The 69,199-nt window shown below is 33.0% G+C and overlaps 3 protein-coding genes, 1 long non-coding RNA gene and 1 pseudogene across 5 annotated transcripts; 1 reads left to right on the top strand and 4 right to left on the bottom strand.

The window, feature by feature from the left end:
* The first annotated feature begins 4,959 nt into the window (after window positions 1–4,959).
* On the top strand, window positions 4,960–7,099 carry LOC137809739 (bidirectional sugar transporter N3). Its single transcript, XM_068610827.1, has 6 exons — window positions 4,960–5,145; window positions 5,612–5,648; window positions 5,763–5,976; window positions 6,259–6,420; window positions 6,504–6,623; window positions 6,709–7,099. Exons 1-6 carry the CDS (start codon window positions 5,094–5,096, stop codon window positions 6,943–6,945), a joined length of 822 nt encoding a protein of 273 aa, XP_068466928.1. The 5' UTR covers window positions 4,960–5,093; the 3' UTR covers window positions 6,946–7,099.
* A 15,291-nt stretch (window positions 7,100–22,390) lies between these two features.
* On the bottom strand, window positions 22,391–26,798 carry EDA14 (embryo sac development arrest 14). Its single transcript, XM_068613625.1, has 8 exons — window positions 26,657–26,798; window positions 26,466–26,556; window positions 26,298–26,389; window positions 26,105–26,198; window positions 25,923–26,002; window positions 24,907–24,990; window positions 22,842–22,941; window positions 22,391–22,759 (listed from the first exon to the last, which is right to left on the bottom strand). Exons 1-8 carry the CDS (start codon window positions 26,710–26,712, stop codon window positions 22,667–22,669), a joined length of 690 nt encoding a protein of 229 aa, XP_068469726.1. The 5' UTR covers window positions 26,713–26,798; the 3' UTR covers window positions 22,391–22,666.
* Window positions 26,799–28,946: 2,148 nt separating this feature from the next.
* Window positions 28,947–31,693, bottom strand: LOC137811796 (G-box-binding factor 4). The gene is made up of 4 exons (XM_068613624.1): window positions 30,744–31,693; window positions 30,436–30,507; window positions 29,886–29,915; window positions 28,947–29,419 (listed from the first exon to the last, which is right to left on the bottom strand). Exons 1-4 carry the CDS (start codon window positions 31,299–31,301, stop codon window positions 29,336–29,338), a joined length of 744 nt encoding a protein of 247 aa, XP_068469725.1. The 5' UTR covers window positions 31,302–31,693; the 3' UTR covers window positions 28,947–29,335.
* Window positions 31,694–33,453: 1,760 nt separating this feature from the next.
* LOC150029150 (uncharacterized) lies at window positions 33,454–34,010 on the bottom strand. The gene is made up of 2 exons (XR_016518695.1): window positions 33,930–34,010; window positions 33,454–33,687 (listed from the first exon to the last, which is right to left on the bottom strand). It is a non-coding gene; the product is annotated as an uncharacterized LOC150029150 (long non-coding RNA).
* Window positions 34,011–34,168: 158 nt separating this feature from the next.
* LOC137811795 (putative helicase MAGATAMA 3) lies at window positions 34,169–56,492 on the bottom strand (annotated as a pseudogene). The gene is made up of 14 exons (XR_016518694.1): window positions 55,984–56,492; window positions 55,739–55,895; window positions 55,064–55,200; window positions 54,782–54,991; window positions 54,462–54,677; window positions 53,447–53,482; window positions 39,297–39,382; window positions 39,029–39,073; window positions 37,781–37,891; window positions 37,602–37,707; window positions 35,621–35,990; window positions 35,130–35,270; window positions 34,493–35,028; window positions 34,169–34,384 (listed from the first exon to the last, which is right to left on the bottom strand). The product of XR_016518694.1 is annotated as a putative helicase MAGATAMA 3 (transcript).
* Between the last annotated feature and the right edge of the window lie 12,707 nt (window positions 56,493–69,199).

Raw genomic sequence — 69,199 nt, 5'->3', positions numbered from 1 at the left:
AATTTAATAACATATTATATGTATATTATATCTTGAAAGGGTTATAGAACCATTATTTAATATAAACAATTGATTGAGTACAAAATCAAACTTTCAAATGTTTTGGTGTTTGATTGATTCCACAGACTCTTAATTCCCCCACCTTCCTTAGTATATTGGTTATTCAACCTTATCTTGACGCTGAATCATGATACTCAACATAGCTGAATAGGCTTTTTGGTGTTTGGGGTTTTTAAGAATTTTTTCTGTTTTTTAAATAGGATTGGCAACATTCATAAAATTTTCTATTTATTTATTTATTTATTTATTTTTGTTGATTAAAAAAAACAATAACCAACCTTTAAAAGGCCCTTAACCAATGCAACTCCATATCACATCCCTACCAAGGAAAGATTCATAATGGGATTTTGAAATTGAAATGTGTCTAGATCTTATATTTGGGATGCCTTATTATTAAATACAGTCAATGATATATATATATATATATATATATATATATATAAAAGTTAAATGAAATTCATAAGAATGTTATGTTAAGGTTATGTTTTTTCTTTGGTTAGCTTGAGATTTTATTCATGAAAATGTTCTTGGTATTTCTATTCTTTGATCATCCGATGAGTCATATTAGGACCGATAATTCATCTTATTGATTGATTTGGATGAGAATGATGAACACTATAAGAAATTGTCCATTTATATATCAATTATTACATACGGATCTAAATTCGTATACAAAGTGATCATTACATACGAATATTTACATATGGATTTAATGCAGTATATAAATAAACATTACATACAAATTTTTTCGTATGTAAGAATAAAAGTGATTACATACGAATTTTTTCGTATGTAAGCTAAAAGTGATTACATATGAATATTTACATACATATTTTATTTAGTATGTAAATAGAAGTTACATACGGATTTTTTCGTATATAAGTCAAAAGTGATTACATACAAATTTAATCAGTATGTAATTTTGACACCATGAAGCAAAACTAATTACATACTGTATAAAGTATTACATACAAAATATTTTTAATAATTGTAATAATAATAATATTGATATTAATATTAATGATAATATTAATAATAATATTAATAATAATAATAATAATAATATTTATATTATGAATAATAATAATAATAATAATAGTAATAATAATAAGTATAATAAAAATCATAATATGACAAATGAATTTTTCTGATGTAATGATTAAAACTTATTTGGTTATTCAAGGGACTTGGTTTTGAGTCTCACCCACTGGTGGAAGTGAAAGCATAAAGGTAGTCATGCCACTTGGAGGAGGAATCCAAGATAAGTGAGATTAAGACATGTTGTGGATCTAGAAAGGGTCACACTTTACCCATTTAAGCATGTGTTTAATGTGAGAAGTGTGACTATATAACGGCACATGTGAGGCACTTCTAGAAGCTAGGGTTTCGTTATGGGCCATGTACAAGCTCAATTTTAATACTTTTTAATGTGTTACTTGTGTAATACTCATGAAAATTCTATTCATCATCTTTTCTTTAAATGCTCTATTGCTACTCACATATGGTTTTAGATTCAACAAGTCTTTCCGAGGGTGATTTTTTCTTCCCCGTATGATTTCATTATTTTCTTTAAGTCTTTTGAGAGTCATTTAATTAAGATGATTAGATTGGTTGTCTTCACTTTCTCGGTATGAATGATTTGGAGGATGAGATATCACATTAAATTTTAAGAAAATATCAGTATGCACTACAAGAAAATCATCAAATTACAATTAATTTTAGAGACCAAAATAATTAGTTACTATTAGACTAAATTAGAGACCATTTTAGAGACTAAAGAAATTATTGGTATCTAAATTAGTTTCTATTATCAATAAAAATTTATAAAATAGTTTTTAAATTGGTATCTAATCATTAGCTACCAAGGTTTTAACTACTAATATTCTAGATTCTAAATTAGTCTCTAAAAGACTAATTTATACCAATTTAAAATCTAAAATATTAGTAGCTAAACCTTGGTAGCTAATTTAGTTATCAATTTAAAAAATATTTTATAATTTTTTATTAATAATAGAAACTACTTTATCTACAAATAACTTTTTAGTTTCCAAAATAATATCTAATTTAATTAATATAATGACTCATTATTTTTGTCTCTAAATTTAGTTATTATTTAATGAATTTATTGTAGTGACGTGGTCCGCAATTGACTCCATAAATTAACTTATATCCAACATTACATGAGTTTTATTAAAAAAAAAAACTACATTCTCTAAGTTAAAACTAATCAAATTATCAAGATGGCCATAAAAAATGAACAAAACATGGATTGTATAATACCATCACTCTCATACACATGTAAAGGAATAAAATACATCTCTCCTCATGCATTTATGAACACTTCAAAACGGAAAGAAATGAGAGTTAAAGACCCAACAAATATCTTCAAAACAAGATATATAGTGAATACTCGAAGATGAAACACAAAGCTTACTTGTAAAAAAAACATTAATTAAGTTTTTGCTTTTAACAATATCTTTAAACGCTTACACGCGTAACATATTTTAGTATCCTCTATCAAAGAGTTAATATTTGTAAATAAACCTTTACATTTAGTTATGAAAGTATGAAAAAAGGCTAATGAAGAAAATACTTTGCTTAAGTATAAAGACACTCTTGCGTAGCCCCTTTTAAAGGATAAAATTATCCCTAAAAAAGTAGATCTACTCTTTTTTTCAGGATAAAAAATGTATTTATTTTTAAATTCATTTATAGTATTTAGTTGATTTTGTCTGAAATCAAAATAAATTATTTTATTATTATTATTGGCTCTATTTTGGGATTTGTTATTTTTCAAGTTGAGAACTATCGTAACTAGATAACCCAATCATATTATTTTTTTAACACTAGGCCATAATTTGCTATTCCAGAAATACTTTTATGATATGTTAGCTTAGGAGTGAGATAATCTTTCTTTTATAGAAGAGTTAAAACAATTCTAAAATGTCTCTTCTTATTAATTTATTCATTGCTGATATATTTTTTTAATAAAGGATATAAACTTCCAGAACCCAAAAATATGGAAATATATTTTTTTATTTTTTTATCAGTATATTTACTTTGTTACATGTTCACACTATAATTTTATTATCATATTTTGGCAAAGACAAGGAAAATTAAATATCAGTGCAATTGCTTTTAGAAATAATTTGATTCTTGCATACAAGAAAATTATGATATAGAAATCAATTTTAGAGAAAAAAAATATAATTAGGTGGTATAGTGACTAAATTAGAAACCATTTTAGAGACTACAAATTTTTTTGGTTTCTAAATTAGTTTATATTATTATTAAATGATTTTTAAATTGGTATCTAATTAACAACCAAAGTTTTTACTACCAAATTTAGAATCTAAATAATTGGTAGCTAAAATCATGGTAGCTAATTAGATACCAATATAGAAATTATTTAACAATAATAGAAACAAATTTAAAAACCAATTTTTTTTAGTTTTTTAAAATGGTCTCTAATTTAGTTATTATAACAAATAATTATTTTTGTCTCTAAAATTAGTTTTTATTTCATGATTTTCTTGTAGTGTTGACTTAGTTGCATGAAACGGTAAGAAATCGGTAGAAACCACTATTTTGGTTTTCAATTGACAAACCCAAACTATGAGGCTCGAACACTTCTTCTTAAATGGTGTATTCTTGTCAAACACACGTATCTATGTCGACACTCGAATGATACTTATCGGTGAAGTGTTCAATTCAAAAAAATATTTGTTGGATTTTTGAAAATTCTAGCACGTTTTTAACACAATTTTAAAAGGTATAAATACAATAATTTTCTAAAAACTCAAATTTATTGTATACATTTTTATTATGATTATAAAAATAAGAACAAATTCTTTTGAATCAGTCATGAAAAATATCTTCTTGCTCCCAAAAAAACCTGGAACATAATTTATATAATTCAAAATTATATAATATATAGATCCGTATCCCCATATCCTACATTTCAGAGATTATAAGTATCTCTGTGTCTATATATATCCATATCGTGTCAGTATCCATATGTACATAGAACCCAAATTAAATGAATTTAATCTTAGTCAAATGAGTGAAGAGTAAGAAAAGAAAAGAACTTAAATTTGAATTGTTTATTAAAGTGATAATTATGTGAGATTGTTAAGAAAAGAAATATAGAGGATAAGATTTGCGATGTTAGCGTAACACGGAAAACCTTGAATTGCATGCAGAAAGAATAGTTTTGCAAAGAAGGGAATCGGAAAGCAGTGAGGAAGAACGAAGATAAAGGTGTGGAAATGACACAGGTTTATGCGGCAAAGCGTGTTGGAGAGAAACCGCTACACATAGCTTTTTCGGAAACCTCTCACGTGAATGAATCGCATATTTAGTATCCTATACTCATAACGTAAATCATCTTCACAAAGTTTTAGAATTACATAACAATATTTGATGAACCGTAAATGTTACCTACCCCTCACGTTTTTTTTCTACTTCTGCAAGCGTGTTTCTTGTGCAAAAATGAATTACACCAGTATCAAACACATGGCAGAAAACCAATTAATACAGACAAATATGCAGAATGGAAGTGTGTGGTACAGTAGTTTATGTGAAACTTTAGTTTTCGTGCCGTGTCTTTTAGCTGAACTCCACTCGGTGAAAGTTATAATTTCGTAGGATATACCAAAATCATGATTCAAGTTGCATGTGAACATTCCTAAATTAGGTAAGGTAAATGGCTTGGTGCTACGCTACCTTCTAGAAATATCAATCAGATCCCCCCATGAAACATGCATGCGAAGTACATGCTCATTTCACTTGTTCAGTTTAAATATATAATAATTTCATTTTTGTCTTTTTTCATCATTTTCATGCCCCTTTTCTGCATCCTTTGGGTATATATAGGCCATGCATGGGTTGCTCACTCTTCACAATCTTCTGTGCTTACATGTGATTTAGGGGTTGAGTAGCAAGAAACCCAGTTCAGGTTTCTTAACCTATCAACTCCTAAACCTTCTGGTCAATTTTTTGCTTCAAAACCTAAAGCAGGCAAAGAGAGGGGCATGGCTATTCTGAACACTCACAATCATTTGGCCTTAGCTTTTGGCCTACTAGGTAAACTCACAGTGTCATCATCGGTCTCTTTCACTTCTCTAATTTTTCTCCTTTTGTTTTTCCTCCCCACTATTTCTAGATCTAGTGTTTCAGTATTACACGAAAGTTGCTCCACCAAATTTAATGCTTTCCTTCATCATCTTTATTGCTATACGCTTCGTCTTCTTCTGAGTTTCCTTATCTTTTTCCTCCAACCTTTTCCATTAATTCAAGAACAACTCTTTTTGCGTTCCATTTCCACCTACTCATGATAATTTAGCACCCAGTTAGTTATACAGCTGAGTTATAATAAGCTGATATAATTAATAACGACCCTTCTCGAGTAATTTACAAATTATATCTTGCCTTCTTTTTTTCATGCCCTATGCTTTAACTGTTACTTAAATCACTGTAATCAATTTTAATCAACCTCGTTTTATTTCTGCAAAAAGCCAAGAATTTAACACATCCACCTTTTGATTTGTAGGTAACATCATCTCCTTCATGGTGTATTTGGCACCGCTGTAAGTATCTGAACACAAAGTGTAACGTTTCTTACAATTTCCTTTCAATAAAAACATGCAATCAGTTATAATTAATGTGAATACTAAATATATTTTGCTTTTCCTAATTTGTAGGCCAACATTTTACCGAATATACAAAAAGAAATCCACTGAAGGTTTTCAATCACTGCCATACCTGGTGGCACTGTTCAGCTCCATGCTTTGGCTATACTATGCTGTTCTGAAGCCAGCTGATGCTACTCTCCTCATTACCATTAACTCAGTGGGAACTGTCATTGAGACGGTTTACATTGTCCTCTTCACAGTCTATGCCACCACTGATGCAAGGGTATATTCACCTATCACTTATCCAAATGCTACAACTTCATTTTTGTCAATCGTCTAATCAAGTTATTAGAGTGAAAAAGGTTAATAACATATTATCTGTGCTTAAAATTTATTACAAATCATAACATTGTAAAGATTTCACTCTTTAATTATTTAATGAGCTTCTTTCACCATTTAGTAAATTTTAATCGATAAAAAATAAAGTTTGTAGCATCAAGTTGGTGACACTAGTCTTGCAGCAAATTCACTAACACTGATTAGCGTTACTGGTTTTTTATTGCAGAAGTTAACCGTTAAATTGTTTGTGGTGATGAACGTGGGTTCCTTTGCCTTGATCTTCTTAGTCACCTTTTTCACTATGCATGGTGCCCTCCGAATCCAAGTTGTTGGATGGGTTTGTGTAGCTATTTCAGTAGGTGTTTTTGCAGCACCTCTAAGCATTGTGGTGAGTAAACTTCTTACCATTTTCTATGCTATCTCATGCTTGAACTACCTTCAATCCCGCTACCCCTTAAATTGTGATTGCAGACACAAGTTATTCGAACCAAGAATGTGGAGTTTATGCCCTTTAACTTGTCACTTTTCCTCACGCTGAGTGCCATAACGTGGTTTTCCTATGGTTTCTTCCTCAAGGACATATGCATTGCTGTAAGTATATGCACACACAAACATTCAGTGATAGTTTAACATGAAAACAAAATTTCATTGCTTTTTTTGTTGTATGTGCGAGCAGATTCCAAACGTGCTGGGTTTCACATTGGGACTAGTTCAGATGCTGCTGTATGCCATGTACAGAAACGGGAAATCAAAGATTGTTACAGAGGAGGAGGCAATGAAAAACGTTGTTGTGGTGAGTCCGTTGGGAACGTGTGAAGGGTACCCAGTACAAATTATGGACGAAGAGAAAGAAAAAGGAATATATGGCAGAGAAAAGGAGAAAGGTGTGGAAGCAAAGGAATGTCCAGCATGAACAGTGTACATAATAAGCTTAGTGCTACTAAGCACTGAGCATATAGGAAATAATATTCATATATATAGTCAGTGACTATTCTGTTAAATTCTATATATATGAATTATGGTGTACAGCACCTGAATAGAAAAAAAAATGATATTTATCATTTAAACTCACTGTCTTTTTTACTTGTCTGAAATTAAATTTTCTAATCTTCTGAAAATGCTATTAAGTGACATCATTAGTACTATAGATGAGAGAACCTCACCTTTTAAAAAAGTTTTTAATATCAAGTCTTAAAGTTTAAGAAAATAAATGATAAGGTTTATCAAGCTTTACCCTCAATTTTTTTTCCGCTTGGGATAATTTTTCTCCAAGAATCATGAATTTTAACTCTAGGATAAAACTTTTAAGCAGGATCATTATAATATTTAATATTTATTAACCACTCAAAATGAATGTTTCAGACATAGATATTTTCAAATGTTTCTTCTTTACCTTCGAGAGTAACTTCAAAAGTTTGTTAGCGGTGACAAAACCCCTAATAAAGTTTACTTAAAGATTGAATTTGGGCAATAGGTTAGGGATTATGAATTAGAGAGTTTGCTTTGGGTAGGAATGAGATTCAATTTTACTAATAATTTAGAATTGAGTTAAATGAGTTAGAGTTTTCGAATTTGGCATCAAATGGAAAATGAGATTGAGTTTTCAGAAGACAATTGTGGATAAGGTTTTTATTTACTTCATAAAAAGTAAAAATATAAGATAACATGACCAAGTTAAGGTTTTTTTTTCTATAAAAATAAATAATAAAATAATAATTTAGCATTGCCTAAACCAACCTTTAAATATGTTTTCTTTGTAAAACAAACATTCAACCATTAAAAAAAATTCTCAAAACTAGCATCAACTAAACAAAATATAAACTTTACATAAAAATAAAATTTAAAATAGTTATACACATTTTAAAAAATTAAAAAAAACTCACATATTTACATGTAGCGAAGGATCAATTGACTCAACATTGCTTGATAGATTGAAATTCGCACAAGAGATTTCGGGTTAATGAACATCGCTTATAGATTTGGGACAAAGGGAAATAGGCTAGGAATTTGGGATTGAGCGAAATGAGTTAGGGATTGTGGATTAGAGAATGTTCTTCTTGAGAAATGAGATTCAATTTCAATGATAATTTGGGATTGAGTTAAATGAGTTAAGATTTTTGGATTTTACTTCAAATGGAGAAATGAGATTGAGTTTCAAAGACAATTGCGTGACGACATAAAATGAGCTTTAATTATACAAGAAGAAATCAATAAATTCATGATCGCCAAAGACAAAAAGAATTAATATTTTCATTTACTTCACAAGAAGTCAAAATATAATATAACGTTAGCCTACCTCATATCGAGATGCTTTCTTTATAAAGTAAATAATTATTTGGTATTGGAAAAACCAACCTTTGAACACGTTTTTTTCACATATTTAATATATTTAAGTTAGGATAAAACTTTTCAAAAAAAATTTCTCAAAATTAACGTCAACTAAACCAAAATATAAACTACACATAAAAATAATCAAATATTATTAATAATTTTACATATTCAACTCACTAAAAAAAACTCATATTTACATAAGATGAATAGATTTGGAATTATATTTATCTTTTAAACTCATTATCTTTGAGTTTCTAAATATTCTTAAAAATACCTTTATTAACTTTTGTACCTTTTAAAAAGGTTGTTAATGTATGTGTACCATCTTAGATATGGAAGTTCATACATGTTTGATTGGACATGGTATGAGAACACCAATGGGCATCCATCATGTGTCGGTCCTAAAGAGATCATCATTTACAACATTTGTGGGATGTATTACCAAAATTTGCAGTATAAAGCCCATGGGATTTGGGGAGAAAAGATTTTTCTATAAAAATGTGACAACATCTAGTAAAAGAGGGGGATTTTTTTGAGAGATCCCTAAGAAGTATAGAAAAAGAGAAAACAAGATGATTCAAAGAACTTTGAACCAAAATAAATTGGCGTCCACTGTTATGTTATGGGCCAGGTAAAAGTTGCATTTTGGTGGTAAAAACTAAGGCTATTCAATGAGATGCTCCTAGTCAAGTGGTTTTAGATGTTGAAAGTAGAGGAAAGTAGATTATGGGGTGAGATTATTGAATCTAAGTATGGAAGATGGAGAGGCCTTAAGTTAACAAGCAAATGTTATAGGGATTCTCTCTGGTGGAGGGACTTAAAAAGGGTATGGTCGGCTGAGGAGTGGGGGAATAGCTTTGAAGATAAGATCTCTTGCACGTTTGGGGAGGGGAAGAGTATCAGGTTTTGGGAGGATTCTTGGTTTTGAAGGCGGTGTTCTAAAAGCGAGGTTCCCTAGTCTCTATTCAGCTTCCGTGTCTAGCCAAACAACCTTACACCAAGCAAGGTCTTGGGCAGGAAAAGTATGGAGATGGGAGTTGGTGTGGAGGAGAGATTTGTTTGAGTGGGAAAAGGAGGATCTTAATCGGTTAATTCATCAAAGTGAGGGAAAGTCCTTGATCAAGGATTTTAAGGATCAATGGGTATGAAGGAAGATGCTTCGATGGTCTTTATGCTTATCTCTGCGAATAAGTCCCTGAGGAATGTTATGAGCAGGGAAACTTGGCGCCGGTTCGGTATGTTTTGGAGTTTTAAAGTGTTATCTTCAACACAGGTTGTAGCATGGTGGGTGCTACTGAATAAGATGGCAACTAGGGACAACTTGGGGAGGAGAGGTGTGGTGTTGGAGAGCAATAGGTGTGTTATGTGCGGTGGTGAGGAGGAGACAGTTAACCATGCCTTCTTTAGCTGTAAAATAGCTTAGCTGGTTTGGATTTTGTGTTGCTTGTGGATTGGGGACGAGTCTGTTTACCACCAAGATGCCAAAGAACACCTTTTAGGGTTTAGCTTATCTTGGATGAACCAAAAGGTCAATAAAGTATGGGGTTGCATGTGGATTGCAGTGGTTGGGGAAATTTGAAAGCAGAGAAATAGAGTTATTTTCAAGAAAGGTAAAATCGACCACATTGAGGTTTTCACATTAGCTTAATTAAAAGTCTGGTCTTAGGTGACAAGTAAGGAAAAGTTAGCAGTTTTCACCTATGCTCAATGGTGTGTTGATTCTAAGACTTGTCTGAAGTCGTGTGGTATGGGAAGGATTGGGTGTCTCATTTAAGGTAAGAGGTGACAAGAAGAGGGCAGAGAAGTAGGGAATTGGGTGGTCTTGCAGTGGTCACAACTGTAGTGTTTTGGTTTAGGTTAAGTGAGTTTGTTTTCTTTTGCTTTTCTTAAAAGCGAGGGGAATCATATTTTTCTTTGTTGAGCAAACCTGATGGTCCTCTACAGGTTTTGTATAAGGGTTGGGGCATCCATTAAGTGCTCAGTTATATTAAATTCATTCTTTACTGGTAAAAAAATAGTAAGCTTTAGCAAAATATTTCTCGATCAGAAACAACAACATCATGGGAAATCAAAATCAAATCGTGCAACCAAAAAAAGTGAGTCACGCTGCAACAAATCATGGATATTGTATAGGAGCTGCAATGCGAGAACGAGGAAGCAAGAAGGCATGTGGAGGAAGCCAAAATGGAACAAAAATGTCTACGAGAAAGGCTTGGGTGGAGCAAGAGCATTTTCATAAGGAAGCAACCATTTGATGGATAAAGAAGTGAGAGCACAAGAAGATTTGCAAAAATTTAACAAAGAATTACAGCGAGTCGTGTGCATTCAGACATTATCCTAAAGACCAATGGATGCATGTCTAGTTCTCATTCAAGCAAACCCGCAACCTTTTAGAATGGTTTAGTAAAATTCCCGATGGATCCCTTACATCTTTTCAAATAATATTCATATATATAGTCAATGACTATTATGTTAAATTATACTTGTCATTATAATTATATATATATATATATATATATTTATTTATTTATTATGGTGTACAACACCAGAAGTGAATAGAAAAATAAACTCATTTTCTTTGACTTGTTTGAAATTAACTTTTCTAATATTATGAATCTTAAATTACTATAGATGAGAAAATCTCACCTTTTAAAAAAAGTTGTTAATATACCGTTTATAATATCAAGTTGTAAAGATTAAGAAAATAAATTATAAGGTTTATCAAGCTTTACCCTCTCAAAAGAAAATTTTTACTTGGGATATTTTTTCTACAAGAATAATGAATCTGTTTGACTTTAGGCTAAAACTTTTCAACACGATCATTATTTTTTTTATCAACAAAAAAAGAATAAATAATATAGGTATTTCATAGATACATAAACCCTTATACAAGAGTTGTATACAAAACAAACTATTACGAAGTGGACTTTAAGCCTAACTCAACCCCATAAAACCGGCTCATGAGGTTGAGGTTTGCACCCACTTATATACAATGAAAGGCTCTAATCTCTAGTCGATGTGGGATCAACAACACACCCCCTCACGCTGAGACTACCAACTCGTGCGTGGGACTATATATTATGGGTGGTCCGATAGCGACCCGATAACGGGTGGCACGATAGGCCCAACACAAACACTCGCTAGGATAGGCTCGAAATGGCTCTGATACCATATTACAAAATAGAACAAAGATGAACAAAAGGGAACAGAGATGAACAAAAGACTAAACTGAAGACAAAGGATATGAGAATGAATATCTCTTCTTTCTTGTTATTCAAATCAAAACAAATGGTCTGAATATATACAAGTAGTACACTCATTCTAGGTTTAACTAAAGAGGGAAAGAATCAATAATTAAATACTAGAATCATAACACACAAAGACAAAATAAAGGTTATTCATCTCTATAAAGAGAAACAACTGATAATTAGAAAAGACACCAAATTATTCTATTCTATAAAGAGAAACAATGGATAATTAGAAAAAGACACCCAATTAATATTAGGATCCTTCTATAACTCTAGTATCCGTATCCTTGAATACCCCACCACAAGTTAGGGAGCAAATATTGATGAGACCCAGCTTGGAACAAATATTCTTAAAAGATTGAGGACTTAAAGCTTTGGTACAGTTGCTCTGTGGTGGAAATGGGAAGCAAATGGATGAGACCCTTCTTTAATTTTTCCCGGATCACGTGACAATCTATTTCTATATGTTTTGTACGCTCGTGAAACACTGGATTTGCTGCAATGTATCTTGCTGAGTCATTGTCACAGTATAAAAGAGATGGTTGCTCATAAGGAACTTTGAAATCTTGAAGAAGATAAGTTAGCCATTGAATTTCACATGTAACAGTGGTCATTGCCCTGTATTCAGCTTCACAAGAACTCTTTGATATTGTTCCTTACTTCTTTGATTTCCAAGATATGAGAGAATTCTCAAGATACACACTAAAACCAGTCATTGATTGTCTTCAATCACTGCAGGTGCCCCAATCACTATCACAAAAGGCTTTGAGATGAACAGAGGTAGTGGAAGAGAAAAATAGACCAAGACTTGGAGCCCCTTTGATATATTTGAGAATTCTAATCGCTGCATTATAGTGAGCAATTGTAGGCTTAGCAAGAAACTGAGAAAGTTGTTGCACAGAAAACGTTATGTCAGGTCGGGTATTAGTGAGATACATAAGTCTTCCAATCAATCTTGTGTAGGCTTGAATATCTGTGAAAGGAACACTTCCAGGAGAAGAGAATTTCTCATGATTATCAATATGAGTGGGTGCAGGTTTGTAGGCTAAAAGACCTGCATCTGTTAATAATTCCAATGCATATTTCCTTTAATTTACCATTATTCCTGTCTTACTTCTTGCTACTTCTAAACCAAGAAAATATCTTAAATTCCCAAGATCTTTAATCTTGAATGTTTGATTCATGGCTTGTTTGATTCGAGCAATCTCTTCTTTATCATTTCCTGCCAATATTATATCATCCACATATACCAATAATGTTGTAAAAGATCCTTCAGAAGAATTAATGAACAAGGAATGATCATTCATAGATTGAGTATATCCCATAGAAAGCAAAATTGATGACAGTTTGGCAAACCATTCTCTACTGGCTTGCTTAAGGCCATATAAAGCCTTTTTTAGTTTACAAACTTTTCCCGGTGGAATAGAAGTCAATCCAGGAGGAGCAACCATGTATACATCTTCTTTCAAATCTCCATGTAAAAAGGCATTGTTTATGTCTAATTTTTTCAATTCCCAATTATAAATAGAAGCTAAAGAAAGAAGCAACCTTATGGTGGTCATCTTTGCTACTGGAGAGAAAGTATTAAGGTAGTCAATGCCTTTTGTTTGTGTATATCTCTTTGCCACTAACCTTGCTTTATACCTTTCAATTGTCCCATCATCCTTATATTTTATTTTGAATACCCATTTGCAACCTATGGCAACTTTGTTCTTAGGCAGAAGAGCAGTCTCCCAAGTTTGATTTGACTCTAAAGCAGATATCTCATATTGTATAGCTTTTCTCCAATAGTCATGTTTCACAGCTTCAGAATAAGTGTTTGGCTCAACATGTGAAGAAAGAGACATAACAAAAGATTTGTAAGAAGGTGATAAATTGTTATAAGATAAAACAGAATTAAAAGGATATTTAACTCTTGAAGATGTACTAGAAACATTAAGATTACAATGATAATCCTTTAAATACTCAGGTGGTCTTTTTATTCTTGTGCTCATTCGGACAGATGGATCTGATTCAGAACTTTGTTCTATATCATGATTTTCATTGAGGTTTTGGTCTATATGGGAACAATCTACTTCTGAAACCTCAATTTGTGACTCACAATTATTATCACTGCTATTTTCAACATTATCACAAGGTGCAAGAATGGCTTGTGATGGCTAATTTAAGACAGATTGATCTTCAACAAACAAAATTTGATCATCAATGTCAGGACTATTAGTTTCATTACTAGTATCTTGAACCCTTTGGTATGGAAAAACATGTTCATAAAAGACAACATCCCTAGACACAAAAATTTCTCTTGATTGAATATTCAACAAAATATATCCTTTTGTCCCCCTTGAAAAACCAATAAAAACACATTTTGATGCTCTTGGATCAAATTTTCTTCTATTTGTTGACAAAGTGCTAGCATAACATAAAGAACCAAACACCTTTAATCCATTAAAATCTGCATCAGTTTTGAAAAGCATTTCATGAGGAGAAAAATAGTTTAAAACAGGTGTGGGAAGCATGTTTATAATATGCGCAGTATGTATCACATAATATGACCAATAAATTTTGGGTAAATGAGATTGTATCATAAGAGCTCTTGCTACATCTAATAAATGATTGTGTTTCCTTTCAACTATACTATTTTGTTGTGGAGTATTGACACATGATGTTTGATGTATTATTCCTTTACTGACAAAAAAATTAGTCATGACAAACTCAGTTCCATTATCACTTCTTATTATTTTTATTGTTGTCTCAAACTATGTTTGAACAAAAATAACAAAATGTTCCAAAACCTTAACAACTTCAGATTTTTGTTTCAAAAGAAAAATTCATGTGTACCTCGAATAGTCATCAACTATAGTCAAGAAATATTTATGACCATGAATTGATGGTATTAGGTGTGGTCCCCAAATATCTACATGAATCAAATCAAAACATTTTTTCGATTTAGATGTACTAATAGGAAAAGAAAGTATTTTTTGCTTTGCAAAATGACAAACATCACAAACAAAAGATTTTTTATATTTAACAAAAGGAAATTTATTCTTGATAACATCAATACATTTATTTGAAATATGACCTAATCGAAAATGCCAAAGGGTTTCTAGATCTCTAGCACTTACATTAACAGTATTGATGATGTGTGTAGATTCAAAGGGTTTAATTTTGAAATTTCTGGTAAGATGGGATCCTGAGTATATAAAGTCTATCTTGCATCTTAGCATAACCAATTATTTTCAAGGAGTTTTTGTCTTGAATGTGACAACCATTAGAATCAAAGGTAAGAATACAAGATAGTCTATCAATCAATTTTGTTACTGAAAGAAGATTAAAAGTGAAGCAAGGAATATACAAAACATTGTTTATGACATGATTTTGATTGAGAAAAACACTTCCAGAATAATTGGCAATGACTTAATTTCCATTTGGTAATTTGACATAAATAGGATCAATTTGATGATACGAAGTGAAGTAAGTTAAGGATGAACAAATGTGATCAGTAGCACCACTATCAATAATCCAAGAACTAGAAGAAGAAATAAACTTATTACAAGTTTGTGTTGTCATGTTGGAAGAAATAACAGAGACTTGACTAGAAACATTGTCATTGGATTTCACCTGTTGTAAAAGAGCTAACAATGTTTGATACTGTTCAGGAGTAAAACCAATTTGTTGAGACTCCACTTCTGACTTTGAACCTTCGTGATTCTGCTCATTATTGTTAAAATTTGTATTATGGTATCAGAGCTCTTATTAGAGCTCTGGTTGCTACATTTATCTATGGGTAAAGTTGTTGATCCCTCACAAGATCTTTGTTCACCTTACCATGTTAGTTCATCAGATAATTCATCCTTGAATAACCGGTTCACGAGGTTGAGGTTTGCACCCACTTATATACAATGAAAGGCTCTAATCTCTAGTCGATGTGGGATCTCCAACACACCCCCTTCACGCCGAGACTACCAACTCATGCGTGGGACTATATATTATGGGTGGTCCAATAGCGGCCCGATAGCCTGTGGCACGATAGGCCCAACACAAACACTCGCTAGGATAAACTCGAAATGGCTCTGATACCATATTACGAAGTGGACTTTAAGCCTAACTCAACCCCATAAAACCGGCTCATGAGGTTGAGGTTTGCACCCACTTATATACAATGAAAGGCTTTAATCTCTAGTCAATGTGGGATCTCCAACACAAACCGATAACATCCTCCTCTACCCATTAGCAAAACTGTTATTCCCTATCTCACTACTAACCTTTATATTTTTTGATGGACCTCATACAAACCAAAGGTTCAAGGAACCAATCAGAGTACGAAAAACATGTTAAGCGTACCTTCGATGTCACCCAAGACCAAACCTTAAACTGCACCATCGAGAAAATCTCCAAGTGGTTTATGTGCCCATTTATGAAGATCTTCTCATTTCTATGTTTCTACAGTTCTCCTATAATTGTTATCCACACACACAACCAAATTCGATTAACAACTACACTTTCCTCAATTAGCTTAAATTGTGTGAAATGCATTTTTGGCTCCTGATGTATTAATGATATCAGTCTGACCTACTCTTAACACTTAGACCATACAAGCCAGGCAACTCTACATGTACAGAAGAGATGTGACGTGGTTTTCTTGGCCTCCCCACACATATTACAAACACTACTTTCCACTTTTATCCCCCTTTACTAGATTTCGTTTAGACGCTATTTTATCCTCTAACACCCTCCATGTTGTTAAATGCATTGATGGTTGAGCCTTAATCCTCCAAAACTCCTCGTACATAGAAACTTCTTCCTCCTGACTTTCTCCTTTTAAAACTCCGTAAGCTGATTGGACTATAAATTATGTATCAACACTTACTTTCCAAATCCACTTATCCTCTTTTTCTTCATTTATGCTCTTTGTATCCAACATCTTAGCCAACTCTTGCTCTAAATGCTTTTCCCAATCAAACAGACTACTTCTCCATCATAAATTCCAAATCTAGTCCATTTTGTTATACAACCTCCTGCTTGCCTCAACCTAGCTTCTATGCAAGAAGAAATTGAGAATAGCCTTGGAAATTTTCCTCTCAGAGGTACATTGATCCTCATCCCGAGGCTCAAGCTAAGGTTTCATTGAAATTATGCTTTTTGTTTTAAAGTAGACATGATGTTATATTTATGTTTTCATAATTTTTTATATTAAAGTGTATTTATATTTGATTTGATATACAGGTGTTTAGGCATAATTGCATGTCAAAGTGTTTGGGTGTTCTGAACAAGCAATTAAGTTTGGAACAAAATTTTATTATACAATCCACACCATTTGGATGACTTATGTTTGTCCGTGAGGAGATAAAATTGAGTCGTGGACTTTTAAGTAAATTATGTAGTGCTTGGGTGGAGAGGAAGCAAGGTTTTGCAATTCAATGTCAATTTATGTTGTTTAGGTTGTTAGATGTGTGTTTAGCTGTAGGTCTTAAAGTAGCTGGTTCAAAAATTGATTTAAGGAAAAGTAGAATTACATCTAACATTAGGAGTTTTTTTTAAGAAGGTGATGTAAGTGTGGAAATGATTTATTCTGTAATTTTGAAACGTGGGAACAATATTTCCTCTAAGGACTTTTGTAAGTTGTACATCCTGTTAGGATTGTCGGAGTTTATTTTGCCTACTAGAATGGGTTTAGTTCATGATGGGTTGTTTAACATTGTTGATGATTTAGACAAACTTGGTTTGTATAATTGGAGGGGTTTAGTGTATGACGTTTTGGTTGATAGTTTGTGTTCGGCTTCAAAATGGATGACCTCGAAAAGTATGTCTTCTATCCATCTGGATGGTTGTGTTTATCTGTTGTAGGTAATATGAAACATTTTTCTTATTGGTAAATGTTTGTAATAATTGTGCATGTGTTTGACTTTTTAATAAATGAATTTTTTTTTATTGATTCTTCGTACATGGGCGATGGAGCATTTGTTCTCTTATAAGCGTCAAATACCTAGGAGTGGAAATAAATATCCCCGTATCATGCATTGGATGGATGTTAGAGTTGGTGACCATGAACTTCTATGTGGTCTACGTAAGAATATGGTATGTCATTTTTATTGGAATTTGTATTACATCAATGTTGTTTTGAATGTAGATAATTAAGTTTGGAATTATATATGTGAACAAACAGGTTGTTGTTGAGTTATGTGCTTCCAATGAAGAATGTTGCAGTGAATTTGTTCAAGAAGATTTTTACCAAATTGGTTGTGGAATTAGGAAGAAGAAACCAGCAAAGGATAAAGTTCGTGCAATGACGGTGAAGGTTGTTGAAATGATGCGCAAATCTGAGGAGCAGGAAGTATTAATCACGAGTATGGAGAAAGAGGTCAAGGACATACTTGAGTTAATTGGAAACATAAATTTTGTTCCTAATGATACTCGGTCGAAAGTAGTTGAAGTTGAACCTCTTTCAGTGGATCACACATACTTCAAAAAGCCAGAAAGTAGTCATGAAGATAAAGATGAAGAGAAAGACTTACATGGAGATGAAGATCAACCAAATGAAGAAGTCAACATGTTTCCTAAAATGGAACATGAACCTAGGAAACGTTTCAAGACTGTTGTTTTGAAAACACCTTGGACAACATATTCAATGAGGAAGCCAAAAAACCCACAAATTGATGCTCAAGTACTTGATTAATGGATATGTTTTTAGGTTTTTGTGGTTTTAAGTTAGTTGATGTATGGTTTATTGACATTGTTCAAACGATTGTAATTTGTGGTATTGTACAATTTGTGTTGTTATGAAATTGTTGTAACAAAAAATTTTGTTCAGGATTAATTTATCGTGGCAACTCTTAATGTGTGAGTGGATTTATTATGTTATTCATTCAGAATTGTTTATTGACTTGGTCAGCTTTGCAGCTATATTTGCAATTGTTGTGTATTGTTCACATGTTTTTGTTGAACTTTATAGTGAATGTGGTCAATTGTATTGTGTGTAAACTGAGTTCAATGGATGTGATGATAGTAATTGCAGTGCGTGGTGGTCAGGTTGTGAATAGTTTATGCATACCTTCTCGATACTTAACGAAATTGAATACTGCAACAGTACCTTGAAATGTTGTATGTGAATGTAGTTGGTGACCCATTTGTATTTAAGTGGGGAGTTGTGAAGAACTTTGTGAATTCTTATGTTAGAAAGTTTGCATGTAGTTTTTTTAGTGTTTTGAGGGTTCACATGGGAGTCCATTGAGGTCATTCCAGGTTATGCAATTCAATAGTGCTAGAGTACCTTCAAATCTGGTTTACGAATCTAAGTGGGGACCCCTTTGGTTTTAAGTGGGAACCTGTGAAGAGGTTTATGCACAGTCATGTTAGCCTCCAAGTGAAAGTTTGCATCTCTTTTTTTGGTGTTGTGAGGGTTGAGATGGGAGTTTAGTCAGCTCATTGGAAGTTATGCAATTCAATAGTGCTATAATAGCTTCAAATCTGGTTTGTGAATCTAAGTGGGGACCTGTGAAGAGGTTTATGCACATCCATGTCAGCCTCCAAGTGAAAGTTTGCATCTATTTTTTTTTGGTGTTGTGAGGGTTGAGATGGGAGTCCAGTGAGCTCATTGGAGGTTATGAAATTCAATAGTGCTAGAGTAGCTTCAAATTCGGTTTGTGAATCTAACTGGGGACCCCTTTGGTTTTAAGTGGAGACCTATGAAGAGGTTTATGCATTGTTATGTGAGCCTCTAACTGAAAGTTTGCATCTCTTTTTTTGGTGTTGTGAGGTTCACATGGGAGTTCAATGAGGTCATTAGAGGTTATGTAATTCAATAAGTGCTAGAGTAGCTTTAAATCTGGTATTTAGATTCTAAATTTGATATAAAAAACCTTGGTAGCTAATTAGATACCAATTTAGAAACTATTTATCAATAGTAGAAACTAATAATTTTTTTAGTCTTTAAAATGATCTTTATTTAGTCACTATAGCAACTAATTATTTTTTATCTTTAAAATTAATTTTTATTTAATGATTTTCTTGTAGTATTCTTTCTCTACAAAGACAATGTTAATGCCCTGTCACACTATCATAAGTTGATGGTTGAAGATTGACTGATGCAGACGACTTGTTGCAGAAAAATCTGATGTATCCTTTCAAGTATATCTCTCCGTGGAATATAGAAATAAGGGGTGTTGGGTGCTAGGGTTTAAACTTATAGACATAGGTCCATATTTATATGTTCGTCCCATGCAAGGGTAACCAAATTTATAGGTTGTTCTTAAAAGATGAAACTTGGTACATTAAACGTGGCATTTTTCAGTGGGAGACATATATATATATATATATATATATATATATATATATATATATATATATGCTAATGTTGTTTGTGTTTCTCATACTAAAAGAAATTTGCATATTAGTGATGAAAAAATATTCTTCATTATTCGATAAGTTGCATAATTTGTTGAAAGTGCATTTTTCTAATTGATAATCAGTGGATAAATTCATTGGTAATTTTGTTGTCATTATTAAAATATTATATAGTTTTGTTAGTACTTACGAACTAATTTGTTTATAAAAAACATTATAAAAAATTATCGATAGATATTTCTATCACAGGCATGGCATCAGGAAAAAAGGTGGGTTTTGCCACAACCCCTTTTCTAAACTTTGTTTATCATCCATGGTACTGCCCAAATCTTGTTGAAACTAAAAATTGGATCCCTATACCCACCTCAAACAAGTTAAGGAAAATGGGATTAAGAAGATTTATAAGTAAAGAAAATAGTCAATTGTTAATAGAAATAAAAAACAAATACAAAAAGAATTAAAATGAATGAGGAAGATACCAAAAGTATAAGAAGAGTTGAAATGAAGAAGAAAAAAAGTTAATGGTGTTCATCTCAAGTAGTGATATCAAATAAATTATTCAGGATTATTGCTTTGATTGTCCATAGTTATTTATGTTGTCCATTATAGTGTTACAGAAAAGTTCAATATATATGATTTTGATTAAGTGCTAATAACAACAAAGTATAAACATGATCATGCTCGTCCCTAAGACATAGGTGTTTGTTCACAACAGATCATCTAAGACACAAGTATTTCATTTGTTAGACAATGCAATATGGTATTGTCTTGTTTTAAGTCTGATAAGCAATGTATTTTCTCACACAATACCCACATAATCTTCATGAATATCATTATGTTTATTCTATGTTACAAAGAATGTTTGTTTTCTATGTCGAGCCAAGAATATTTGAAAAGGCTTGTCACATCAACAATCTATTATTACGTGAACTAAAGCTGCTTTAGTACAACAACTCCTTAACGCATGCTTTTTCAATTCTAGAACAATCTACTTGCTTCGTATAACTTTGTGCTTTATACGAATTCAAGTAAAAGCATTTTCTCCAAGGAGATGATGTTCCTTAAACAAGAGAAGGGCATTTAATGCATGTGTGGAGTGCATTTAATGCATCTTTTATGTTCAAGTTGTTCAAACCTAAGGAAGGCATTCAAGTAAGTTTGAAGTCGCACAACCGGCAAAAAAGGATTTGCAAACAACTATTTTTTTCAATACCAATATAAAATTATCATTTGAAGAGAAGAACAAAAGAATTCTAGTCATTATTTACAAAGTGCCAAAACACTATTAAAATGTGTCCTAATAGCTTAACAAATTAGTAGAGAGAGTTTAACCTTGTTTTTTTTTTTTTTTTTTATCAGCAAGAGAGTTTAACCTTGTAAACATTGAAAGGCACAACCCCTTTCTAGTGAACAACCTTGTGATCTTTGATGACACCTTGGACAATCTCTATCTTAACCAAAAGTGGTTATTGTTAAATAATACTCAGGTTTTTAATCAAAAATGGCTAGGTGTTAAAGAATATTGACTAGTTAGCCAAAAGTTGCTACATTATGAAACAATACTCATAAGGGTTAGCCAAGAGTGATCACAAGTCGAAACAATACTCTTGTATCTTGAAACGTTAGTCTACTTATTGAAACTCAATTAATTGATTGGGAATTGAAAGTAGTCTATATTATCATACAAACCAGTATAAAAACATTTTGAGTAGTCTCTTTCCTTTCCTGTACTAACCAAAGAAGGAAAAGTTTTTTAAAAAGAATTTTGATAAATGATCTCTCAGGCACAAAACTATTGTCTAAACGATGTGAGAACATGGTATAAAAAAATTTCATGAATAATTTCTAACAGAGGAGATGCCAATTAAATTGATTTTACTAAAGAAATTGAAATTTGAATAATCAAATAAAAATATTCAAGTGAGAAACTTGTAGATAAAAATATACCTTGAATTAGGCAAATTATTGGTATACATAAAGTCAAAAGAATGTAACATAGAAGGAGGAACAAATGAGAATAGAAGAATAGTAGACAATCGGTATATGAAGAGAAGAAAATATAAGAAAGAAAAACTGAACAAAATGAGAATAGAAAAATAACAGTGATATTTTAAAAGGGTAGCATTAATGAAAAGAGAAGAAAAAGGAAGGTTCAAGTATTAAAAAGAATATACAAAGAATATTCTATTTCCTCACGGAAAACTTTTGCTGATCAGATATAGTAAAAGTATATTGTTTCAGAAAAGTGTAACCAAAACGTTGTATTTCCTTTGTATATTGTTTTGTAGATGTTAGAAATGTTGGGTAACCCTCCATGGTTAGCTGTTTAACGTCTCTGTAAAATGGAACCTGATCGTCCTGTAAATTTCATTTGCATACGTCCGGGAACCATGTCTAGAGAATTTGCAGCAACGTACTATGACAGTTACATGGAAACAATTAACATGAAAATTTAATATATATATTAGACTTACAAAATTTAGTAGCCAGAACATCAAAGGTTACATGATCAAGGAGTTCTTAACAAGAAAGCGACAGTTATTGGCATCAGTTCCCATTTAATCGTATTCATGTATGCCATTCAATTCTGGTGCTAGGAATGTTGATGCTTCCTCTACATGTAAAATCTCCTTCTTCATTGTACTACTCGGGACCAAACCCAGAAGTACTTAACCATTGTGCTAAATGGTAAAAAGGCCAAAAAGAACCTCAATATCAACGCTTTCTTTCAGCACGCCACTTGTATACTGGTTGATTAGTTGGACAGACAATCTCATCTTCAGTTAGTTTGCGCTTCCTACCATTTTTCTGTTCATAGATGGAATATCCTTTGAGTATTTTACATAAGACCTTAAAAAGGTACACAATAAGCAATGCAAAATATCAATACCTGCAACTCCTTCTTCATTGCCATATCCATGTAGATTTTCTCTAGTTGGCTGAGTCTATTCTTCCTTGCTTCCAACTCTTTATAAGACCCAGCTGTTTTCCTGTATAACAAAAGTAACTAATTATCAAACTGATATGGTATAATGGTACTATAAATCAAACAGAGATAACAAAGGGAAGTCACAATAGCAACATAGATAAAAAGAAACAATTCATTATTTTTAATAAGTGAAATTTAAGTCTAATTCAGCTTGATAAAATTGAGATTTGCACTCATTTGTATATTATAATTCAGTCAAATCTCTAATCGATATGGAATTTCCAACATATCTCCTCACACCAAGGACTGAATATCTCGAGTGGAATTAGGAGGACAGTGAGTGACACAAAAAGACCAACAAACTTGACTAATCTTAAAAATGGCTTATACCATCAAAAGAAAATAAAATTTAAGTCTAATTCAATCTCATAAAACCGACTTGGTAAGGCGAGATTTACACCCACCTATATATTATAATTTGGTCATATTTCTAATCAATGTAGGATCTTCAATACATTATAAAACAAGGAAAGCTTTCATGAGCCGATTTACAACATATTCAACCCAACACAAACACTTTAATAAGGCTAAATAGGTCAGAACCATGGTAGTTGAATCGTGAATCGTATCGTGAATCGAAGAGCCTATATTTCGAATCGTGAATCGTTTCGTATCGCGAATGGTAAGATTCATAAACATTTAAAAAATATAACATAATATTTTAAAAATATAACATAAGACATATAAACATGTAAAAATATAATTAATAATCACAATCACATTAAAAAAGAGTTGTTATATCACTGGTCATATTAGGTTAATATTTGGTCATATTAGGTTAATATTATAATGGTTGGATTGGGCTTGGTTATATGGCCCAATTCCTTGTAAAAATATAATTAATAATCACAAACACTTTAAGAAAAGAGTTATTATATCATTGGCCAGATTAGGTTAATATTTGGACAAATTAGTTTAATATTATAATGATTGGATTAGGTTGGGTTATATGGATTGGGCTGGGTTATATGCCTACAGCACCTACGACTACAACACCTCCGACGACTGCAATGCCTCCAACAACTGCAACATCTCCGACGACTCTCGATATCTTTGCTCGTGAACCCAAGTGTCTCGCGCCTCACGCTGCTCCAGCGTTTGCTTCACCGCCGTTCTGACATTCACTTCGCCATCTTGCCTTCATCGTCGTTCGCACCTTCCGTTCGTCCACCTCAAGTTCAATAATGGTGTAGGTTTGCGAGTAAAAAAGTTAAAATTAGGTTTTTTATAAAACCAATTCAAGTAACCCAACCCAATTCACACCTAAACCCAGAATAAAACTCAAGTCGTGATACGGAACCTATTCACGATTAAAACGATTCTTGATTCAATTCACACGATACAACCACGATACGGGAGTGAAAACAATTCTTCTCACGATTCGTATCGCTGGTATCTGGAACCACATCGTATCGCACGATTCGTATCGTGAATCGTACGATACTTACTACCATGGTCAGAACTAATAGCAATCAATATGACCATAATTGTAATTCATTTATCTATTTTGGGTTAAATTATCTCAATCATTCCTACTAAAAGACCACTTCTGAATAAAAAAAATGCTACAATAAAAGCCATGCAAATATATAAACATTAAACTTGTCACTCATGAAGGAATCTTCAAGCCTAATGTCCGAATAAGGGGTGATTGCCAAGACTCAGACCTCACATTACTGCAAAAACATCTTAATATTGTTGGCATTATTAGATACTTAATAAAATTAACAATCTTAAAGCCCATTAAAGAGGGGGGGAAATAATTTCATACAACAGATCCCTGAAAAAGTTTCAGTAGAGACAAATCATTTACCAGCTTTTTTTAATCTAACACAAGACATCAAACAAAACAAGGAATTGATCAAAGTCTGTCAAGACAAATCATTTAACAAAAGATGTTCATCTCATACAACCTGTCGAAAAGAACAAGGAATTTATCAGAGTCAAGTCAAATGTAGGGATGTACCTCTTAATGACAGCAGGAATTTTGTAAGTAGTGCGTGGAATTTCACTTTTTGAATATCGTGATTGTAACTCTTTAGCCTCTTCCCTATACATGGACAAAGATTAAAAAGGTTAGCCATTCAGAATATAAAGAGAAAGAAGGAAATGGGAGTGGAGGTGGAAAAGTAGCATATCAATCAATAAATCAATAATGGAAGTACTACATAGCTGGAGAAAAGTAATTGAGTTCACTACTGAAAGAAGATATCTTGTTGTAAACATGACTATAGGACCATTTGGAAAAACCTCTATGAAGCTTACTTGGGTTTATCTTATCATCAAACATATAAACACTTAAGTTGAAATGAAAATGTTGGGTTAGTGATCATCTTATAAGCTCTATTCAGCTTTATCTGAATAAGCTTACAGTGAAACTTGTCAAAATAGGTTGCTGAATAAAGAACTTATGACATAGCTCACCTGATAAGCTTTTTTTGAATAAATACTTTGTAAGTATAAGAGTATAGTATGGCTAGTATATAAGTAACATATATCTTGTAATCACAACTGAGTGTGTTGTGTCAGAAATTCAGTCAACAATAGTTACTCCTCACCGTAATCTGTGTAAGTACCTATGTAGCACTCTAATAAATGAATGAAATCATTTTTCCCTTTCTCTTCTCTGTTCTCCACAAACACAGTTTTACGTTAAGCTACTTATCAAAATATATGCTATATATATAATATAATATAATATAAACAAATAACATTTGCACACAAGAACACAAATTGGAATTGCATACCAATTTTTTTATCATAGCCATAATGTCATATTGAACATAATTTATCATCTCAGGAACAAGTAGGAAGTTGAGACCAGGGCCTTAATACAAGATGAAAACATCATCCTTTAAATTTTGCATAACTAAATAAGTAAGAACTTTCACAACAACTAAGTACACCAATCAAATAAAACATATTAACATTTTAAAAAATGAATCCATGCTGGTCAAAGAATGATAGCTCAGAAACGCATACCTGTCCTCAGCAAAGAAAACATGTTTGTTTGCAGGCTGATTATCAATAGAGTGCAGCGAGGCAGTTAGCCTATCAATTTTCTGCAAGGAAGACCAAACATTCCCAGTTAAACCTACACTGTCATAATATTTCGCACAAAACCCCATTAAAAACAAGAGAACAATTCAAAGCAAAGCACCCACCTTTCTCTCACTCTGAACCTTCTGAAGAATGTAACCCATATCCTGCGTCTTCATAAGCATAAGCTCTTCCTGGGAATACTTATTTGCTTCACTCCTACACAAGTCAACAAGCACAACAATGTAACACATCCTCAACAACAACAACAACAAATCACAGAAAACAGAAAAGGCCATGTAGCAAGTCATCAATTACTCTGGTCTGTGAACTCCATCAACGGTTTTTGTTCTAGACATCTTGAAGTAAAACTCATCTTCGTTTCTATTAGCTGCTTTTTCCTTAAGTTTCTGTAAAACGAAAGAAGATTGAAAAGTGGTTAAAGCGAAGGAACGAGAATTTGATGAAGAGAGCGTGAAACTGTACCCGTAAAGTATCCTCTTTCCTGTGGAATGCTTTAGCACGCTGGACATAGTCCTTATGCTTTTCGAGCAGGCCGAATTTTTTCCTCGCTGACCTAACCAATGAAAAAAACAATAATAAACAAAATGAAGTTGTGAAGAAGTGATTTAAGCAGTGATTGAAAGAATAGCAATTGAGAGAAAGAAGAGACTCACGGTTGAGAACGCTCTTTGTGAGCACGACTGGGAATGGCGTTTCGAAGTGAGGACATGTTTCCCTCTCACTCTAACCTCTGCACGCGGTGCCTTCTGCGTTTGCTTTTCTTTTCGCGTAATAATAATAACAACCTATTAGCATATGATTTAAATGGGCCGGCCCAATTATATTCTTGTAGATATTGTTTTAGACAATTGCCGTTTTTTACTCATGATTTGTTTCAGCACCTCCGTAAAGGTCTTGAAAAAAATAACGTTTTAGATTCTCAAATGCTATACTTCTAAATTATATTCTAAATTTTTAAAATTAATTAATTTGAATTATATAATTAAGAATGTATTATTTATTCTAATTTACAATTTAAAATATTTTTCTAGATAAAAAAAAATATTATAGATTACACAATCTTAAAAACATAATTATAAATATATTTATATAATATAAAATATATTTTTAAATTTTAGAGTGTCTTATTTAAAATAGATTCATATAATTTAGAATCTGTTTTACCCATAAATAAAATAATTAAGACTAGAACCCTCTCCTATTTGTTCTAGAAGTAGAAGGAAGATACTAAACTTTTTAATTCTTTATACTACTTGTTCTTGCCGGTTGACCTTCAGATTGACTGGATGGGCAAGCTCCGCTAAGATAGAGAGACTCTAACTGTTGATCACACTCCGACGATTAAGTCAGTGAGAGCATACATAGAAACAGTTTCAATCTCTAATACTCAGAAACAACATACATTTACTGGGGTTTCAAACCCCCTTTATAGTTATTCCTCTAACAACTTTCCCTCACGAAAATATCTCTACAGAAAGTATAAAATAATAACATAATATAATAATAGAAAATCACCTGCTCACATGCACCTTTCATGTTTAGGTGCTAACAACAGGAAAATATTTTGTCCACGGGCACCTTTCTCACGGTGCTAACAACATAAGAATCTCGTGCACTTTTATTCTTGGGTGCTCTCTACTTATTTTACAGTTTTATATATTCAACCAACAACTTTATGCATATATTCAACTAACAGCTTTCTGCTATATTCATATATATTCTATTCTAACAACTTAATATATATCGACATATATATTTAACTAATAGTTTTATATTAATATATGACCAAACTTATTATTTTCTCTATTTTAATTATACTTCATCGGGTTTACCAACGAAACTAGGACGAACCCAGGACCTGCTTTTGGGCCCAAAATCGAGCTGATCATATCCAAATACTTGGATCGAGGTCCCGAACACACGAGCTCTTCTGTCCCATACACCCATCTTTGAATGGTAAAAAAAAAAAAGAATTGGCATTTATATTTTCTAACTTTTAATATAATATATTTTTTGTGGGAGTGCAGGAAGAAAAATATAGAAGTGCAGAAAAATCATCCTTACTTTGCGTGAACTACTCTCCAATCCCAAAACCACGACCAATAAATTTAAAGCTTTTTAATCAATATAAATCAGTTTTTTTAATTGATATTAATATAAATTATTTTTTAAATAATACTATCAGTACTATTTAGGTAAGAATTATTTCTCAATATAAATATCTGAAGTTGATAACACTTTTTTTAAATGTCAGCCAAGTGTTTTTTTATTAAAGTTTGTAATGATTATTTTTTATATATATAGAAGGTTAAAGTAATATATTTTGTATTTGGTAATAATTAAATATTATACTTGAATAAAAAAGTTAAAACTTAATAATTTTAAATTATCTTATTGAAATTAAATATTTGAAAAGTTAAATAATTTAAAATAGAAAAAAATTCAAATTTGTTGTATTAAATTTCTTAAAAATTATAGAATTATCTATCGTGATAAAAGGTTAGAGAAGCCTACAAGTGTGTTCTAATTCACTCCTGGTGTTTGTGGCATTACTTTTTTGTATTTTCTTTTGTTTGGGCTTATGCATTATTAAATAAGAAACAAATATCTTTCAATGAACAATTTCATAGGTTCGATTCCCCATGTTGATGTTAGCTAGGTGATTGAAAAGTGCAGTGACATGAGCACTAAGTTTTGGGGTTCAACCCCAAATAAAAGATAAATAAAACAGCAACTAACAACCTTCATTCTCAACCTCCAAAACTTCCCTTTTCCCAATACCAAAAAGTAAAACCACATATTTTAGTTTCAAAGGTTATCTTTTGTCAAAAATAACATATTTGTACCTTTATTAATAAGTCATTTATTTACTACTAATCTTTTACTCAGAACTTAATTTAACTATTAAATGAGAGTTTGAAAGAGTAAGTTGTGATAATCATGTGATCTTTCAAACTATGGCAGTGTACATTAAAATCTGCTGAACATTGTTCATCCAATCTCTCACCTACTGTTGTACCTCATCCACAAAGCATGACATCCAAATTGCATAAATTATCATAACACAACTTCTTATTTCAACTTTTCCTACAAGGCCTAATGCTGGCAAAACCCACCCAGAAATCATGGATCATCCACAAACTGTGGACCAATAGAAGAATACTTTCAGGTTGAATCAAATTACTTGGATTAAATGGCCCCAGCTATTTTTTCTATACAATGTCACTCCGAGAATATGCATTTGCAATTACATGCAATCTCTTAAACCTTTACCCCTTATATCTACACCAAGTCACAAAGCTAGTTTGTTGATGAGAATGATGAAAAACACATCACAATGATTGAGCTGAATTTACTCTCCGAAGCTTCTTTTTGGGTTTAGGCATCTCTTCAACCGGAATGATGAACTCAAATAGCTGCAGGAAATGAAATTAACTGTTATAGAGATTAGAGTGATAACCACAATATAAAAAAAAAAGTAACACTATGGTTATTACTTCTTGAGACCATCAGTTGTACATCAATTAAATTGGTGTATAAAGTGTAAGTTAAGAATATATGAAAGTGTAATCCAGATGAGGTAAGTATGATAGTAGGGACAATCTAGATGTCATATCATTTTATGCTCTGTACAATAAAAGCCATAGTCACTAGTATTAGAATTTAGTTTATAAGGACCATTTAGTTTATAAGGACCAGTAAATAAGTTAGAGTAGCATAAAAGAATGACTACACGCAAAAGTAATCCCAAAAGAGAGTATAAATTACAATTTAATATAATTTTTATCTCAAACTAGAACTTCTTGAATAAATGTGAGACAAGATGTATACCAAATAACTTGCATCTGAACATGTCTAGAAGAGAGCATATACATTACATACCTGCTTTTTCCTCTGCCTTCTCATCTCAGCCTGCATTCAAGACCAAGATTTCAAAAACCAATTGTACAAGTCAGATTTCAGGCACAAAATGTAAAAAATCTTCAACCGGAAAGAAAGGTTCACAACAAAAGACAGGACTCCAATTCACAAATAAAGTTGTATTAATCTACTAAACAGAAATTTTAAACTTTTACCAGACAAATAGAGAACACCAAATCATTCCCTCAAAGAATACTCGATAGAATCTCACCAATCTTTGAACCAAACCAATTCTATGCTTTCAACAGAAGTAATCATTCAATACAAGAGTCCCAAAGACCAAAATAACAAAATTGCAAACCCACCACCAACCATTGATTCTCATTCTTTTTTTCCGATAATTGTAATAGGAAGTTTAGAACCATAGACTCCCAGTAGTAATACAAGTTTTAAAATTTTTGAACAGGAAATCGGACTAACCCTGCCTCCACAACAACTAAACCATGATTACTAATTACTGAAAAAAAATAAGAACTCGTATAAACACAAAACAAAGTCATCAAACCATCACCTCTTCATTAAGTAACCGAGCATTCTCTTGCTCCAACTGGTGAACCAGATATTCGAGCTCGGATGTGTAAGCCTGCACAAGGAAGGAACCCTCCAACCATAAGCTCCACAACAAACCCAAAAACCAAACCAAAACAAAAATCCTAAATTTAATTCAGTAGATTCTCAATAAGCTAAATCCAACCTCGAAACTTGAAACCACATCAAAACAAAAGATTTTGGGCTTCCCACAAGTATCCCTCCTCAATAAAAGTGAACACTTTTTCCAACGCTTTGGCCAACATCAGACAAAGTTAGAGGAGTAAGTACCTGCTTGCGTTCCCGGGACCTAGCGGCGGATTCTCGATTCTTGATCATTCTCCTCTGCTTCTGCAGAGTGGCCTTATCAACCGGTTCCTCCACGACCCTTCTCTTCCCTTTGTGAACCGAATTGGAGGGCGCAACGCCGTTTCCAAAGGGCTCCACGGAGGAAGAGGAGCCTTCAGCAGGGAGAGGGAGAGGGAAGGGGAGAGGGGAAGAAGAGGAAGGGGGCAGAACCCCTCTGACGTCCTCCTCTCTGACGGCACCGGCCTTGGTGAGGAAATCCTCGAGGGTAATGGCCTCGTAGCTCTCAGGGGCGGTGGCGTTAACGTTGGCGCCATTACCGTCTCCGGAGGCGTTGGCAGCGGGGTTGTGGGGGTGAGCGCCGGCAACGATCTCCTTCCAGACGTCATCGACGGTCTTGGCGGCGACAGGGGTGATGGACTTGAGGAGGTCGTCCATGGAGGTAGGGTGGTGCAGATCGGAGAGAAGAAGAGAGGTAAGGGGAGATATAGAAGAATCGCGTGGCAGATCCGGATTCGTCGAGACAACCTTCGACGACGCCATGCCGCGTTTCAAGCCGTCTTTTTTTCTCTCTTTCTTCTCTCTCTTTCTTCCTCTTCAACTCTCACCAAGTAACACACACCACCACCTCCATTTCTTTTCTTATTATTGTATTCACACTTTCACTGTGTTTCATTGAACAAAGCAAAAGCATGATCTTCTCTGTTACTCATTAAATAACAACCTTTATCTTCTTCTTCTTCTCCTTCTTCTCCTTTTTTATTTTATTTTTTCACTTCACATGCCATTAATGAATCTCACTGTTCACACGTCTTTTGTGTTTTCCTCTACTTTTACTATTTCCTCCTCTCACCTAAGCTTTTTACATACTCATCTCCTTTCTTCATGCTCTCGTCTACTTTTCATTTGCTTTAATACTGTAAATAAATAATTGTAAGACTTTCTTTTTCCAAAATGGCTAAGTAAATACAAATAATAATATACACATTCAAATTCACATTCTTGATGCATAAATTTCTCAAAAATAATATTTATTACTCTCATGGTGCCTTAAATTATCTATTCACGTAAACTGTTTTGTTTTTTTACTATTACTCTCTCTTACGGTTACTCAGACTCTTATTTCTTTTTGTTGTCATGACTTTGCATTCATTGCTTAAGGTAAGGGAGAAAGAAGTTACCACTTCTTCACTTCATTTTCTATTCTTTATTTACTACAAAAGTACATACAAAATTATAAGAATGTGATTAAATTTTACTTTAAAATATTTTTTAAAGCTTTTTTCTACAATAAAGGACACTATCGTCTATAGTTTTTAAGAAGATAAAAGGAAATCGGACTTCGATTCTTATTATGAGCATATGGTTATATAAGCTTAAGAAATTATGATCAAATTGGTTATGCATAGTTTAACTTCCCTATTATTTCTAAGAGTGTGTGTGGTATGGTTTGATTTGATTCTTTTTAAACATATTCAAATAAACATAAAAAGTCTTCGTGTTTTGGTTTGGTTCGATTTGAAAAAAAAAAGTTTTTTAGGGCCTACTATTTTTTTGCAATTCAAATTTGCGTGACTTTTTATAATTTTAAATTGTTGTATTGAGTCCTTAATTTTTTTTTTCATTTTATTAATTTTAATTCATTTGAGTTTAACAATTTAAGTTGACTATTTTTATTTTATTTATTGACTTTTAAAGTGAATTCAATTGTGAAATTTTGGTCTTATTGAGTTTAAGCTAATTTTTAATTGATGTTTGAAGTAATTGAACGTGCATCTTTCTTCCGTCTTTAATAACTGTAATTGTAAGGTGAAATGAATCTTTTATCATTTGTTTTTTTCTTTTGTAAATTTAAAATTTATAGTAATTTATTTAAGATTAATTATATATTAACGTTAATCTTCATTTTAATAACACGTGATATTTATTAAAAATTAAATATATGTTTAATTATATTAACTATTCATGAAATTTAAATAAAACTAATAAAATTATTGTATTAAGACAATACTTAACCAAATATTTGCCATATACAAAAAAATAAAATGATTAAATTCAAAAAACAATACAAGTAAAAGGCCGAAAGTGAAATAAATATTTTAGTAAGCGCATTATAAAAATGATGTTGTAGTTCCTTAAAGAAAAACTAGGTTAACCAAGGTTTTTTGGTAAGTGCATATTAAAATTGGTATTTTTAAAAGTTATTTTTTGTGTTTTTTTATACTCAATCTTTAATAAGTATGTAACTTCAATTTTGTTGAAACAATATCGTTAAAGATTAATTGTCACATTTAAAATATTCTATTTTAAAACTTAGAATTTTGAGAAAAATTAAAATAAAACAAAATATATATAAATGATCCATTATTCCTAAGTTCCGTTAGACTATTAAATTACCGAACAAACAACCACTGTTAACGCTTAATTCAATTATTACGTTAAGTATCAAAATCCCGAATGTTTTTTTGAGATACCAGTTTTAAATATAGTTCAATTTTAAACGTATTTTTAAAATTTATAATACTGAATTAGTAGTGATATTAAATTTGAAAAAAAGCAAAAATTAAGTCTTCCTTCTTCAATTAAAGCTATTTTCCTTTTAAATCTTTCTTCCTTCACTCCTCGTCATTCTCAAACTAAATGGTTTATATTTTGAAATTGGTTTAATTGTTAGTGACGAAGAACTGTTGCAGTATAAAAAAAGATAGGTAAATAAATAGGTAATAAATAGTTGTTTGTTCAAAAGAATGAAAAAAGTGTAAGAAGGTTTTGGGTGCAGTAAGGACTTTGCTTCTTTTGAAAACTCCCAAGCATGAAAGTTCATTGTCATGCTGCTACTATTCTGTTCGTTTCTTCCCTTTTACTTTCCCCTCTGCACCATTCCTTGCTTTTGCCCTTGCCTTTTGCAACTCTATGTAACTCAAAACATCTGTTAATGTGTTAATACAGTAAACATTAATTTCATTTTCCTCTCTATGCAACTACCTACTTATTTACTCTTCAATCCAAACACACCCAATCCTCAATTTGAATTTATCGCCATTAGAGCTACCATAATAAAGCTTAAAATAAATAGTTCTCATACCATATCAGAAAATAAATTGTCTAACTCATTATTACAAAATTAATTTAGAAGATAAAACAATTATTTTATTGAAAATAAAATCTGACCTCAGGTTATACCACGTGTTCACATTTACCTGATAAGAACATTAACCGAATGTTTGACTTCCCTCGAGACACTCACAGTCCTCCCAATCCAAGAAAAAGGAAAAGTTATTTAAATTTAAATATTCAATGATCTTATTAAAAACTAGAGAAATAAAGCACGTTAAGAAGAATGCATTGAAAGTTATGAAAATATATATTATTGAGAGTGCTTTTTAATAACAGTTTCACTTTTAATAGTCTAATACCAACATTAACGTAACATTCAAATTGCTTTTATCCTCAAACTTGTCATTTGGTACTAAAGCATACAGAATTTTATTCAGTGGCAGAAGAGACTAAGGTCTAAGAACAAACCTAACATGTCCAAAGCTGAACAGTTTCAGTTGCGGTTAATAAATACCACGTTAGTAGTCACTTTTGCCTCAGTCTTCGTGATCAAATACCAGTGTCCTTCTCTGCATTAAATTAATACTATTATTTTCCTTGTCCTCTTGACAGATAAACAACATAAATTACAGCTATATATGCTCAACAACACAACTAAACCTAATCCTCATCAAAACCTGCATCATTCATGTCCACGTCGTCATCATCTCGTCATTGTCCTCAGCTTGTGCTTGATCATCTAATGTTGCAGCATTGTTAGGCTGCACATCATTATCTACCGTATCAGGTCCAATCACCTGAGATGGTTCGGCCACCTTTGTTTGTATGGAGGACAGACTTTCATCACTGAAGAATGATGAATATGGTTAAGAAGCCTGCAGAAGAAAATTGTTTAGTTCGTCTTCAGCTAGGTGTAAAAAATAAAAAATTCTTGGCTCCATAATCTAACTAGGGATGTATTGTGCATAGATTCTGGTGGACCAACAAACGAATATTTATGTAAACATTATAGATAAAAGGAACACGTACTAATATAGCGTGCAAATTCTGATCAATCGGGCTCAATTAAAATTCTTGTTTTGATGGATCAAATTCAATGTATTGATAATAGTAGACGTATAAATAACTTCTCTACGAATTTTCTCTGCACTTTCCACTAGCTTGTTTCATTGATCACTCTTCCTTAATGTTGAGGCAGACCCAATCCAACCACCTATATCAACAACATAAAAAAATGGATCGATATTCAGGTGTATGAACCAAATGCAATTCATGAACTCATCACATTAACAAAAAGACAAAGAACCAGCACACCTGACTTTGCTCTAGTGATCCCAACATTCAATCGTCGGATGTCTTCCACAAATCCTATGCCTTTATCTTTGCTTGCCCAGACACATGACAATATTGCAATGTCCTTTTCCCGTCCCCGAAAGAGAGAATTATATGCCAAGCCTTAAAGTAACAACACTTTGAAATGAAAGAAATATTATAAAATACACACTCTTCAATTCACCAAGATTTATTTCTCCAGATTCTGAAGTTTTTTAAAATTTAAAATATAATCAAGCAAAATTACACATGAAGCCTCGTCTACGGTGCAATGCAACAGTTCATGTTATATTCATAACCAGTTGTCTAAGTCACTCGCAATCTTAGTCTTGCAAATGCCAGGCTTATTGTATTCCAGATGGGAAACAATTAAAACCTTTTTCAAGTATTTGCATAATTTACTGTTAAATAATCAAAAGCAAAGCATGAATGAACATGAAGGATATCATATAATAAACATTAAGCTAGTTTACCTGGCAACCATCAACGGTACATATATCCACTACTTTCTCAGCCGACATTCCAAAGGTCTCTTCAAAACGTTTTTGGAATAGCTTGACTTGTTGACTGTAGGGTGATAAAATTGCAACTTGGTTAACCAGCCTTCAGTGCCGGATAAAGTGAAATCAGTTTTTGATACAAGAATAGAACAAAGTCAACTTCTTCAACATTTATCCATGAACCACTCCCAGATGGTCGAGCCTCTTTTCCCTCGTGTATATCAAAGAAACGGAAGGGGCCAAAGCAGTGGTAATCATGCCATGCACGTATTGTCCGTGATTTCAACTCATCCCCATCTTGCAATGAGTCTCTATAAAACTCCCTAGAGGGGAAGCTTCTTATCTGTTTGATCATAACATGAAAAAACCCATTTAAAAAAATCACAGGAAATTTCAAAAAGACAAAAGTAATAGAAAAGAATATAATGATAAATTTTCTCCAGAGAAGAAAAATAAAAGGAGAAACATTGGGGTACTCAGGAACCAAATACTAATGAGATTAATATAATCCTTATTTTTTACCTTGATGAAACACAATAAAACTGATTAACAGGAACAGCTTATATTCTCTGTCATGTGATGCAATCAAACTAGGGAAAAAACTCTAGGACTTTAGAAGTGTGATACACAACATAATTTGAATAGGACCAGAATAGTATTTATGTTGAAATGTAGCAAAAAACAGAGGAAAATCCTCTATTAAAATGTGGAAAAGGGGAGACTACTAAAAAGAAATGGAACTATGAATGGATCAGAGCTCCATTGCAGAAACCTATAAATACTTACACATTTCAATGGGAATCAAATCGAACTGAGTCCCACTCTAGGATCCGTTCGTAGAACAAAGCATCATAGTTTTCTTAGTTTTCCTATTTTCTTCTTTGTAATTCTTCCAGTTTGCCTTTGCATGGAAGACTAAACTCTTATGGGTTTAATTCTCTTGTAACTTCACAATGAATTAGAGGTTCTGTGTAACTAATATTTTATTCTTCAACAACTGTAACAAGTTGCACAAGATGGTCTGATCTTTTTGAGTTCTAATTTCTGTTTCAGGAATTGTTTTTTAGTGCATGTTGATGATTCAATTCTGTTCTTGAATTGGAATTCTTGTTTAGTTTACATTATTATGAACAATCTTTTGAGTGCATAATTCAAGAGGTAAAAGACTAAAAACCTTATGAGTAGACATGGAGACAAGTAAGGTACTAAATGAATTACTGGATGCATGTTTCATTAAGATTTCATTGATTTGACTAACACATGTTTGGTCAATTCAATCTTGTTTTGAGATTGAATAAATGATACGCGCGCGCGCGCACACACACACATATATATATATATTAACTGGGGAAGAACTCATTGTTGAAAGAACTTGAGACCCAACCTGTTCTTAGTATTTTCAATCATCTACTCTAATTTTCTGCACAACAATCTCAACCCCTCTTTACTTTACTTTAATGTTATTTCTAACTTTTAATTGCGAACCCTAAACCCTAAACACTGTTTGACTGGATTCACTATTGAATCCGTTGGAAGATGACTTGGGATAAACTGACCCTATCTATTCAGTGTTAAACAGTCTAGCATTGCGTTAGACAGTCTACTCTAAAACTGTTTTTAATTTGATTGTGAAACGACAACATTGCATAGCCCAATTGAATTTCATTAGGACAAATTTGTTTAGCATGGTTCTAACACCATCTTACATTTATGTTATACACTTCAGTTATAATTTTCTAAACATGGACGTGATAAAATATGATTGCTAACAGTTAATTACAAGGCTTGGCCACAACCAAGATGACAATGACACCTCCCTAGTGAACGTGTCCTAGTTGAGATCTTAAACCCCACCCCAAACAGAAAACTAAGAGGGAGAAAATCATGGCAAGGGAATGTAATGCATAAAGAAAAACTCCTTTTCCCAGATAAATGCATTGAAGAAACTTAATACCTCCATTGAGAACCCTCAACACAATCTCATCAAAGGCAGAGTTTGATGGGGTGCATACTAGCACTCCTACACGGTACTTACAACTTGAAGGTACAGCCTCAGGTTTCTGATAAAAACCCATCATTAGAGAATATATTATTTTGCAAGACAACAATTTCAACCAATAAAAAAGTACTTACTAGTTCATTTTGAGTAGTTGGGTAAAACCCTTATCACCGTCTTTTGGCATTAGACTATCTCTTGGATTAACACTACTAAGCCCTGGAGATGCTAGTCCCCAATGTCTTTGTCTGCCATAGGAAAAGGGAAAAGAAAATAAAATTTTCTAGCATGATGAAATATGAAAAGTGCATTCGGCTAACAATTGAATAAATAAGATGGAGAAATCACAATGTATTCAACCTACACTATTGTGCTTTAGATTAATGTGTGTGTATATATAGAGAGAGAGGTTACAAAAGAGGCAAGATATTTACCTTCAACCCTAACCCTAAAGTTGGGTACATACAAAAGAAACAATAATAAAATAACATTACATTTCAACACTAACAAAGATAATATAAAAACCATCTTCAATCTATTTTAATTGATCTTTGGGACTGAAGTGGTCACCATCCCAAGGTGACTTTGCAAGATATAAACTATGCAACTAAATATTACAAGGCACTTGTTCAACATCATCTAATCAAACTGAATTCCACAAAGAAGGGTGAAAGAGGGAATTACTTAGGTTAAAATCAACTTTATTAGTTTGGAAGGGTACTCTGCTATGGACCTACATTCATAATCTCAACTAAATAAACTAGCTTATGTGATGTGACTAATACTTCAATCATCTAGAATTGTACTTTAATTAGAATAACTTCTTGAAAACATACTCATGAATATTCTAATAAAAAAATACTTTATTTGAACCTTGGAGAACAGTCAGTAGGTTCCGTCTCTCTTATCATCCTTCAACAACACAAATATCACATAAGTAATCATCCATATCTCTTACTTGTATAAGCCTAAGTCCAAAAACTGTCATAAGCTTTAAACAATTTTCCCAACTTCTCCTTGTGTCAATGTGAAGTTAAACTAGCTAAAGTGAAGAGAAACCAAGAAAATATGCACTTAACTTGAATTGAAGCTATTTTCTTTGTTTATGATATAATACAAAAATCAAATTTTACCCGTATTGTTGCACTTCTACTTGATTCAAAACATTGTTTATGAACTACTTGAAGGTATAGCGAGAGAGCAAACATGTATATCACAAAGCAAGAAGAAACTAATAATGAACAAAACATATAAGGATCTTAAAAGATGGCTCATATGGGAAATTAAAAGAAATATCATGTCAGAATCACAGGAACAAACCAACATCCATGGCATGAAGTTTTCTTGATCAAGTAAAGCCTAAATATTCTCAAAGCAAATCTTACTTCTCCTGAGTAGGTAATTGTGGTCCCTGCCTTAGCTCATAGGTTCTGCTTTGAAAAAAAAAATCAATACACAGTGTATGAAAACAGAGAAAGAAAGATTAGGAAAAAACATGACCATAAATTGCTTGGTAGAAGCAAAATTTTCTTCAAAATCTAACTTCTACCAGGCACACTCTTAACACAATGGTTTGCTCAAGACAACAATTCAAACCAAAAAATGAAATTTATACATAGAAGACTCCAGAGATATTCTAAATATTATGCTTACTTTGAATGCACTCTTGTAGGAGTTGCATGCAAAATGGTACTTAGAATCCCAAGTATGGTCTGAGTCTTCCCAGTCCCTGGGGGCCCCTGAAAGGAATTGGTTAGGCTCTATTACAACTTTTTTTATTATAAAAAATCTACCTTATATTGATTAAAACCCAGTTATATGTCTCATAGGTATTTAGAAAGGGGATAATGCATGTCAAAGAAAATACAATAGCAAGTAAATTATCAAAAAAGGACCTACCTTCAGCAAAAATTCTGGAAAGGACCTAGTGACATGACATACATGGACATTATAAACCGTCTTTCAGCAGTAATAATTTACAAATTCTAACCTAATGGCCTAGCTTTGTTTGATAAGAAACACAACAGCAGAGGGTAAATTATATCTAAATCAAGAACCAAAGCTCTTGAATGGAAACGAATGATAGAAACAAACTGAGTTGTTGATAATTTTCACACTTCTATAATAAGAAGTTTACAAAATACAACAAAAGCTAACCACTGGAACGGAAAATCATACAAAATATAACTAATTATTCACTCTAACACAACCCCTCAAACTCAAGGAGAAGATTTTTCAAAAGAAAAAAAAAATATACACATGAGTTGCCTCTAAGAAATGCAAAACAAGCTGAAGATAAAGGCTTGGTCAGCACATCTGCCCATTGATCAAGAGAGGGAGTATGATAGATGAAGAGCTGCTTGGCCATAATCATTTCCACACAAAGAAAACATCAATCTCCATATGTTTATTGTGATTATGAAACACGGATTGTGAGCTATAGACACAACACTTTGATTATCACAAAGAAGAAAATCATGTTAATTCAATAGAAGTTTGAGCCAAACTTCCATACTCAACCTCGGTGCTAGAACAAGCACTAACTTGTTGCTTGCAGGACCACTAAGATATTAAATTGAGATCAAGAAAGATGGTTGCTCCTAAAGTAATACCAAATGCCCAATCAGCATCACAAAAGGCTTTCAATGACAAAAGTTCAACAAGAGAAGTAGACTGAAAATGTAGTCCATGGAACAAAAGGACCTTTAAAATACCATAGTATGTGTTTAACTATAACCCAAAGATAATCCAGTGGTTTGGCCATAAATTGACAGACTTTGTTCTAGTAAGAGTGGCATATTGCAAAGCACCAACAACTGAATGATACAAGGTAGGATCTGAAAATAGATCACCTCAAATTAGGATAACTTGCAATTAGAAACCATAGTGGAAGAAATGGAATGAGCGTTTGCCATGTGTTTTGTGAATCAAGTCTAGAATATATTTGCTTGAGTCATAACAATAGACTTATTAGGTAAATATTTAATTTCTAGGCGAAGAAAATAATCTAGATGACCAAGTTGTTTAAGAGAAAAAGCTTCATGAAGTTTGGTTGTAAATGTTGAATCACAGTAATAGAGCTGCTAGTGATTATTATATCATCAACATATAACAGAAAATATACAACCTGAGATTGTTTTCTGTAAACAAAAAGCAAAGAATCACATTTACTACTTACAAAGCCAAAGTGACAAAGTGTAGATTGCAATCAGTCAAACTATTGCCGTGGGCTTTATTCAATTCACATACAAGAGATTTGTCCCCAACTTCAAATCCAGGAGGCTGTGCTATATAAACTATTCAAGGAAACCATCCAAAAAGGCATTATTGGCATCATGCTGTAACAATTTCCATCCATATGACATAGAAAGAGTAAGAACAACTCAAATTTATTCTCCACCCCAATCAGATTAAATATTTTTAATTTTTGAATTAAGTTGTAACTCAACCATTGATTTGAAGGTTTGAAAGATAGACAATGTTTCAGCTTTGACTTAATTGGAAAATCCAAATGAACCTTGAATAGTCATTGTTGCATAATCAGGAGAATTATGTTATAATTAAGTGCATATTCCATTTTATATTTATTAGGACAGATTTGTTAGTGATTTGATTTGTACGTACAGCTTTAAACACCCATTATTTCTTGCTTTCATTACCTATTATTTCTTTCCTTAATTAGGTTGTAAAACAGTCTATAAATAGAGTTGTAAGATATCTCAAAAATATATTTCATCTATTTCTTTCCACTTGGTATCAGAGCTCCTGATCTAGGAGACTCTGCTTCCGCAATTTTTTTTTTAGCCTTCATTGCTGTGATCATTTTCCTTGACAGTCTTCATTGCTGTAATCATTTTCCTTGGCAGCCTTCAATGCTGCAAATTTTATTTTTTTTTTGCACAGCCTTCATTGCTACAACTTTCTATTTTCCTTATCCTTTCTCCATTGACCACCACCACCACCTTGCACCATTGACCGTTACTGCCACTACCATTGACCACCGCCGACCACCACCACCGCCGTCGCTCGCCGGAAACTGCACCGCTCGCCGGAACTGCCACTGCTTGCCGGAAACCGCCACCGGAAAATTTTTCCGGCGGATTTTTTTGTGTGTGAACAGGATCAAATTTTGTCAATCTGAAAAACTCAGTTGGTTTTGAACTCTCATGGACTCCCTTAGTAAGCCATCTAGCTATTGTTCCTTTACTATGAGTGGTAAGAGTTCTAGTTTTTTATCCTTTAATGCTTCTAGTACTGAAAATATCTGGATTATAGACTCTGGTGCTACTGATCATATGAAACCTCATTCCTCTTCTTTTTCATCCTACACTGCTTTATCCGGTAAGCCATATATTACTGTTGCTAATGGTTCCACTACCCCCATTAATGGTCGTGGTAACATTCACCTTCAACCTTCATTTCCTTTAAAAAATGTGTTTCATGTTCCCAAACTATCCAATAACCTCTTGTCTATTCAAAAGATTACCCAAGATTTAAATTGTGCAGTCGTATTTTTCCCTTCCCATTGTGTCTTTCAGGATCTTGCCACGGGGAAGACTATTGGAATTGCTAAAGAGCAGGGCGGGTTATATTATTTACAGCAGGAAGAAAGTAAAAAGTGTGCTAGACTACAGGCACACACTTCTAATCTTCAGCAAGGTCGTGAATCTTGGTCATCCTCTCAGATATGGCTTCAACACAGACGTCTTGGTCATCCTCCATTTAGTACCCTAAAGTCCTTATTTCCTGTTTTATTTACAAAAGTGTCTGCTGAGTCATTTCATTGTGATGTTTGTCAGTTTGCTAAACACCATCGGACAACTTTTCCTCCCAATGGTAATAAAAGTTCTAAACCTTTTGATCTTATTCATTCAGATGTATGGGGACCTTCACCTATTCCTAATATCTCGGGTGCAAAATGGTTTGTTTCATTTATTGATGATTGTACTCGGGTTACTTGAATATTCCTCATGAAAGATAAGTCTGAAGTTTTTCACTTGTTTGTAAAGTTTTACAGAATGATTCAAACACAATTTGAAAGTCCAAATAAGAGATTGCGTTATGATAATGGAAGAGAATATGTGAACCAAAACCTTTCCAAGTTCCTTGAGGAAAATGGAGTTGTTCATGAATTAACCTGTGTGGACACTCCTCAACAAAATGGGGTTGCTGAAAGGAAAAATCGTCATCTCCTTGAGGTTACTCGAGCTTTACTTTTCCACACATCTGTTCCTAGATCTTACTGGGGGGGAAGCAGTCCTGACTGCCACTTATTTGATTAATAGATTACCCTCTCGGGTTCTAGAGGGTGTTACTCCTATTCAGGTTATGACCACATTCTATCCTTCTATTCCCATGTTGAATAGTCTTCAAAATCGTGTCTTTGGTTGTCCTGCTTTTGTCCATGTTCATAGTCCTTATCGGGGTAAGTTAGATCCTTGCGCCATCAAATGTGTCTTCATCGGTTATGCCCCCAACAAAAAGGGGTACAAATGTTATCATTCTCAAAGTCGTAAAGTTTATATTTCCAAAGATGTCACCTTCCACGAAACAGAGTCTTTCTTTCCTAGTTCTCAGCTTCAAGGGGAGAGTATTCAAGAAGCTGAGGACCTTGAGTTGCCACCTTTTCCTTTGTTGCAGGATTTCGTTCTTAGGGAGGATGACAAAGACCATGCACCTACATCATTACCAGAAAAGAATAATGAAGACAAATATTTTGGAAAACAATATCAGCGAAGGCAACAAGAACCCGTCCTGGTCGAACAACAACTTCAATTGTCTGAACCGGAGGTAAGAACTCATACCAGTGAGACTCTTGAGGACACCTTAAATACTGCTTTTGAACCTAACCTAAATGATTTACCTATTGCCTTGAGAAAAGAAAAAAGATCTTGTGCCAAATATCCTATATCCCAATTTGTGTCTACAGAAAAACTTTCTATGCAGCACCAGAGTTTTCTTTCAGCTATTGATTCTATCAAAATCCCTATATCGGTACAAGAAGCCTTAAAAGATGAGAACTGGATTCGATTATGAGGAGACTTTTGCTCCAGTGGCAAAAATGAATACCGTCAGGATTATTCTCTCCCTGGCAGCACACTTTGGTTGGGCAATGCATCAATTTGATGTTAAAAATGCCTTCTTGCATGGAAGCTTGGAGGAAGAAGTATACATGGAGATCCCACCTGGTTATGGTATTGTTAATGAAGGGAATAAGGCATGCAGACTTAAGAAGGCCCTATATGGTCTTAAACAATCACCTCGTGCTTGGTTTGGAAGGTTTACTCAAGCTATGGTATCTTTGGGGTACCGACAAAGCCAAGGTGACCATACTCTGTTTATAAAACATTCTCAGAATGGTAAACTCACTCTACTTTTGGTCTATGTAGATGATATGATTATTACAGGTGATGATGAGATTGAAAAACAAAATTTGAGGGAGAGACTAGCTGCACAATTTGAAATGAAGGATCTTGGGAAGCTGAAGTACTTCCTTGGGATAGAGGTTGCTTACTCGAGACAGGGCATCTTTATTTCTCAAAGAAAATACATCCTTGATCTTCTCAAAGAGATTGGTAAGTTGGGTTGTAAGCCCATTGGAGTGCCAATAGAGCAAAATCATAGGATTGGGAATGATGAGGAAAACCCAAAAGTGGAGAAGACACTATCAAAGACTTGTGGGAAAACTATTTATCTTTCACACACTAGGCCAGATATAGCCTATGCAGTTAGTGTGGTTAGTCAATTTATGCATGATCCAAGAGAAAGACACTTGCAGGCAGTAGATAAAATTATTCAGTACTTAAAAGCCTCTCCAGGAAAAGGATTGCTATTCAAAAAGGGGGAAAACTTATCCATGAAAGTATATACTGATGCTGACTATGCAGGATTGATTGTTGATAGGAGATCCACCACAGGCTACTGCATGTTCTTGGGTGGAAATCTGGTGACATGGAGGAGCAAGAAGCAAAATGTAGTTGCAAGATCAAGTGCAGAGGCAGAATTTAGAGCCATGGCTCAAGGGGTGTGTGAACTCTTATGGATGAAGATCATACTTGATGACCTAAAAATAAAATATGAAGCTCCTATGGGTTTGGCGTGTGATAATAAGTCCGCTATCAGTATTGCACACAATCCGGTTCAACATGATCGAACAAAGCACGTAGAGATAGACCGACACTTTATTAAAGAGAAGTTGGATGATGGTCTTATAACCACTGAGTACATCCCTTCAAGACTCCAATTGGCAGATATGTTTACTAAGGGACTTCCCACAAAACAATTCGAAGATCTTACTTGCAAGTTGGGAATGATAGATATACATTCACCAACTTGAGGGGGAGTGTTGCATAATCAGGAGAATTATGTTATAATTAAGTGCATATTCCATTTTATATTTATCAGGACAAATTTGTTAGTGATTTGATTTGTACAGCTTTAAACACCCATTATTTCTTGCTTTCATTACCTATTATTTCTTTCCTTAATTAGGTTGTAAAACAGTCTATAAATAGAGACTGTAATCACATTTGTAAGATATCTCAGAAATATATTTCATCTATTTCTTTCCACTGTCATTAAAAGAGTAATGAGGGTGAGAGAAAGGATTAGGAAGAAGAGAGAGAGAGATAGAGAGAACTTTAGTATTTGAGATTCAGGTTTACATGTAGAGCAGCCTGGGTATTAATAGTACCCAGTGCAGTATGGAATACAAGTGAACAGTTAGGACTGTTATAAACAGTTATTACTGTTATACCTAATCTCCCCCCTTAAATTGATGGTTTAGGATACACCATTAATTTATGTGAGAAGGCTGAAAAAGGGCCAGCACTTAAAGGTTTCGTGAAAACATCCGCGATCTGTAAAGTGTGGCAGGGACATGTAGAAGGTGCAGTTGCTTTTGTTGAATAGCATCACGAACAAAATGGAGGTCAAGCTCAAAATGCTTGGTCTTGGAGTGCATAATAGGATTGGATGCAAGAAGAACAGCGCCAAGGTTATCCGAGCGAATGGTGGGTAGCGTAGGAGGAAGACGAAGTTCAGTGAGCAGATTCTGGATCCATTTGAGTTCAGCAAGCGTAGCAGCAATGCTGCGATATTCTGCTTCAGTGGAGCTGCGAGAAACAACCTTTTGTTTCTTTGAAAGCCAAGCAATAGGATTCGAGCCGAGAAAGACAACAAGGCCGGAGGTGGATTTCCTGTCATCAGCATCCGAACCCCAATCAGCATCAGCAAAGGCATTGAGAGTGAGTTGAGAAGGGCGCCGAAGATGAAGACCATGAGTGGTAGTGCCAGCTAGGTAACGAAGAATACGTTTAACAGCATTCCAGTGGTGATGTTGAGGGTTGTTCATGAACTGGCATGCTTTGTTGACGCTATAGGCGAGTTCAGGACGAGTGATGAGGATATATTGAAGAGAGCCTACCACTGAGCGATAAAATGAAGGATCATCTACAGCAATGGTAGCGTCTATTGTTAGACGAGTAGTGGAGAGCATAGGTGTTGGTTGAGGCTTGGAAGAGAGCATGTTGGTTTTACGAAGGAGATCCTGAATGTATTTAGTTTGAGATAGATGTAAGCCGCCATCCAACGTCCAAGTGGCTTCAATCCCGAGAAAGTAATGAAGAGTCCCAAGGTCCTTTAGGGCAAAGTGCTGACTGAGAGAGTGAATAAGACGCTGAATGGCACTGTTAGAGTTTCCTGTGATTAGTATGTCATCAACATAGATTAGGACAAAGAGAGTAATATTGTTGTGGAAGTGAAGGAAAAGAGAGGTGTCACTTTTAGTAGGATGAAAACCAAGAGAAAGCAAAGTGGTACTTAGCTTGTGAAACCAGGATCTAGGTTCTTGCTTCAACCCATAGAGAGCTTTGGTAAGTTTGCAGACAGTGTTGGAGTCACCAGTTTCAAAACCAGGAGGTTGACTCATGTAGACAGATTCCTCAAGGTCACCATACAAAAAGGCGTTATTAATATCAATTTGATTGACAGACCAGTTTAGTTGAAGGGCTAGAGTAAGGATAATACGGATGGTGACAGGCTTTATCACAGGACTGAACGTTTCAAAATAGTCAAAACCATATTGCTGATGAAAACCTTTGGCGACGAGGCGAGCTTTATTGCGCTGAAATGAGCCATCAACATTGTATTTTATTTTGAAAATCCATTTGCAGCCAATGGGTTGAACTCCAGGAGGAAGGGTAGTGAGAATCCAAGTGTTGTTTGTGTTTAGAGCAGCAAGTTCTTCTTGCATGGCAGCAAGCCATTGGGGAAGCTGTAAGGCCTCTTTGGTGGATTTTGGGAGAGGCAACACAGGGACAGCAGTGAAAGCACTTGGACCAAGTAAGGCAGCCTTCGCACGTGTAAGCATAGGGTGAGTGTTGTGAGGAGCAGAATGTTGTGGGGGTGAAACCGTGGAAGACAAATCAGAGTGAGAAGATGTGGATGCAGAGGAAGCAGGTTGGTCATGTGAAGAGGCAGGGGCGATGGGTTGTGAGGCAGGAAGAGCTGGTTGTGACACAGAGAAAGTTGGTTGCTGAAAAACAGTTAAACTAGGTGAAGCATCGGAGGGGCTATTTGTGGGTGGAGAGACAGAAGAAAAAGGGTTAGAAGAATCAGCATAGGGAAAAACAGATTCATTAAAGGTAACATGGCGAGTAATATACATACGCCCAGAGGGAGAGAGACACATGTAGCCTTTGTGATTGGATGCATAGCCAAGAAACACACACAAAGATGAACGAAAACTCATTTTATGTTTATTATATGGGCGAAGCAAAGGATAACAAGCACATCCAAAGGTTTTATAAAAAAACATAATCAGGGTGTGTGTTAAACAATAAATAGTATGGGCTTTGATTATTTAAAACAGGTGTGGGTAAAACATTGATAATGGATACAGCAGCCGTGAAAGCATAGCCCCAGAAATGCATGGGTAATTTAGAGCAACCAAGTAAAGTCAAACCAATATCAACAATATGTCTATGCTTGCATTCCACAGAACCATTCTGTTCATGAGTGTGAGGGCAAGTTAGACGGTGAGATATGCCATTGGATAACAAAAAGGATTTAAAACAGAGAAATTCTTTTGCATTATCAGTCTGAATGCTTAACAAAGGAAAACCAGTCTGTTTTTCAACATATATTTTGAAAGATTTAAAAACAGTGAGAGCTTGTGATTTAGCATGAATTAAATAGAACCAAACATATCTAGTGTAAGCATCCACAAAAGAGATATAATAAGGAGCACCATTAGTGGCAGGGGTAGCCGATGGCCCCCAAATGTCAATGAAAACAAGTTGTAAAGGTTTAGAGTATATAGTTTGAGAAGCTTTAAAAGGAAGCTGATGGGACTTGCCAACAACACAGGATTCACAAAATTCATGTTTAGCAGTAAAGGGTATATTACACATCTTCATTATTTGATGAATCACTCTTGGTTGGGCATGACCAAACCGGGAGTGCCACAAATGATAAGTAGAATAGCCAGCAGAGAGTGCAGTATTGTAAGCAGAGTATGATGCAGTTTGAACTAGATTGGGAAACACATAAAGACCATCTTTAAGCTTGCCTTGGAGCAGGATTTTGTTGGTTCCCTGACGTTTAACAAGGCAAACATCAACATGAAACTCAAAGAAAACATTATTATCACGGGCGAACCTGGAAACACTTAATAGATTTTTAGAAATAGTAGGAACATGCAGAAGGTGGTGTAAAGAGAAGGTATGATGAGTATTAATATCTGTAAAAGTTGCAGAACCAATAGAAGTAATAGGAAGCTGGAAACCATTACCTACAACCACCTTTTCCGAACCTGTGTAGGGAGTTGTTGTGGAAAGATTGGTGCCATGAGCAGTGAGATGATGGGAAGCACCGCTATCAGGGTACCAAAGGGGATCATGGAGATTTTTGGGAGTCTCGAGGATCGAAGGTTCATCATCACAAAAAGATGAAGGAAAATGAGCAGTATTAGCAGTAACTTGAGATGGAGTGGAAGAATCAAACCTATGCCAACAGTGAAGGGCAGTATGCCCATATTTTCCACAGATTTGACATTGAACCCGAGAAGAGGAAGCAATAGAAGATATCTTGGGGAAGTTCTTGGATGACTGAAAGCGGGGTTTAGAGTAGAACCGTTGTTTGGCGTGACCAGAGGGGCGGAAAAAGGAGGAAGAATGTGTAGAACTGGAGTTGTAGGGAGAGAAGGAGGATGGGACAGAAGCAACATTTGCCTGCAGAATGTGATCAACAGATTGTTTGTTTCGTTCAATACGATTTTCTTGAGCAAGAAGCAGTGCTTCAATGTCTGCAACCGTGTAAGGGTCAAGACGGGATGTGATAGAGGTTATAAAGGAGTCGTATTCTTCAGACAGCCCATCAAGAACAGCTTCAATGTGATCTTCGGTAGAGATGGGACAACCCACAACAGCCAATTGATCTACAGTTTTCTTGATATCAAGAAGGTAGGTAGAGATGGAGCGGTCCTTCTTGGGTGTACGCAGCTGTTGCTTGTGCTTCTTGATTTGAGCACGGGTTTGGGACGCATAATGGGTCTGGAGCTTTTCCCAGACTTGGGCTGACGTGTCCATGCCAACCATCTAGGTGAGGACACCTGCGGTCATTGATGCCAGTAACCAGGCCAAGATTGCTTGATCTTGACGATCATACTGGATGTATTTGGAATTCACAATTGGAGAAGCGTCTTCTTCGATAGAAATGAGACGTGGAGGAATGCAAGACCCATCCAGAAAATAAAGAAGATCTAAACTGCGAAGAGTGGCATTAACTTGCTGCCGCCAGACAAGGAAGTTTTCTGAGTCCAGTTTTAGAGGAATTGGCGTATGAAAGATATGAGGGGGAAGGGGGAAGGGCTTGGCAGAAAAAGTTTCAGAATTGGGTTCAGTGGTAGATGATGAGGCCATTTTTGGCTCTGGATACCATAAAAGAGTAATGAGGGTGAGAGAAAGGATTAGGAAGAAGAGAGAGAGATAGAGAGAACTTTAGTATTTGAGATTCAGGTTTACATGTAGAGCAGCCTGGGTATTAATAGTACCCAGTGCAGTATGGAATACAAGTGAACAGTTAGGACTGTTATAAACAGTTATTACTGTTATACCTAATAGTCATCAATGAAGGACACATAATATTTATATCCACAATAAGAGGTAAGGTGAGAAGGTCCCCACCCATAGTTCAGTGAATTCACTTATAAAGGAGAGTATATAAATTCAGAGATGTGAGAAGGCAATTTATTTGACTTGCCAATACAACAAGATGAGCAAAAGTAAGAGTCAATTTCATTGGATGGAGAAATTTTACAGTGAGTCATGATAATTTTCATTACATTATTGTTTGGATAATCCAGCCTATTGTGCACAAACTAACACTACTAGATGATATAGGAGCAAAAGAAAATTTTACAGCATTTGCTTTATTTTAATCAGCTCTAACACTATTAAACAAAGAGCTATGTGGCTAAACAATTAAGGAGTTTGGAGAATGATTGTAGAATAGGGCAATGAACTTGAAGCTTGAGATTATGAAATGAATAAAGTCCATCAACCCCAACAATTCCTTGAAGGAGAACCTTAATTGTCCCCCGAGATTTGACAAGACACTTATCAAAATGAAATTCAAAGAAAACAAAATTATCTTTAGCAAAATTGACTATCACTTAATAAGTTTTCAATAATAGAAGGACATTGTAACAAATTGTTTAGTTGAAAAATAATTTGTGAATCTTGAGGTGACACAAATGAAAGAGGAACCAACACCATGAATACTTAAACTTTCAACATTGCCTACAAAAATTTGATCAGGACCATCAACATGATTAAGTTGCTTGATATTTTGAGGTTCACCAATGACATGAAATCTTGCACTAGAATTTGGTATCCAAGAAGCATTTCAAGTTCCTTGAGAGTTCAACCTTGTTAACATTACACTTGGTTGAGTAGTGTTTCCAAACTTAATATCAAGATTAACCCAAGTATTTGAGGTTTTGCATGATCAATGAAAGACATAAACTCATGGGGTTGATAAGATACATTAGATCTAAAGTGACAAACATTTGCTATGTTACCAAATTTGAGGCAAACCTGACATTGAAATTTTGCAAATTTACCGCCATCATGACCTCTACCAAAATTGCCACCACCATGTGTAACTTCACCACAAGAGCCACTGTGATTACCACCACCATGACCATAAGAGCCTTGAGTATAATTCAATGAAGGAGATACCAAACATTGTGTCTCCTTAACATACCGATCAAGACATGTTTCATGACTGTAAAGAAGAGCTTCAATTTCATCCATGGATGGTGTACCCTTTTCACTTTCAATAACTGAAACAACTCATGCTTAATCGGAGAGAAGTCCTTCAAGAATTGCATCAATATATTCTTCATGATGAACTAGAAATCCCTCTCCTCTTCCCTATCTCTTCTACTCTGCCTCAGTTTCTTCTTTGTCTTCATAATCAAGTTCCCTACTTTTTCTTCTATAGATATCTTAGCCTTTGGAAATGGCACAGTTACAAGTGACGCTTCAAATTCCCCTATGGAATGTTGGTTTAGGGTTTGAATCCATGAAAAGATGAAACCAATTTGGTACTAAAACGCTACAAAGCTAGTGGAAAACCACTTCATTGTTTTTAGGTGTTCAATCTTGTTAACCACATTAAGAACTTAACTGTATCCTTAGGTCATGTCTTCTAGGAAGCACCAGAATGTCACCATATTGAGCCATATAGATCCTTTGAGTGCATGGATCAACAGCCTATGGACAAGGAACTCCGCATGTATATCTCTTTCATCAATTTGCGACTAGAAAATCAATCTTGGTCAATGGAGAGTTCGGAAGTACTCCAATGCTCTGTTTAATCTATCTTGGATATTACATATATCTACATGTAGTGGTTTCTTCACTTGCAATGACTTCAATTGAACAAAACAAGGAGGTTGAATGCTCGTTGAAAGAGATTTTGATAGATCTTGTAGTATTATTTCAAGAGCATGCATAGGCACTGTCATTATCTTTACATTAGTTAGCCCTAGCAGCCAGCTTATGATGAGTAACTTTGTCTTATGAAAACATGTATATTCACCTGTCTTAATGGTTAATTCCTCATGAGGAAAGAAATGGATGATTGTTATGACCCAAGACAGAGAGAACTAAGGTTTGGAGTACAAAGCTCAATTTGGAAAAATCCTACTTCAAAGCTACCATCTATGGTAAAATTGGAAAGGTTAGAATTAGATAGAGTGAGAAATTTTACATCATCGAGACAGGTGGATATACATGTTTTCACGCATAGACACTGTCATTATCTTTACATTAATTAGCCCTTGCAGCTAGCTTATGATGAGTAACTCTGTCTTGTAAAAACATGTGTCTCAATGATGTAAAATTTCTCACTCTATCTAATTCTAACCTTTCCAATTTGACCATAAATGGTAGCTTTGAAGCAAGATTTTTCCAAATTGAGTTTTGTACTCCAAACCTTAGTTTTCTCTGTCTTGGGTCATAACAATCATCCATTTCTTTCCTCATGCAATCTTTCTTTCCTTGAGAAATTAACCATTGAGACAAGTGGATATACAAGTTTTCACAAGATAGAGTTACTCATCATAAGATGACTCTAAATGGCTTTGATACCATATATAAGTGGGTGCAAACATCACCTTATAAGCCGGTTTTATAAAGTTGAATTAGACTTAAACTTCACTTCTTAATATGGTATCAAAGTCATTTAAAGTCTATCCTAGCAAGAGTTTGTTGAGCTTATCATGCCACCAGTTATCGAGCCATTATCGGACCACCCATAAAATATAGTCTCACACATGAGTTGGTAGCCTTGGCATGAGGGGTGTGTGTTGAAGATCCTATATCGACTATTGATAAGGACATTTAATAGTATATAAGTGGGTGCAAACCTCACCTTATAAGCCGGTTTTATAATATTGAGTTAGGCTTAAAGTCCATTTCTTAATATCTTCAATGAGAAAGTTAGTTTCACTGGATTTACAAAAAATTTGTAGCTTATGTGATTTTATCACCTATTAAACATGTTGTCGCCAATGAAGATAATTTGCATCATCAAACTTTTCAATGACGGTGGTTGGGAAGGATTGTGATGTGGAAGCCATAGAAACAAAAATGAAGACATCACGAAGAGAAATTCGCAAGACAGAGTCACGAATAAACTCAAGATAACTCCAAAGAGATATTCGAGAGAAGGAAATGCAAAGAGATCACGATGAGGAACCCTAGATTCGAGGAATATGAAGCATCGGAAAATTAGCTATAGATACTATTGAAGAAAATGAACAATAAAAACAAACTGAGTTGTTTATTATTTTCATTCTTTTAAAATAAGAAGTTTACAAGACTATTTATAGGCAACCACTTACAACAAATCTATTGTTAGTAATAGCTAACAACTGTAGTAGAAAATCATTGCCAAATATAACTAATTATTCATTCTAACAAAACCAATTCATGACTCAACCAGTCTAATTGGTTTTTTTTTTCCTATTGTTACAGAAAGTTAAAAGAAAAATATGCTCAAGCTTTCTTGAAGTCCTAAAGAAAATCACAATTAAATCAAAGAAAAAATTGGCTACAAAAAAAGCTTCAAATTAGCAGTTCTTTGAAATAAACTCTCTATTCCCAAATTTAACAAGCAAGTCTTTTCACAAAATAATTCAGCATAACTGATTAACATTGCATAAAGAAAAGACAAATATGAAAAAGTATTAAAAGAATTTTAATACAGAAAAAGAAAGCCAAATAGAGACCCACCTGTATCCAGACAAAGGCTTTTGATGATAGACCAGCCTAGAACAGAAATAAAATGTTAATATGAAATAAACAAAATATGAAATAAACAAATGTTACAAGAACTTTACATCTTATTAAGGAATGAAAACTTCCGATCAATCTTCACCTTCTTATCCAGATTCTTTGGTCAGTTTTTCTCCTCTTTGTTATTTGACTTGTAACTTATTATGATGGCATATGTTGCCGTGTAGATTTTTCTAACAATTGTGCATGCTTGAATAAGCGTTAAACTAAAGGCAATCCTTTCCTTGCTAAGCTATTAAGCTTCTCATTACAAAAGCAAACTTTGAGAAAGGAGAATCTGTTCAGACATTATAAATGTAACGTAGCTTTTAAATTTTTTAAAAGACCTTTCAAAAAGGGTTCATCAACAAAAATACATTCTCTTCCAAAAGTGTACTAAGAATTTCATAAAACAAAGAAAATGATAAAGAAGAAAGAATTTATTAAGATGGGGAGATAAAGGTGTGATTTAAGTTTAATGTTTTACAGATAATCTGAAATTAGATGTTAGGTAGTTTGTTTTAGAGGTCATTTGCTCTTATATTTTTTTTTCTGACTCCTATATAAAAACCAAAAGAAATTAAGATGAGATTGAAATTGGAAAAACCCAAGCTTACATGTACAGAATAAAAAAAAACGGGGAAAACAAGGAGCATTCAAATTAAGAAAACTTGGTGACAAGGAAAGTAAGAAACAGAACTCTGAATGATATGCTATGCATCATAATACGTTTGAAGTAATATATCCTGTATTTAGTTATAATATCCTTTAACTAAATGTCAAGTTCAAACTTGAAAATATGCCCTCTTGTTAGAATCCAACATTTATTCTTTCCAAACAATATATCAGTAACTAATAAAGAGAACAGAAAACCATTGGATTGGTCAAAAGAAGTGAAAAGATTAAACAAACCTGAAGTTGATAAACAAGTTAGTTTTATTTAGTTTTCTGAACTTCTAAAATAAAAACTTACTGTAATGGCCTCATGTTGGTACTGATTAAAAGTACTTTCAACATATTCCCTCAACGGTGTTGGTATTTTCCATCCCTCGACTTCTGAGCCACAATTTTCTTCAACTGCACTCAATATTAAATCCTTGTACGGGAGACAACCTATAGTTCGAATAGCCAAATATTCACAAGCAATAGTAGCACAGCTGCATATTTTCACATTAGATCAAAGGCATAACTATTTATAAGAAAATGTCTTCTTATAAGAAAAAAAGTTGTGAAAACCTATACATTTCTTTTATAAATTAATAATTGTCTTTCATAAAATATAGAACAGGTTACCTTCATAAAATATAATTGTCTTTCTGTCTCGCATACATGAGATCGCATGTTAAACAGCCTAGGGCAAGATTGTACATTATCTCTATTAAATTGTAAAAACTGCCCAGCAAGATAGAGTCTAACTCGAACAAGACTTGTTTCAAAGAAATTCCGGACATGTTCCACCAAAGCAAATGCATAAACAGTAGGTAATCTTTTGCCATCCACAAACTGCAGGGAAAAATACAAATAGGCAAACAATTCAAAGCCCAAAACACAAAACTTTTTTATCACTAGTAGTACCTTATCTTTCCAAAAATGCAGCAAAAGATCATTCTGTGATATTGATTCTCCCACATTAATTTCACACGGAAATTCTATAAAGTGAAAGTCATCTGCCTCACTCCAACTTTTTACTACCCTCAATTTCCAATCACTCACTGTGGTCAGGCAAACAAAAAATATTCTTCAGCAACTACAACAAGAGACCCTTCAAACTTTTATTTTGGTCCCTAGGGTATCTCAGCAGAGGGCTAGAGACTAATCCAAATATTTATTTAAGGGGCTACTCTCTCTTAGCCGACAGCTAAAAAGACTAATTCAAAAATCTAATTAAAGGCCAAGTCTCTCTTAATAGACATTCTCCTATTAACACAGACCTAGGATCGAACCTCTGATTATGTGCTTAAAAGTATATTTATTTGTCAACCATACCACACTATGTTGGTTGTCCTCCTAACTTTAAAACATGAAAAAACCCAGTATTATTTAAATTGAAGCGAGAAAGGGAGAACCGCAACTTAGACAGAGCTTTAAGAGTCCTCTGACTAGTGCTACAAAGTCACTCACAATTAATAAGAATAGTATAGAAAAGGCTAAAGACCAGCCACAAACGCTATTAACAACTAACTGTGCTACATTGCTACTGCTAGAATAATAATCTTCTAAAAAACGCAAAATAGTTGAAATTAAAGATACCCTCTTCTTCCTCTTTCTCCTTAATGATCTGGGATTTGGCTTCTTCAAATATGAGGGGTTCGTAGGTTGCAATGTAGTCATCAACGTCTGTGTACCGGTTCTGCACCTTCACGAGTGTCGACTTCGCAGTCCCTTTTTTCTCGTTGTTCTTCTGCTTCTGAAACACCAAATTCCAGAAGACATAACAAATGCAAAATAAAAAACACAGAAGCAAAAGAAAAAGAGTAAGGAATGAAGTGAATTGCCTTGAATTCCTTGAGGAGAGCAAAGTAATCCCAACTAAGAATAATCTGGTCAAAGCGGCGGATTACGGATTCTTCTTGAAGCTTTTCCTTCTCGACTGCCATAACCGAAGGAGGGAAAAGGGAAATAAACCTCCAACTGTAGTGGAAATATAGGCTCTCGCGTTATTGTGTCCACATTTTTTTTACACTAATATACTATATACCTCTATCTCAGTTGTAGATAACAAACAAAACTGCGACAGTAACGAAAACATAATATTAGCAGCACCAAAGAGAAAGCACGACGAACTCGATCCTCAAAACGGCACCAAATCGAAGAAGAAGCACCACGACCCCAAAGAGAACGCCGAGGAAACCAACGATGACAAGCACAAGGAGAGCAACGCTAAACGCGATGAAACGGTGATGGAAGGGTCTGAGGTAGTTGCCGACAAGAATGCCGGAGACGGCGGTGAAAAGTTTTCGGGACTGCCGGAAAAGTGCTGGTGTAGTGCAAGGGTGGATTCTCCTTTTTAACATCTTTAAATTTTTTTCTAATTTATTCTTCTATTAATTAATATTTTATTTTATTATAAGACATTGTCTCATTTTTTATTTTTTTTCAAAATTTTAAAATTTTAAAAAAAAATCAAATTTTCAAAATTTATAACTTTTCAAATTTTCAAATCCTAAACTTTTTCGAAACACTATAAATTTCAAAAAAAAAATCTTCAAAAAATTTAAATTTTTAAAATTTGTAAATATGTTAGATGAAAAATTGGAAACAAAATTTTTATTTTAAATATTTTATGAAAAATGTATGTAAAAATAATTTTCAAATTGATTTAAAAAATAATCTTTAATCTTTACTGGATCCGAATATTTTCTATGCATAAATCCACGTATCCACCTACTACTTTCTTTTTTTTACCATGCATCAATCTTTGTGAATTGAAGTTTGTGACTAAAGGGAGGGGAAATACTTAACAAAAAGGAGTTGTGGATACCATCACAACAACATATAATTCTCTTTATGTGCATTTTAATTTGTGAAATACTAATTTGATATTTTTCTTATGAAATTGTGATTGAAACATGTGACTAGAGAAATAAGAAGGACTCAACAAGAGGAGGCAGAAGACGTTTTCTGAAAACAATTTTATGGATTTATATAAAATCATACATAATAGTGACTAAAATATATTCTCATTTCCTCATGTTTTACGGAAAAGTTACTTCCAAACTAGTTTACTTAGTCACAATCTTCAAACATGGAGAAACTTCAGTTAGAAAAACGTAGAAAGAGGAAAACGTAGAACGAGGAAGACACTGAACCCCAAGACACTATTTTCGTGCACGTTCCTATCATTATCGTGCTTACCCCCAAGCGCAAGGTTCCAATGTGAAGTAACATTGTTAAGAGCGGTGTGTAGTGTGGATTCAGTGCATGTTGCATCCTCGAAAAAAAGTTGCATGTGCTTCTACATCCACTGAAGAGTGTAAGAAAAGGTTGGTAGTTTTGTTTGTGAATAGAAAAAAAAATGGTTCATTTTTGGATTTGATTGGGAGGGTTAAGAATAAGGGGTGACGGTGAAGGAGGATATGAAAGGAAAGTGGTTGACGGTGATGGTAAAGAATATGAACGATTTGACTAAGTCTCTGTGAGTCCAAGACAAAGAAAAGATAAGCATATTTCATTATTTTTTCTTCTTTTGTACATAATATTTTTCATGATTAATGTTGATTGAATAATTGAGGATGAATTTTTTGTTTATTTTTTAATGGTGTGACATGTGTTGTAACTTGTAATGATAAAAATAAAAAATGCGGATACACTCGTGCCTGTGTTTCCGCTAGTATATTATAATTTTAATTTTAAAAATAGAAATTTTATTTTTAACTTAAAAAACAACAATCCTTGCTTATACGGAGGAGGATGGCTTCGTATTCCTCTAACTTTGCTGTCAGAGTTTTCTTCTCTTGTGCAGCCTTTTCCACGTCCTTGGTTCGATCGGCCTTTTCTAATTGTAACTCTATCTCCGGCGTGGCCATCCTACCTTTGGCCACATCAGCTTCAACATTCGCTTGACGACACTTATTGTCTAATGACCCCATAATCTTGAGAGTTGATTTCAAGGAGCAGGAGGACTCCTCTAGTTTCGCCTTCAATTTGGTCATCGCAAGACGGAGGTTGAGTGTCTCTTTAACTCATCACCCAATGTGCGAGTCACTACCAATGATCGGTTCAGGATCTCAGCCACCCCCTCAGCTAGGTTCTCTGTCGAAATGACGACGAGTATACTCTCTTCTTCCGAGGTCATCCCCACTTGGATGCCTTGAGCGAGCTGCAAATGCCCGCCCAAGAGTGAGGGGGTAGAAGACGACCCTATCTCTTTTGGGGGTTGAGATGTCTTGGTCGATCGACCCCTTTTTCTCGGGTTAGGTTGAAGGGCGACCACCGGGGGCACAACGTCAATGATCAGGGCTGAGGTCCCCGCCCCGAGAGCCTCGAGTGACCCCTTTTGGTGCAAAACAGCTTAGCGCTTCAGTTGCTTCAAAATATTCACTAACTTCGGGTCAATCCAAGACATAATCACTGCAAGACACAAGTAAATTCAGCATCTTGTCAACATATGTAATAAAAAACTTATGGGTATTTAAGCACAACATACTGGTAAGGTCACTCCACCTCTTCAACGACTCAAATAAAGCTACAAGCTTCCGAGATCATATCCGAAGGACCCCCATCGTGAACTCATCAAAAGGAAGGGTGACATGAAGGTCATTAAAGAAAGTAATATATACGAAGAAAAAATCTTGGGGAGCATCTTTCCCACTGTGACAAACCCGGTCGGAGTGGCTATAACTATCAACGAAGACCACGTCCGAAGAAGCGTCTGGCTTCAAAATTGAAACTTTAGACAAAAAAAACCATCTAAAGTCGTAGGACCCCTAAAACAAGTAGGGACGTCCAATACGCGTGGATCAACCAACTCGTAATAAGGAGTATCATATGCAAGGTCGACCAACCACCAGATGCGAAGTGAGTGTGCTCAAAAGACTATATATCTACAATAATTTGAAAAGACTCGGTACGGGAAGTCATTACTAACCTTTTAAATAAGAAATGTGAAGGACAGAAAATATCTCGGAATTCGGCACTCAGATCACACTTGAGGAACTCTTAGGCACAAAAAACAAACAACAACTTTGTTACATTCATAAGCGCCTCTATTTAAAGGAAATTCAAGATGAGAGAGAATAATATAAACATTGTTTGACACTGTTGGATTACCTTTCATCTAAAGGTTCATGATACTCGACATATGAAACGACACGAATTGTTAATCGTTAGATCCTCTTGAGTGAACAGTACTCATCAAACGTGATTTCGAAAAAAGCGCGTGTTACATCTCTAACAACATTAAATACGCCCAACAGTCACATCTCACCTCGAGGCACCCAACGGTCACTTCACGAATCTTCAGAAACTAATGAATTCTTTGAGCCTGGGGGCTAAGTGTACTGGTCAGTCACTCGGCTTCGGTGACCGACCGACCCTGCCAAAGAATACTTAAATCACTTAATAAATGACAACAACACAGTTACAAAAGCCCTTTATGAATCACATTTATGTCTCGGATTATGCGGGAAATATCTCCGACAAATCAGTTAAATATTGATTAACTGAAAGATGATACCGATATTCTTTAGATATACCAACATACCTATATATCAGTATATCTCCCTATAAATTAGGGATCACGATACACATCAGTGAACAACTGATATTCATCCCATCACAATAAGGGCTCATGACCAACACTATAAATAAATCATTTGCAAAGGTGTAAGGTACGCTTTAATCAATTTACAAATATACACTCTTTACACACAATACTTACTTGATCATTGGAGTACCTTTTTCAAGTCAACCCCAACCGAGCGTCAGCGATTGAGGAAGGAGAATTGAAGGAAAAAACAAGGAGATCACTGACACACCAACAATTGTACAACCAGTTCCAGGTACTATTTAGTTTATCTTTGCCTATATAGGTATAAAAACTAAATAAAATTAAAATATTATAATTTATTTAAAATAGGGATCATATGTTTTCCTAAATGATATCATTTGACACTTATTTCTACTGAATTATTTTTAATGTAGTTTTGAATTGCAGATTTTTCATGGAGATGGAAAGGTGGGGATTTTGGCGTTTGTTTTTGGTGGTTCTCGATGATTAGCGAGCTCAAAATAGTGAGTAGTTTTTTTTCTTCCTCTCTCAAGTGTAGAGAAAGCATGGGAAAGACAGTGTGGCACTGTGCATTCTCCGTAACGTCCTTTGCTTTTGTCACAAATCTTCATTGTTCATTTCACATGCAAGATTCCTAACGAACCACTATTTTCATGCACAACATTCATGTAACCATGCACTACACACATGTGATTGGATTCTTTAACCGTTTGACTTTGGTTGTTGGTGGAGTTCTTAAATTCTCATCAATGGAGGTAGATGAGTTTAGTGGCAAATAAATACTAGTGATTTAAGTGAGTTGTGACAAAGTGTGGTTCTTGTATTCGAGCTTTTTGGCTATTGAGTGTGTGTTTCATGGTGCTTTGGTGTCTATCCTTAGTGCATTTATGGTTTGGTGGAGCTTTTTTTTAGTGGTGTTGGATCATTGAGGTAAGAACAATGATATTATTTTAGACAGTAAACGTTTGAACCATGACAAAAAAAAGTTTAAAATTAAGAAAACTGATGTTTTGAACATGAACATCGATTGTCCTTTTCTTTTTAGTTGACAATTGATGTTCCATTGCGCTTCATTACTCACAACATCGATTGTCCAAAAAAATTTCAGTGAACATCGATGTTGTTGTGCCGAGAATCGATGTTGATTATTTTTTTTCTCACATAATTGATGTTGTGGTCCTTTGTTCTTAAAGATCATCGATTATCTATGGTTTTTACACTGAAAATCGATTCCATGCCATAATCTATTGTGAACGCTTTTTTACTTGCATAATGGATTATTTGGCTTCCTTTGCATGAAGTGGGGTCGTTTTTGTCAGTGTAGGTGGTAAAAAATTTGTGTAACTGATAATTTGGTTCAAACTTGGAGGATATGTGTTGTTGGTGTAGTGTTCTTCTGCTGATGTGGTGTTCTTCTATGTGGTCTTGCGTAAACAAGTTTAGGTCTTACAAAATCATCATTGATATTTGTATGTAAGTGTTAAACTTTATGGAACAAAATTGACATGGATTTTTTCTATGTTATGATATGTTGTGATGATGAAATAATTTGAAATGTAATTTTGTTTTGTTATAGTTTTAGTAGGTGAATTATTCATACATTTTTCTCATTATTAGTAATTTTAAATATTATATGAAAAAGTTATTATGAATCTTATAAATACATATTTTTTTCAAGTAATAATCCTTTAATCTATAAATAATTATTTTTAATAGTAATAAACTATGTTAATAAATTAAAGCAATATTTTTTTATTGACAAATAATTTTATGGAAAGATATATTTATTAGATGACAAAAAAAATATTATTGATTACAAATGATAGTTATTATTATATTTAATGTAATTACTTCTAGTAATATTAAAGTGTTAGTTATTTTTTTCTTATTTTAAGAAAGTAAGATACTTTGAATTGAGTGAATTTGAATAAAAAATTGTAGTAAAAATAATTGATGTAATTGAAGAAAAAATAAGTGTGTTATGTAATAATGAATTGCTAATATGTTTTGTATTTTATTGAGAGAATATAAATTAATTTTGAATAACAGATACTTATGAAATTATTAGTTTATGTAATGTAAAAAATATTCAAATAAATTTATTTAATTAATTATATATACTTAGAAGTATGAATTAAAATAAAGTTACACAAAGGTTAAGTTAGGATTTAATTAACATATTTAATTTGGACAATATCGGAGTGGTGAGAATTTAACTTTATACATTTTAGTTTTTTAAGTAAAAATTTATATTTTATTTATTTATTGTTTTCAAAGTATAAATATATATTTATTTTTTTTCTCATCCCGGAAATTCATCTCTATTTATTTTCATCTTCACCGAAAATTTATATCTATTTTCATCTTCACCGAAAATTTATATCTATTTTCATCTTCACCGAAAATTTATATCTATTTTCATCTTCACCCAATAGTAAGTATATTCGTACCAGCACTCTACTTCACTTGTATTCGTACCGGCATTATATTTGTACTATTCTAAATTTTAATTATTTTTAAAAAAGAATATAATATTAACAAAAAATAGAATATAAAAATATTCCTATATCATTTCTTCCGTGTTCAATTATAAGAAAAAAATTTATAAAAGTGCATAAATATTATAATATAGTAAATATCAAATAATTTTTAAAAATAATAAATAATCATATATAATTGAAATTTCATGACAACTACCATAATTATTATTTTTTAAATATTAGAGTGAAAAATATTTCAAACATTTAAATAAATTTAGTGAATATTGAAGAAGTTGAACTATGAAAACTATAACATTTTTTTAAAATGGTAGAGAGGAAAGTATTTTCAAGATTTAAATTAATTTAATGAATATCGAAAAAAATGAACTATTGATAGAGAATGAAAAATTGTATAGCAAAGAGTTCTAACTAAGAACCAAATATTAAAAAATAAAACAAGATAAGATTTTCAATTGATATTTAGACATTCCCACAAATAAAAAGTTGACAATAAATAAAAATATTAAAAGAAAATATGAATCATCAAATATATTTCAAATATATATGATATAAATTAAGAACAGTATCCAAATTATCAAATTCAATTAATAATTATTTAAATTCGTATTACTTTTAATTCCTTCAAATGGATTTTCTTCAAATTCACATTTTTTTATTTTAAGTCCAATCCATTTAATAGGATTTGGATTAGATAGGTAATTTTTTAATTATTCAAAATGAAATTTATGTTGGATTTTGAGTTGGCTTGGGTCCCGATTAAGCCTAGTCAACCCAGACCAACGTCGAGTTAAGTTGACACGAGCCAAGGTCCAGTCGAGTCAACCCGGGTATAGGTCGAGTCGAATTAGTTTGGCTAAGGTCGAGCAAAGATGATACGAGACCAGGTTCAACTAAGTTAACCCGACTCAGGTCGAGTGGAGTCAATCCATCCGGATCCAGCTCAAGTTGAGCCGAGTCGACTTGAGTCCAGATCAAGACCATTTGATATGGACCCATGTCGAGACGAGTCTGTCTAGACCTAGGTTGAGCTGAGTTTGCCCGAATCCTGGTAGAGACGAGTCAGCCCGTGCCAAGGTCGAGCTGGCCCAGGCCAAGGTCGAGCTGAGTCGAGTAGACCCAAGCCCAAGTCAAGCTAGTCGGCTTGGTATAATTTTTTTTATAAAACCAATTTGGAAATCCAAGTCCAAATATTTGGATTGGATTTTAAATCAAAATCCATGTTTTCTAAAAAGTTGAATATTATATAAATATTAAAAAAATATAATAAAATTATAATTTAATAATATAAAAAAATTAAAGATAACATAGTATATAAACTCTTAACATTAAAATACACCTTATCTATAATACTTTAATTAAACTTTGAAAATATTATATCCATTTATTATATATAAAATATTGGAGCAAATAAAATTCTAAAGAAAAATTATAAAACACGATTGCTTCATGCGTGTGTGAGAGAGAGATCAAATAAAATTCGAAAAAAGTGAATAAGAGGCGTCAGAGAGAGGTGCAAAAGAGAGAAAGAGGGAATCGAAAATGAGAGAAAGTATAAAAAGGTGGTTTGGGTAGAGGCATGAGAGAGAGAGACTACTTCTAAAAATTTGGATTGAAAATCTAGATTATCCAATTTTTGTGAAATCTGTATAAAAAAAATAGAAATCTGATATGAAAATATAATAAAATGTAAATCAAACTAAAAACTAGATTTAAATAAATTAATTTTAAATAGATTAGAGCAGTGCAAAAGTGAAGTAGTTTTAGAAAACTATATTTTTTGCCCTCACTTACCTCCATCAATGTTTTGCAGTGCCCCTACAAATGATTAGTGTTATAATTGTCATAAGTACTAACAAAATGTACAAATGCAGATGAATGGATCTTTGTTTGCAAATTCTATATTTGTTGTGGAAGTCTTTCAAAAGTCTTGCTCAAAACTTCAATTTGTTAAGTCAAGAACTTATTTTGGGTAAGAATAACACATTCACTCCCATCTCGTAGATTCCTTTCTTTTATGCAAGCTTGAACCTTTGTGATCCTTTGCAAATGATGTTTTTTATAATCTCCACAACCTCATCTAACATTTCATAACTAATATTGCCTAAAATTAAGTCATTAAGGATTAACTTAATGTATGTCATGAGTCCGCTAAGGAATATGCACATACGATCATATTCATCAAGTTCACTTCATCAAAAATCTTGGAATCTCTCCAAAGCCTATGTTATTGATTCATCAACTTCTTAAGCAAAAATTTCAATGACAAATTTGCTCTACTTTACTTTATGAAGAGAAAATTATTTCTCCAGGAATTGGTTGACCAAGTCCTCACATGTGTTAAAATTGTTGGGAGGAAAAGATTGCAACCAATAACTTTTGTTTTTCTTGTTAAAGAAGAAGGGAATACCATCAATTTGATAAGTTCATTAGGCACATCTTTATATTGGACGGTGTTGCAAATCATGTTGAATTCTACAAGTTGTGTATGAGGATTTTTGTTACTTGCGCCAGAGAACCAATTTTCGCTACTAGATCTAACAAGGCTAGTTTGGTCTCGAAGTGCCTAGTTGTGGCTATGCATATTGCAATATTTTTAAATTCATGAGGCCCCCAATATGTCATATGATAAGTGATAATAGTTGTTTTATGATCATATTAAAAGAAAATCCAGTTTCAGTGTTGAGATTGTCTAACAACAATTTTTGACTGTATAACATGAAAGAGATTATAATATAGTTGTAGTCAGATGATCCCAAATTGTCTCCCAACAAATCTAATAGTAAATTCAATCAAATAATGGTCAAAACCTATATGTAAAACAGTAAGATTAATAACAATAAAGTAAAATGAGAGTTAACAAATTTTGTGCAAAAAAGTAAAGTAGATGATAAAAAATAGTAGAGAAATCATATTAACTCTCAAGTTTATTCACCACGAAATTCCTCATTGATTATCTCAGGATTATCATATTTTAATTTTCACACAGATGTCAAACTTAATCTAACAACTGTCAATCAAATTTAAGATAATCTTATTAATAAAACAAGTGTCTATTGATGTATTCATTATTCCACTCATCTCCAAGCATATACTCATTAGATATTTTTCTTCTACCTCTTGAACTAAGTGAACAAGAGATTAATTAAAACTAAATGAACTAACCAATAACTCTAATTAAAATAAATAATTAAATTCTCAAAGAACGTTAAAAAACAATTTCTTTGACAAAAAGACCATAGGATTAAAACAAACTGCTATAGAAAATATAAGAACAAAGTTTTATTGAATAGAACCTCATAATTCAATGGGAAATCACAAGGGAATCAATCCAAAAGGTATAACTTTTCATGAGTAAAAGAAAAATAAATCCAGGTTTAAGAGCATTAGTTGGCTATAAAACTCCATGTCATGTTCTTCCTCTTAACTCTCTTTTATAATCTTCTTTTCTTTGTATAAAATCGAATTCCACATTTGTCTTAGGATATTGTTTCACAATTATCAAATATTTTCAGTCTCGTAACCAAGCTTTCCAATCTTAAAAAGTGACATAATTCTTCATTGGAAAATATTCAACATATTCATAACCGAATTCAAATATTTCTCTTTGGAGCAACTTTTCCAACATTAGATGCTTTAGGGAGACCGTCTAATCATTCTTTGGCGGAACTTTCCAAACTTCCTCCAAATAGTTCCAATTGTCTAATCCTCTTTTAATTTTTAAGATCTCACTTATTTCTCTTCCTCAAAAGTTTGATTTTATTCTCAAATATTTTTTCAATAAAAAAAGAATGAGGAAGAAAAAAAAATAGAGAAAGTTGAAATTAATTCACAATAAATTATTTTTTTATATATCCTTTAATTTTACTTATCCTTAACAATATTGTCAACTTTTTAATTATCATGCTCAGAGCTATTTGAAGGAAGAGAGATAAGTGAGATCTTAAAGAATTAAAAGAGAAAATAAATTTCAAATTAGTTTAAGATCTCAATTGTCTAATCTTCTTTTAAGTTTTTAAGATGTTACTTGTTTCTCTTCCTCAAAAGTTTGGTTTTATTTTCAAATATTTTTTTTAATAAAAAAAAAGGAAGAAAAAAAATAAAAAAAAATTGAAACTAATTCACAATAAATTATTATTTTATATACCTTTAATTTTACTTATCCTTAACAATATTGTCAATTTTTTAATTATAAATCACAATTGGAATTATTTGGAGGAAGAGAGATAAGTGAGATATTAAAGAATTAAAAGAGACAAAAATTCAAATTAGTTTAAAATCCAAAAACTAAAAATTCAAATTAACCTAAAATTAAAATGAAAAATTCATCCAGTTAAATAATATAGAATTCAAAATTTATATTGAACACTAAAATTAGAAAATATATACAAGCATTAAAAATATAAAAAATACTAAAAATATTATGAACAAATATAAATAATTAAATAATTATATAACACAAGTTCGAGAAAACGATACCATTAGTTTGGTGACTATTTAAGATTGGTGGCTATTTAAGAAGCACACCAATTTTTCTCAGGTAGTAAATGGAAAAAAAGTCCACATATCTAATTCATAGATATTCGTTGTATAATTATTTAATCACAAGAAAATTAATTATAAGATTTACAAATTAGAAAATAAAAAGACAATATTTCATAAAATAAAAGAGTAAAGAGCAAATACAGATTTAAGTTTTTGAATAAAAATAAACCAAAAGAATTCAAATAGGTTAAACAATAAAAAGCTAAATAAATATGAGATGTCTAAAGAGAGAAAAAAAAACAAATTTAAGAGAATAAAGAGAGAAATAAAAAAATTGGGTTTTTGGAATAAAAGCGTAAAGAATATTCAAATCATTCAAATTTTAGAAATAACAAAAAAAATGATAATTGAGAATGAGATGACAAAAGAGTTATATGAGATATTGATTTGATTATCCCTTGCCATGTAATTTTCTTATGTAATTAATTAAAAAATAATCCACCAAATTTTAATTTATTTTCTTTGAAAATAAAATTATATTATTTAAGGACGCACCTGATTATGTAATGAATGTTGTTAAACAACTAAAATTAAAGACAAGAACTTACAACTTACTTTATAGTTCTCACCATGTTCTAAATTATATGTTGTACCACATTTAAACGAACTTAAAAATTAAAATTCAAAATTAAAATTTCAACAATCAAATGATCTAAAATTCAAATTTTAAATTGAACAAAGAATAACAGGAAAATTCAAAAATATGAAAGAATTAAAAAGATACTTACCAAACCCTAAAAAATTATGAACAAAATAAGCAATTAAATAATTACGTGAAGCAAGTTCCCGGTAAAGACACCATTAATGATGGCTCTTTTGTAAGTGTAACAATTTGTTACAATTAATAAATGGACAGAAGTCCAAATATCGAATGCACGGAGATTTTTTATATAATTATTTAATTAGAAAGAAAATTAATTATAGGGTTTTTTAATAAAATAAATATTTCACAAAATAAAAGCATAAAGAGTAGTTATATATTTAGGTTTTTGAATAAAGATTGGTAAAAATGACTCAAACAATTAAATTAGTAAAAGAAATAAATAAATATGAGATTAAAAGAGAAAATAATAATTAAGTGAATAAATAAAGAGACAAATAAAAGAGCCAAGCATATTCTTATGAGTGAAATTTTAGAAATAAAGATAAAGATAGAGAGATATGAATGATAATAAAGAACGGTTGAAGATTAATTTTACGTTTTTCATGTAATCCCCTTTCTTCTAAGCCAATAAGTTTAATGTAATTAATTCAATTATTCATAAATTTTATATTAACTTGATCTTGAGTGAGAAAAAAAATTAAAGCAACTAATTTTTCGTGAAACGATGATAAACAATTAACATTAAAATGTTGACTTGGAATTGACTTGATAGTTCATACCTATATTTCTAAGGTTGTACCTTAATTTTTATCTAGATCCTAATTTATAAAAGGGTTTTTCAATCATAATTAAATTATGAAGATAACTTACCTGAGTTGTTTGACCTCCATTAATCTCTAGCAACAATTGCTTAGCCACTCATAACTAACAAAAACTTAAGAATAAAAGAAAAAAAAGTATATAAATATTTTGATGTGGGTGTTGCTTAGATTACTGAGATTATTACTCTGAGTGAATGTTATATGTTATTTAGTCTAATAGTTATAATATTTTGAGTTAAATTTTTTCTTAACAATGACGACTGAATGTTCATTTGATGTTAATGATTGTTGAACCTTAATGTTAATCTTTGATTTTATTTGAGCTTAAATTTCTCTCATTTTTTTACAAAAATAAAAAATAAAAAACATAAAATCATGATAAAAAAATGAATTTAAATTAAAAATAATTATAAAGAAAATAAAAAGAACCATAAATGAGAAAATATAAGTTAAAAATAGGATCAGTGACATTTATCAAAAAGTTTATTTAGCTTCAACCAAAGTGCCAAGAATTCTTCTCCACAAGCTCATCAAGAACCTCCTCTAAGAACGGTAAAAGGATTCTCAAATAAGTACTTCTCTGAATAAAAATATAAGAAAATTATAGAAAATCGAATTCATAAAATCACAAGATATATAAATTAAAATGTTTTTAATCTTGTTGAGTTTAAAAAAAAGAATACTTTAATTGATTTAAAGTATGATTTAATATATTAAAATTATTTAAACTTTCTAGGCTTGCATCAGACACTATTTTAATTAATTAAAATACTATTTTAATTATTGAAATAATTTACAATGGTTACTTTAGTGATTTTAACAAATAAAAATGTGTTTTAACATATTAAAATGTTGTGACTTTGCATATGGTTCTCTTTTAATGGATTAAACCAAATTTTAATTCTTAAAAAATCTTGTCATTATAACTAAGTTATTTCATTAAATTCTCTGTGAAATTAATTCAAATATTTTCAACAAGTATAAAAACACTTTTCAAATATTTAGAGTTACTTG

Source organism: Phaseolus vulgaris, chromosome 2, assembly GCF_051622355.1.
Source record: "Phaseolus vulgaris cultivar YP4 chromosome 2, ASM5162235v1, whole genome shotgun sequence".
Lineage (NCBI taxonomy): Eukaryota > Viridiplantae > Streptophyta > Magnoliopsida > Fabales > Fabaceae > Phaseolus > Phaseolus vulgaris.
The sequence above is the reverse complement of the archived record's forward strand: the minus strand, read 5'-3'. Positions and strand labels throughout refer to the sequence as shown.

What these genes read in the sequence shown, in the direction of transcription:
- EDA14 (XM_068613625.1), bottom strand. Translation starts at nt 26,712, where the DNA reads ATGTCCTCACTTCGAAACGCCATTCCCAGTCGTGCTCACAAAGAGCGT. An exon ending in GATGGAGTTCACAGACCAGA is followed by an intron (nt 26,199 to 26,297) that starts GTAATTGATGAC and finishes TGACTTGTGTAG; the next exon opens with GAGTGAAGCAAATAAGTATT. An exon ending in ATTCCTGCTGTCATTAAGAG is followed by an intron (nt 22,942 to 24,906) that starts GTACATCCCTAC and finishes TTTGTTATACAG; the next exon opens with GAAAACAGCTGGGTCTTATA.
- LOC137811796 (XM_068613624.1), bottom strand. Translation starts at nt 31,301, where the DNA reads ATGGCGTCGTCGAAGGTTGTCTCGACGAATCCGGATCTGCCACGCGAT. An exon ending in GGTCCCGGGAACGCAAGCAG is followed by an intron (nt 30,508 to 30,743) that starts GTACTTACTCCT and finishes TTCCTTGTGCAG; the next exon opens with GCTTACACATCCGAGCTCGA. An exon ending in GAAGGCAGAGGAAAAAGCAG is followed by an intron (nt 29,420 to 29,885) that starts GTATGTAATGTA and finishes CATTTCCTGCAG; the next exon opens with CTATTTGAGTTCATCATTCC.
- LOC137809739 (XM_068610827.1), top strand. Translation starts at nt 5,094, where the DNA reads ATGGCTATTCTGAACACTCACAATCATTTGGCCTTAGCTTTTGGCCTA. An exon ending in CTTAGCTTTTGGCCTACTAG is followed by an intron (nt 5,146 to 5,611) that starts GTAAACTCACAG and finishes TTTGATTTGTAG; the next exon opens with GTAACATCATCTCCTTCATG. An exon ending in ATGCCACCACTGATGCAAGG is followed by an intron (nt 5,977 to 6,258) that starts GTATATTCACCT and finishes TTTTTATTGCAG; the next exon opens with AAGTTAACCGTTAAATTGTT.